Below are 51,406 nucleotides of genomic sequence, written 5' to 3'. Positions count from 1 at the left end.
ACTTCAGTTTCGAAAAATTTTTGGGAAGAGAACTGATCCTTCCTAAGCTATGGTCACAAAAAATAGCTTCAAATTGATTTCAATTTTGAAAGAATTTTAGGAAAATACTCTGAAATTACTTTTCCCTGAAGTCTTGAAAAAGTTCATAAAACTGCAATAACATCAATTTCAAGAATTTCTCCATGCACCTTGAATATGTCCGACTCTTTTGTCCTTGCAATCAAACACAACCAAAGATTAACTAAAACTTTTTTTACTCCAATTTCGATAATTTTCTGGGCGCAATCCCTCCTTCCCTGACCCCCTGCCTCCCCCCCTCCTGCATTCTTCTTCTGATGTCACCGAAGACAGGCTATAAAATACGTGACTAGTAAATTTTGGTATTTATTACTTTCTTCGAAGATGTAAATTGTACCTAAGGAGTTTCTTACTATTTAACTTTTCTTTCTTTTTAAAAGTTCATCATTCTTCTGTTTTTTTTTTTTTTTTTTTTTAAATTAGAACTTGATGTAGAAATTTGAAGAAAGATTTATGTGGACATTGAATATTAGTCAAAATATGAAAATTACTTTTGAGGGGCGGCACATTTGGTCTTCTCACGTGGGCGGCTGACACCCTAGGATCGGTCCTGTAGAAGAATCACAGTAACACCACCAAACAGAGATATCTAACCTCGCCTAGCTTTTAAATAGTGTACAATAGTTCACTTTGGAACCCCAAATTATCTAACTACTACATTGAAATATGGTTGGCCGGATTGGACCCAATGGATTTTTTTGAAAAAACCCATTATTTAGCCCACTTTTGGGTTTTTTTTAAAATTTTCTGAGAACTTTTTTTTTAAAAATAATTAATTTAAATACTTTTACAATTTAAACTTCTTTTTTATTTCTTTTTCTCAATAGGCAATGGACATAAAAAATGAATTTTGAACTTTAATAGTATTTCTTAACTCTTAAGGGCATTAAAAAATGCTTCAAAGATTTTAAATAAATATATTTAACTTTTTTCCTTCAACTGGTCAATAAAGAACTCAAATTACCTTGACTAAGTCCTGTCACGTCAGATTTTCTCAATATTTGCAGATAGTACAGAGGAAACTACTCTGGCTAAAAGGCTCTCATGTGAATTATTTTCTGCAAACCAACACGTCACAAAACTCTAATAAGGAAGGTATATTTTTTAGAAATTAACAGGTTTTACAAATGGTCGGACAGAAAACGGAATAGGATGTACAGTATTTTCATTATCTTACGAAAAGGTTTAATATTTCTTACTCTGTACACAGAAGTAGAAAAACAGGCAACATAAAATTCAAAGAAATGTCTTGATTAAGCTGGAATTCAGTAAAAAGGGATTTAAACTACTTGAGGTTCTACAGTAGTTTTGCATAACAAAATGAAATACAATAAAGTAAAATACAAAAAAAAATGTCTAAATTAAAAACGAACAAATAAACAATAGATTTTATCACTCAAGAAGTAACTTTGCCTTAACTGTTGGTAATCATGGAAACTAAAAAATCTGAAACTTCACCATTCTTGAATTTTGTCGTCTTTTATACCTTTCTTCAGAAAACGCTGAATTTTCCAGCTTTTTTTATCAAGACAATTTTTGTGCTTTGTTCATATACTTATGCTACAATATGCTACGAGTACCCCACCTTTCCCCTAAAAAAAGACAAAAAAAAACCCAATTTCTTTTAAAAAACCTAGCTTTAGTTGGGTTTTTTTTGGGTTTTATTTAAAAAAACCCTGGGTCCATGGGCTTTTTTTAAAAAACCCGGGTTTTTGCCAACCCTGCATTGAAATTATCTAATCTAATTCACACCTCATTTTTCAGTTTTTACAAGACTATCATTGCTTGGATGTTATATTTCAAATACAATTTTTCTTGATCCATTCTTTCAAGCCGATTTCTCCCCATTTTCCAAATTTAATACACAATTGGAATTCAGAAGTTATTGAAGAGAAAATATAAGAATGAACTGAAAATAGAAATTATAAACAAAATTAAAGGCAAATTGCATGGGGTCACATTTGCCCCACAATATAGGGTGCACTTCAAGGGCGCCCATATGGGGAGGGGGGGTCTTTTTTCTTTGCAAATGCATTTCTTCTCCAGCAATTAAGGAATAAGTTATAAAAAATGTCAAATTTTAATAACTTTATCTGTAGTGAAATCTGTTTCAATGGGGAAAATATCCTGCTAAACCATGGAGAGGATATCTGAGGCGCCCCCCTCCCCCTTAAAATTTTGCATATGGATGCCCTTGTGCACTTACCCCATCTTACTTTAAATAAAGAGAAAGTGCAACCCTTCTTATAAACAAAGTCTGGTTAAAGTAATTAACTAAAACATGTCATGTATGTTAGTATGTAGTAACTTGTTGCTAAAAAAATACAACGTACGCTTGCTGACTTCAGCTTCTAAGTTAACTTTAAATTACGGACAATTTTGATTGTTATTTTCCTTCCTTTCTGCAGGTAAGTGTTCTCAAAACATATCTCTCCAATACCCTAAAAGACGATGAAATGTAAATTGCAGTACATAATTTATTTATGAAGCATATAATACTTTTTTTTGATCCCACCATCTTATTAACAGTAAACTGACAAACCTTAAGATATTTTATACTATATCTAATAATTATTCTTACATTTTTTGTTTTTTCTATTTTATATTTATGTTTACTAATAATAGAAAATTTATGTGTACAAACTTAAAATATTGAGCTATTATATGAAATAATATGTATAGAATGATATAAAGCAAAAGAGTAATCATAACCAATGATGTGGATCATGTAAACACCTAGTAGGTAGGTAAATATTTTTGGGATATTTACCCGAGGCCTGGATAAATACTCAAACTGGATAATTTCGAAAAAAATGTAATAGGAGAATAATTGATAAATTTTTATCCAAAAACGAAATAAAATGTAAAATTTAAATTAATATATACTTTTAGGCAGTTTATACTACAGTGAAATCCCGTTACAACGAACATCAAGAGACCACAAATTGTTTGTTGTAATGGAGTTCAAATAATGTAATGGCGGTTATATAGGGACTGAAAATGTAGTTCGTTGAAACGGAAATTTCGTTGTTATGGAATTTCACTGTATTTTTTAATAGAAAACTTAGATGAAATTATTTTTTAAAAAATTGAATTGACGCACTTGCAGTCTAAAAGTCACCCATTGGCGCAACCAAAAAATAGTGTTAGGAGGGCACTGCTAAAGTAATCTTGCTTTCGGTGGATAGGGGTGGAGGGCGGTATATTCTCCCCCGGATTTTTTTTTATTTTTAATTATAGTCTTAAGAACGCAGTTTTAGACGGTTTTTGGTAATGCTGTGGGGAGGAAAAATTAGGGAGGCCTTCTGCGGAAATTTTTAGAAATTGAAATCTTTAAAACGCTATATTTGTTGAGGTTAGTGTAATGAAAGGAATGGGGCTTTTTGAAGTTCCCTCCGCCTATCTTTTCAAAATTAAAGTTCTAAAAACGCAGTTTCGGAACGTGTTACAGGCAGGGCGGTTCTAGGGCTCTCCCCAAAAACTATTTTGAAGTTCAAGTCCTAAAAAACGAAGTTTTAAAGAGACATTCAGGGATACTAGTTGGGGGGATTTAAACGCTCTCCTCTTATTTTTCGAAACTAGTTTCTTTCGCTTCTAGGTGTTGTCCATGCTAGGTACGCCACTGTCTACAGATTGTTTTTGCATATTTTTTAAGGGGGAAAAGGCCTAAATATCTGACCCCTTGGCAACTCATATTTGCCTTGTTGACTGCAGTACATGCAGAGATTTGTGCACATTTAACTTGTTTTGAACATATACCTCTGAAATGCAAACTTATTTATTTGTTTTTTACTTTTCAGTTGTTAATTGGAAACTGACTTGAAGAAAGGGAAAAGAAATGTGATAAAGATGACAGCTATTAAAAATTACTGTTTTGTACTTTTGATTGTTGCTCACTTTTAACTCTTAATTGTTATAAAAAAATTGAACAAAAATTATTGTTGCAAATAAATTTTACTTATTTTTTTCTATATTCTTGTCTATATTTCTTTTTTTTTTTTTTTTTTTTTTTTTTTTTTCTTTTTTTTTGTCTCCAAAACAACGTTTTTCTTCATGTGAAGTACATATATAATATAATTTCAATGCTCCATACATGTTTTTCTTTGTACGCTTTTTTTTTTTTTTTTTTCAACAGACAATATCTTTTGACATTTTATACTATACCTAATACCAATTCTTGTATTTGTAATTGTTGCAAATTATTTTCTATTTGGATTGGTATGATCATTAATAAACACATTAGTGAGTAAGAATTTAAAATATTGAGCTATCATATGAAGAAACATTCAAGGAATAATGTAATGCAAAAAAGTAATCATAACTCTGTCCACAAATAAACTTTTCTGTGTTCCAATCTTAAAGATATCATTAAATATTTGGTTCTCAGAAGAATTGAGAAATGATAAAATGCATTTGATGATTTAAGTTTTAAAAAATAGTTATCACTTGAGTTCAACTGTCGAAAAATGTATTATGAAACATACAAAGCTATTTTAAAGTTCAAAATGTATTTTACTGCAAGTAAGAATCCTATATGCAAAATAACAAGAATTTTGCTTTTTCTTTTCTTCAACAAAATTACTGAATTAAAAGCACAAAAAGATAATTCATTATTTTTCATAATGTCGATGAAATGAAATAAGAAAGGAAAAATGTTTAGAATTTCTTATTGTCACAAAGGTCTAAAGCAACGGTGATTAACATATGGCTTTTTGGGCCTCTTCCAGCATGCGAACTAATCCACAAAAGCCACCATATCCATTTAACCACCACCATTAAGTAAATTCCATAATAATGTTTAAAAAAAGGGATAGGGGTTTCTTTGTTAGGAGATTAAATTGTAGAAGGGGTGGGGGGCAATGTGTGATAGGCTCTTGTGCGACTGGAGGTGCCATTGAAGGCATTGCTCTCTATAGCATGTTTCGTTATGAGCTTTTCCAGGGGAAGGGAGGGGGCAAATAGTGTCACTGCAGTGAAATTATACCACACCAATTCCAAATTGGATAGTGGTGTGGTGGGGACCAAAACCACACCAATTTACATTTTATAAATACAAAGGGTTGGCACAAAAGTCATGGCAACTATTTTTTTTCTTGAAGATACCAGCCCGGTTGGAAAATGATATATACAGACAAAAGGACAAGGTGTTAGCTACATGTGTGGACATTAGGGTGTTTATAAAAAAAACTTCTTTTCAGCTAGAGTCCAGAACACCCCCTATTTTTCTTTAGACTTACTAATAGTATTACACTAAAAGTTTTAGCTTCTTACTCAAATTTTAAGAGGGTGCTCAGTGGAGCTATTAATTTAACATTAGCCATAGCATAGAAAAAGAAAAATTTAGAAACATTTATTCTCCCCAGCTGTTTTTCTTTTTTGTAAATGTTTTATTGCAATGTATGCATGTTACTAGTGTATATTATAATGTGTAGCATTGTTTTTCCAGTTAAATATATTTTTTTTAGCCTCTTTCCTCATACTTATGAAGTTTGGGGGCGGGGGTTGAGAACCCTCTTTCAGTTGAAATAGGAAGCTAAAATTCTGCCAGTATATTACTATTTACAAGTCTAAAAATATTGTGGAGTATCCTGGTATCTAGGAGAAACTTTTTTTTTTATACATGTATTTTTGAACCAGCCTAGTGAACAATGAATAGTAACGCTAATCAGTGGTGTTCCCATTGAGTATATTCCATATACGCCATATACATTTATTAGACATATAGGGTATACACTCAAGTTTTAAAAATTTGCATATTATCTTATATTATGTATATGATCGCATACACATATTGTGCATAAAATTACTGGGAGTATACCCTCAGAAAAACTAACGGGAACATCACTGACACTAATTTATTATGGTAGAATACAGGGAAATATGGCCTTCACGGAGCACAAAAATAACTCAGAACGCATAAAGATAAAATGACAAACCTGGACCAAAAAACCCTCATTGTACTCCCCTACTATTGTAACCACACTCTACCAACGATGTGGGGTGCGCTGAATACCATCAGCCTCAGTATTTAGTGCCATGAGGGAATCTGGTCACCTGTTGGCGCACAGCATTAACAATGTCCTCTCTTATTGCAAACCGCCTACTACATATTGGTTTTTTAATCTTGCGAATGATATCTAAGTCACAGGGAGAAAAGTCGAGAGTACGGTGGGTGCTCTAATTCTTCTCATCCCCGACTTCGGAGTAGCTGCAGTCCACACTCTGTTTTATGTGGTCTTGCACACGATTCACCAACTGACTGATTTCTCAGCCCTCGCTGCGCTACCAGGAGCGGATCTAGTTGGGGGCCATGGCCCCTCCCAAAGCCTTGTGATTGCAGGAGTTCTTTAAGGAAAAAAATATTATGAGAAGATAACAAAATTTAACACATGTATTTTACTGAAAAAGAAATATAGGCCTTAATTGGGAGATAAACTATATCCCTATCCTCAAAACAAAACTTTTGTTTCCAAAATGTTTAATTAACTACAGACACTTGGACTATCTCTAAATGCTGCGGTTCTCAGAGTATACTTATTGTTCACAAGACCAAAAAGAGCCTAAATTTTCGTTTTTATGGCTTTAATTTCGAAACTAGGAGGAGAACCCCTTTTCCCGTGCCCTCTCACAAATGGCTTGATATGTAGCAAAAAATTGCATTTTAAGTCTTTTATTTGGAAAAAAATGTCAACGGAAACTAGCTTATCCAGCCCTTATCACTTAACTTACTTAAACAACTTAAATGAATTTTTTTGGGACTTCAACTACAAACGAGTTTTGATAGGACCCCCTCCCTCCTTAGTTTATATCGTGATGATAGCTTTAAAAGGAGGTTTTTTTGGAGGAGCTCACGAATCTTCCATCCCTTTCTAAAATATGAATAAATGTAGTTAAAAATCGAATTTTTAAAGCCTCAAAGGCAAAATATTTCCAGGAACGAAGGATTCTAAGCACCTTCACACTTCTTTTAATGTAAGCAAACATTACCTAAAGGTGCATTTTCAGGCTGGACAGCTGAAGAGCTAGAAGAGCACCCCTCCTCTTCTAACTTCTCAATGTATAATGACAGAATATTTTGGTTTCTAAGCTTTATTTTCAAAAAGTATTTTCGGGCCAGCTCCCGAAACCTGACCTTTCTCCGTACATCATCAAAAACATACAAAATGTGTTTTTAGTTTCCTAATTTTCAGAAATTACTGGTAAATTTAAATTTTGAAACATTTTCGAGGGAGATTCCTAAATCCATTTCCTCAGTTAATGCCTCGATACCCCGAAAGTTGAGTTTTTAAAACTTTATTTTAATAAAATTTCTGGGGAGTTATCAGGGCCCAATTTCTCAATCGGCAGAGTAGGCAGCTGCCTAAGGGCGGCAAACTTTTCAGGGGCGGCAAATTTGCTATTATAATACACATTTTTTGAATTAAATTGTTAGTCTTGAAAGTAAAATATTAGCATTCTTTCATTTTCCACAGAGACAATTTTTCTTGTAATTTAATAATAATTACTTAACATATCTTATGAAAGTCAAATGTTTTTCAATCATGGTATTTGCCGAATCGTCAGCAAAATTTGCCGAATAAAAAAATTTTTGGGAGATCACTGTGATCATTTCATCGGGGCGCCTCAGAATGTGAAACGCCATCATTTCTTCATAAGTTTGACAGTTTGAATCTGGGGAACACTTTTTTACGTTTTTTTGAGTCAAGGATATTTTGCTTCTTAAAGGGAGTTAGGGGGCGAATATTTCAAATTTGCCTAGGGCCGGCATGGAGCTAAATTCGGCCCTAGGGAGTTCGAAAATTTCGGATGGTCCCTCCCAAAACTGTGCGCTACTATATACCAGCTACAACTCAGTGATTAGTTCTGTTCTGCATATACTCTATCTTTCATGCGATACACATACGATTATAATCCGTTTATTTATCTACAAGAAAACAAAATAGTTGTCATGGCCCGTACCAACACTGGTGCATCTATTTCTCAAATCCAGGAGGGCAGTTGGCTCCCCTGTCTAAATGATGGACTTGGTGGCAATGTCGGTGAAACATCGGCCGATGTTGCAATATCTTCCAGACGTTTTTCAGTAGTCCTGATATAATCAGCCCTTGAGCAGCCGTCTTTGGACAAGATACGAACAATTAACTTTACAATCTAGATGCATCTTTTTGTTTTGAAAACAGAGTTCTGGTTTATTGGTCCTCGTCCTGCCCCTCTTCTTATAGTGAACATAGAGTCCTATAAGAAAAGGTAGTTTTCATACAGTGGCGCTAAATGAACCAAAAGGCACAGTTGTGTCGTTGCTCCCTTTGACTTTAAAGTCAAAACAAGTAAAGACTGCATAAGGTTCTGAGGAAGAGCTCCTGAAACCTACCGTCCGCCCCTCATCATCTATACAAATAGCCTTAATGCAGTTTTAGGTCTTCCACTTCGAAAATTTTCGTTTGAGGAGAGCTAGGAACTCTAGGGACAGCCTCCGAACACTGACTTTCTTCTGATATCATTAAAGATCAACTATAACACACTTTTTTACATCAATTTTAAAAGGATTTCGGTTGAGGCTTGAGGACCGGGTCCTCAGTCTAGAAAGATTGGGCCCCCGCACATTGGGCGCCGTCGATTGGCCTCCGGGAACATTGGGGGCCGAGAACTTTGGGCGCCGAGCATTTTGGGCGCCGTTAACTTTGGGCACAAGAACATTGGGCGCCGAGCATGTTGTGCCCAATGTTCCCGGCATGCGCCCAATGTCTGCGGCGCCCCATCTTCCCATTTCGGCATTCAAAGGAGTGGTACGGTGTCCATCCCCACAAAAACGATACCCTCCCCCCTCCATAAGAAAAGAAAAGAGACCCCACAAATCATCAGGGGTCATCACGATGGTTTAGCATGATCAAAACTCCTGCTAAGTTGTCGTTTCACGAAAATTTCAATGGTACGATCTGCGCTACAACCCCAGCAACTCTCTCGTGGGCACACCTGACATGGTTAACTATCTGAAAAGGCATAAACAATTGCTTGTATAGTATGGTTCTGATAAAAAGATGTATGACCTTGAGAGAATTCATTTCAGTGTGGGCAAAAGAAGATAGGGATACTCGAGGGGGAGGAGGAGTCCTGACGCAGACTGCGGCATTGATATATTTCAGGAGAGGGAATAGTTTTAGAAGTTTTTGATTTTTTTTTTTTTTTTGTCTTTATTTATGGGGATGCTGTGTCATTTGAAGGGAGGATTTGATTAGGCGGAATAGTTTTTCAGGGTTCCTGATATCATTTTGAGGGGGTTGTGATTGGGGGATGAACGAAGCGTTCGAAGGGTTACTATTCTGCCTATTCTCCCAAGAACGAGATCCCCGAATGTGAGATCAAAAATCCTCTAAAATACCCGCCACCCTATTAAAATTGCAATGGTACAGTCTACGTCATGAACCCTATACCCCTTGTAAGTTTCCCCAACATATATTTGTCTGAAAAAGCTTAATCGAGCAATCGTAAGTATGGCTCTGATAAAAAGATATTTGACCTTGAGAGAGTTAATTTCCATTTCGAAAGAAAAAAATAGTATTGTTAATTTCTTTCACTACTAAAGCTAACCGCAACAGTAGGTTAGCTTTAGAAATGATTTTTTTTAGGAATTGAGGATTATATGGATTATATTGGGAACCTCCCTGTAAATAATAGCATTCTTAAACTCATCTTTAATTTCGAAAAAAGAAAATATCAGAGGGAACTTCAAACCTACTGCACCCTCATTCCTCTATTGATAACAAAGCCTATGAAAAGTTGCTTCTTTATAACTTCTGTATGAAAAAAATCTCGAGGAAAACCTACCCTTAAAGTATTCCACAATTCCAGGGGTTGTGCGTCATTGCGTTAAGGTTTCGATTTTGAAATTTTCCCGATGGAGACCACCGAACCCATTCCTTATCTGGCAGTTTGCCACTAAAAATAGCCTACAATTTCGTTTCTCAGAATTCAGTGAAAATTTTCTGAAGAGGACTTCCGAATATTCCTCTCATCATCACCGAATAGTGCTTTTAAAGCATCAATTTCAGAAAACTTGTAGGAGGAGCCTCCAGTCCTCTAAGTCAAATTAAAACGTCTTCAGATTTAAAAAAAAAAAAAAAAAAAAAATCAAAAATTGAAATTTATATAAATCAATTTAGAAGAGTTCTCTGAGGGAAGCTCTGCACTCCTTAACCCTCACATCACAAAAATTGCGTCTTTATACCTCTAAAATCGTGTCCCCTCCCAAATATATCTATGTATAATGTATATATACTTGTGTCTGTGCATCAAATAAAACGTTACCATTGCGTTAATAGAAAGGTAAGCGATTACGACCGTCTAGGCCCAGATCTGCGTGCCCGCTGACCCCACAGTGAGGGGGGGGGGGCACGTCCTTAAGGGGCCCTACGCAGAAGAAATGGGAGGGGAAAAAAAGCATTAAAGGCTTGTTAACGTTTCAAATATACACTGCCTTGTGGGGAGGGTCCTACAGAATTTGCTGCAGAGGGGGGGGGGGGGGGGGCAAAATTTAGGGTTTATAAGAGTCAAGGAAATTAAAATTATTCCTTAAAATTTAAGGAAAGGTCGTCATGAAAGAAGTATCAGCAAAGTTTACTAAAAAACGCTATTTATTAGCTTTACACAGAAACACAAAGAGTCAGACCTTGGCTAAATTAGGGAGCTAACCACCTCCCCCCTCAAAAAATAAAAAAGAGGTAAACTCTCAACTGAACAGTTTGCGCCTAGCCCCCCCCCCCCCTTTCGATACGAGGTCACCCCGCATATACAATCACTTTTTTAATGTTTCATATATTGAACAGAAATTCCATTCTACATTTTCGGATATATAGTCAGGTCTTAAATACCGTAAACGCTTACAGTCATTTTTGTCTCACTTTGTTTGGGTGATTTCAGCTTAACTTTTCCTAGTTCAAAATAAACCGTCGATAGAAAATGATAGTGTTGATCGATTCACGTATTTGAAGAAAGAAGAATTTGCTTAATAAGTATGCGTTTTATACTCTTCTCATGTCATTTGATAAAAAATAAATTCGAGTTTTGAATTGGACAGGCGAGTGTCCAGGATTTCATTAAGGGAGGGCTTTTGATTTCAATGTTTTTTCATTCTTGCTTGCATTGTCAGGAAAACACAACAGTGCCAAATAATTCATTTCTTTACACTGTTCCCAATGAGGGGCGTAGCGGTGGGAGGGGATATAAGTCAAGACCGTTATACTATATACATGTCAGAACCCTTATGGAATTGACCTTCTAGAAGATAAATTCTGGTTGCGCTAGTAACCTCAGTATTTACTCATTCTACTGCTTGTTTAGATTTCAAACCTGTTTACTGTGCACTAAATTTCAATAAGTACTAATATATTTCTAAAAAATCTTTTATGACACATGTTTTCAGGTATTCTAAAATAGTGCTTAATAAACTAAATAGTAAATGGTTCGTTGCAGATGCAAATTATTTACATTACCCAAGCACAATTACTATGCATATTCATTCATAGCAGCAACTCTTCCCTTTTTGTGAACCGCCTAAGTCATCATAGCCATTTTATAAAAAGCAATATTAAAAATGACTTGTGTTGACAGCCCATTCAGTGGTTCCTCCATCACTGCTTTTAAGAGAATAGGATTTTAGTCAATAAAAAGAGGACACTCCTAAATTGCCAGGAAACTTCCCAGAGAATTATTTTTCCTAACTGCTGAACCCTAACTTCAACATTAAAAGTTAACTAAAAGTCAAATATGAACTTTTCTTCATTTGACTTTCTATTATTTTTTTTCACACTGGGAGGGATTTAATCCCTAAATCTCCCCCTTGGACACAGCCCTGGAATTGAAAGGAGGAAAACCACTGTGGCCATCCGTCTCGGATTTTAAGGCTTTGTCCTGTATTTTGTAGAGGTCATTCAATAAATTATGACGTTAAAATTTAGTTGTCTAGTTCTTTAAATGAAGAGTTAGTTTCAAGCCAACCCCCCTCCCTGCCCAAGGTTTTTTTTATACCAATTGCCTCTGGACATTGACACAAAACAGTGAATCGGGGATACACAAGCATCATCAAGTTTCGACTGTATACAAATACTATAGAATTATAACTGTCCGAGTCCGTCGGGCCCGAACTCGGATAATTGGACAGGCAATTAAAGGATGTCCATGACTGAAATGAAATTAAAAATGTTTTTTAAAATGACTCAAGTTTTTTGAAGAGAGCAAATGTCTGTTTTTGTAAAATTTAGTAAAAAGTTATTATCGTATTGGCATGTGTGTTCAAGCTTAGGATTGTAGCTGTTAATGCTGGTACAACATATTCTGAATTGCAGAATAAAATGGAAAAAAAAAGCTGAAAAACTAAAACTTTCTAGTTTTTTGCTACAAAAAAGGATGATTATGAAATCTTTTAAAATTCAGTGAACTCCAATTATCCGAATCAATTGGAACCGGACCCCATTCAAATAATTAATTTTCTTCAAAAAACAGGGTCTATTTCAATTAATTACTGAAGGTATGCATTAAACAAGGGGGAAAACTTATTTTCAAAGAAGAGCTTTTCATTGATGAATGTACTTTTAGGGCTATACATTAGCAGAGTGGCCAGAGGTTGCAAAAATAGTTTGCTTCATATATATGTATATTTACCAAGATGTGACTTTATGTTTTTTACCTCAGAATATTCAATGCATCATTGAAACAGGAATCCAAATGTTAAGCTAGTTCTCTAAGTAAAAAGCTTTGAAAGCAGAATAAAGGGGAGAGTAAAAATGAATAAAATAACTCACTGGATTTGGTTTAAAGATTAAGGACCCCCCCCCCCCCCCGTTTAGAAGGTGGATGTAGGCCTGCGTTACTGGATGTAACTAAGAACAAACTTTATCTTTCAGTTAATTTTCATTAGTGAAACAATGTCAAATTGGCTGCTATATCAGGACAATAAAAATTTGAAGAGAAACAAACTGTAACTAGTATGTGTCATTATAAACTAGTATGTTGTGGCCATCACGAAACTTTCTTCTATATCTTTCTTATAATTCTGATCCCTCACCACTCTTGACGAGGAAGCAATATTCCCAACAAAAACAAAATTACATATGCAAAAACTTGACAACCATCCCAATGTCTGAATTATCGCAAAATCAAAGCAAAGAGTGAAAATTGAAGGTTATTTTAAAAGACTTGCTTGAATTAATTACAAATATTTTATTTGTTAACAAACATGAGATGGCAATTGTTAAAAGTTTCAAATCATTTGGAGATAATATTTCCAATCATTTCCATACAATTAAAACCACAAGAAATAAGCAGACAGTTTAGTACGATTTATCTTTCTCATTGTTGCATTCATAAAGCTATTTTTATTCGCAAAAAAAAAAAAAAAAAAAAAAAAAAATCAGCACCTCTTGGAGTGATTGGCGTGAAAATTGAACCAATGCCTGTTTCATATGAATTCACATTTATTCCGAATTTCATGCAGAACGTAACATTACTTCTTGAGATATGGCACTCACAATGCAAAGAAAGAATGTTCGATTACCCCACCCCCTTTTCAGTTGTTGACACCAAAATAAAATCAGCTCTTATACCTTCTAAGGGCTACCTGTCAATAAATTTTTGTTTGATTCCGTTCATTATCTCTTGAGATACAGCAGTCACAATTGAAGACAAAAAACGTTCTATAGCTCAACCCCCGTTTGAGATATCGACACCAAAATTGAATCAGCACCTGCTCCTGTTAGGGGCAACATACGGTCCAATATTTGTTTGATTACGCCCGTTACTTCTTGGGTAATAGCAGGCACGCATAACTCAAGAAATGTCCCATTGCTCCACCCCCCTTCGAGGAATTCACGCCAAAAACCAATGGGCAGTTCACATTGAGGCACATATGTGTACCAAATTTTGTTTGATTTCATGTGGTAGTTTTTGCTGTAGAGCAGCCACAAAAAACTGTTCACACACGTACGTGACACACACACACTACTCAGCACACCTCAAAACGTTCAAATCCATCAAAATTTGAACAAATTCAATACTTTTTTCTATATATTAGATATAGAAGAAAGTAAAAATAGTTTAACCCATATTTAAGTACAGGTAACTTAAATAATTAAAATATCCTAAAATTTTCTACTTTTAATTTTCCAAAATTGCAGAGGAAAAAAAAATATTCTTCATGTACAAGTATATTTGGAGTTCTTGATTGAGAATTATTAAAATTGTTTAATAATATTCTGATTTAGGTCTTAATTGTATTGTGAACAAAATTATACATATATTTTTATTTTTTAAGAGAGTACTAAAATGTAAATTTTTCCATAACCATCTCTCTTCACTACAACCTTAAAATTTCATGATAGACGTTGTTCACTGTCGCACTTTATTCTGACTGAATAATAAATAGCCAATTTATCTGCTTCAAAATGATCGATTTGTTTTTAACAAATAAAGTACAAATTTGATAATTCATTAACAGCAGTTTTCATAACTTCAGACTTTCAGCTGTATATTTTCATTATTTATTTACATATTTAACTCTTTGCACTAGACATCTTTTTTTCTTGCTGAATTTTCATTTCCAAAATTTGAATGGAATAAGTTAATTCCCTGGTATCAAATAAAATTGAATATCCTCTCAGATACGGCAATATATCACATAATGCATAGGGATCAAAATTATTTCTGATGTAGAAGTAGAAACTTTCTAAAATTACATGGAGATGTTTACTTTAAAGTTAAAAATATAGACATAATCCAAACAAAGTTTTGTGAATAAGAGTTTTATATGCATTTTACAGGTACATTCATAGTCCATGATTTCAATACATCTTTTTTATAACAATAAAAATTCAAAAGTAGTTGATATAAGAATACATAAAATAAATCTCACAAGGTCCTCAAGTTAAAGTACATTTTAGAATCTTAATACACTGAGTAATTGAATTATCATTCCACTCGAAAAGCCTAGCGCACCACATTGCTAATATTAGACAAAACAGAGCAACACATCATTCAGGATTAGTAGTAAAGTGAAATAGTCTGTTCAAATCTTCAATTTTTGAGGAAATATCCAGATAGAGCACAAGCCCATATTCAAAACATACAACTGGTAACATCAACTGTTGGAGGGGTAGGGGTCCAGGAGCAGAACTTTTCAAAGAACTAAAACCTACAAAATATAGAATAAGTACAGTTAATACAAATAAACAAACTCGGGGGAAAAAAAGGAAAAATAGTTCTTTAGAATTTATAAGCACATGCATTTTCAAAATATGTAACTGTATGACCAATAAATGCATTATATCATTTAATGTTTTTCCAGACTAAAAATCGGAAAAGAAAAGATTAAAATAGAATTACTATAGGAGCATATGAAAACAATACAATTGTTTGTATAGATATTTCAAAACAAATAAACAGATTGCATGGGCCCAGCAGTGTCACCATAATCAATTTTTTTTCAACTTATAGCATATAACAAAGTTTCCACAGATTGTAGAGCTGCAGAGTAATAAATTATATATTTATGATTTAATACATCTTTTTCACCAGTACAAATATAACTGTTTTCAACAATATGTTTACATGCCAGAAACCGGAAGCAAGGCCCACATAGTATCCCTTCGACACCAGTCTTCATTCCTTCATCAAGATTTTTTTCCCTGGCTTGTTTATCACTCAATTTGATATTACAGTTACCCCTTGTTATATCGTGCTTTTGGGGGGACAAAGAAAAAGCACGCATTATCCGAAAGCGCGAAGTAACCAAGGTTATTAAAAATAGTCATCCATCCAACACATACATGTAAATTAGCATTCACTCTTTTTGACATGATTTTCAAAAGGTGTCGATATGTTTCAAGAATTTACTATCGCACGTATTGAAACTTATACAAGATTCAAATTTAAGTAAATTTTCAGCGTCAATATGAAATGGTGACTAAAGATGATCTTCATCAAGAGTGAGCATTCCAATACCCTCTTATTCCCAAGGGACTTTCTAATCCCTTTGATTTGCAGTAGAAAGGATGTGAAAAGTAAAAGTAACCAGATTGTTAGAGAACTCTTTTGCCCGTCCAGAGCATTCTTCCTTTCTTTGATGCAAATCTTGATTTGTGGAACCAAGCACAAATCTTTTCTGTGCTAACAGGCAGTCAGAGAGGGTGTATGTTCTCTTCTACTTAGACCAGTATGACACCTGCCTGCTCTCTCAATCATTGTAAAGGTCTTGGTATCAATACAAAAGAAAACATGAAGTAGTTTCCAAGCTGTATCTTAAAATGAAATATACTGCATGTATGTACATTTGGATAACAAGAGTTGCCACTGCTTTTCCAGCGAATTCAGAAGTTATTAAATACAAACAAAAAACCTGACTGCGTAAAAACCAAAAAAACTAAAAAGAAAAATGTATAAGCCCAGTAGTTTAGAATGTTATTAAGTACTACTGAATAACTACACCATTGAAATAGTTTTATAACCGTACACAGGTAAGACAAATCATAAATTCAAAAGCAGAAGAGAAGGATCAACAGTGGGGGCCCATTCCTTTCTGATTCAAGGAACCCCGCAAAATTTGAATAAGCTCCGACTGTTGATCCTTCTCTTCTGCTTTTGAATTTGTGATTAGTCTTATCTGTGTACAATTATAAAACTATTTCAATGGTGTAATTATCAGAAGTACTTAATAACATTCTTAACTACTGGGCTTATACATTTTTCTTTCTAGGTTTTTACGCAGTCGGGGTTTTTTTGTTTTTTTTTTAAATATTTTTTTTATTTTACACTTTTTAGTTAATTTTCATTGACTTAGATGATTATAAGAGGATACACTTCTCAATCTTGTCATTTTATTGAGAGAGTTTGTATCTTGAGGTTTATTAAGTTAAGGTTTACTTGCGGTGGTCTAAACTACTGATAATTAGTCCCTTTAGGCAGGGCCCAATTAAAATATTGAGGGGTCCTAGGCCAAATACTTTTTTGGGGGCCCCTGTATTCAAACTTTATAGCATTAGCCGTCGGCTGAATAAATTTTAGCAAGACTAAAGCAATTTCAGACATTTAGGGGCCCCTAAATATCGGGAGCCCTAAGCCCGGGCCTAGTTGGCCTATTCAGCAATCAAGTCCTGCTTCTAGGGGCCTAACTCGGCTTAAAGCTACATGTGCATGACCTTTGGCAAAAACAGCCTGTATAACTCATGCTGACGCGAGCTAGAAAACGTCGTCAGTCAAATCTATCTCGCAAAACTAAAAAAGGTAGACAAGAAAGTACATAACGGAAAACTCAGTCTCCTGAATCAAGACAAAAACAAATGCAACATGTTAGAAATGAAAATTGAATTAGTAGACTCTCTTTCTTTTGGTGCTTATTGCACAGGTTTATTTTGATGAGGACTACAATCTGAGTGTCTTGCCTCCCTTACGCATGATATATTTTTTATTTCAGTAGATTACATATAAACAACACATGAAAGAATTTACATCAGAAAGAGGGGGAAGTACATGCGGAGCGAGGGTTGGAGTTGAACCCACCGCCTCAAGTGTGAGAAAAGCCCGATCGGTAGAGTGTTGGATTCGGGGACGGAGGGTCCCGAGTTCGAACTTCGATGGTCGAAGACCCACTGTCGTCATTAAAGGGGACTGGGCGACGTTAAATATGCTCGTGGTCTCAATGTCCTCCAAGTGAAACGATACCTCTGGGGGTGCTAGTACCAGGTAGCTATTAGCTCCTGGACTAGTTCTAAATTCTCATTAACTGTTTGATCTGGTGATGGTGCTGCCATCTATCGGTATAAAAAATAATGGAAGCAAGGCACTTAGTATGCAGTCCTCGACATAAATACAGTTGTGACTCGGAATCGGAAGTGTGAGAAAGAATCGCTTAGACCACTCGGCCACTGAGGCGGGATTGCCGCGAATCTTAAGAGAGAAGGGAGGAAAACATGGACATGGGAACCGGTTCGCTTAACTAGATGGATGTCCATGTGGTAGAAAAGTGATTCCTTTTCAACCAACGATCGTCGACCATTTTGTGGGCAAGTACTTCCCACTGCACATCCAATAAGCTTACTTTGGGTTCGTTTTCCGCAATTTTTGCGGGGATTTTGCATTTTAAAGTACCACTTTCAATGGAACATCCTATTTTTTGAAAAAGAAAAAAGTCTCAAAATAATTTTCTATTGGAAATTCACTATTGGAGGTAATTTCAGAACAGAAAATAGATTTCGCATCTCCCTAATTTGTAACTCATGTTTAATTCGGCTATTTGAAACATTAAAGTACATACCTTTCTCGTCGACGAAAAACTAATTTAGGGTTTTATGGATTCCGGGTAAGTCAGTTTGAATCTCTAGAGGCCATTCATTGATTACATAAGGATGATTTTGGCAACTTGCTTACCCTTACATGGGGGAGGGGGGTCGAAAGATTCCCCCCTCCTTATCTTACGTAAAATTCCATTTCGATTTTCAAAATAATAAAATAACAAATCTTACTTCGCTGGAATCGTTATTTTTTTTTTTAAACCTTTAAGTGTAAAAAAAATACTTACTAAAAGGATTCTAGACTGAATGTTTTTCGATAAATATTTTTTGTATATAATGAAATACTAATTAAAAATAAGACATGCAATACACAGTGCGATACTTTTATTATATGTTACACTATTCATTCTATGAAAAACAAGTAAAAACAGCTCATCCTTATACGTTTTTACCTTCCCAAAGAAAATAAAATATGATCCTTGCCAAACCACTTGACCGCACAATTTCTAATATAGAATATCGACTTGAAAATTGCCCCTTCTTTTTCTTATTATATTAGAGCAAAAAAAAAAAAAAAAAAAAAGCAAAAATGCCTTGTTCCATTTTTGCAATTTAAATAGTATTTTCACATTTTTCAAAAAATGTGACCATAGCGGAAACCTTGATTGAGACCAGAACATTATAGGTGCTTTTCAGGCCTTGACGCAAGCAGTTTTTTTGGGGAGACAATATTTTTTTCAGAAAATGAGTGAGAAAAAAAAAGAGCACACTGAATAGATCATATAAATGCATTTTAAACAACTTATAATAACAATTTTAAAATGACATGTAGAGAACTTACCCTTGCCAACTTGTTCAACAAGACTCTTTCAATGGAAAGATAAAGGAAATTTGTCAACCTATTCCATCTTCAGATTGCTCAAATTGAGGGCAGTCCAGTAGATTCACAGGGAGACTGCAAAGAAGGAAATATGTAAAGCAGGAAGATACTGGGTTCAAAGCCCAGTTTTATAGGAAAAATACCCGCTTTGTAGAGGAACCATCGTTGAAGACGGGATGCTTAGGTTTTCTGCAAAAAAAAAAAAAAAAAAGGTGATTTAAAGAAAGAATATGATTAACATGAATTGCACGCATTGGGGACAATTAGTTACCTATTTCACAAACTACTTTGACAAATTGTCAAATTTTCATCTTAGTAGTAACTAACTACCCAGGGTTGGCTTTCTGCCGGCAGAAACTAGTTTTTGCCGTGTCAGTGGCAGAAATTGGTTGTAACCGGTAAAAACCGGCAGAAACTGGCAAAAACTTAAAAGCATCTTTAATTACTTAAGTGATTGCTAAATAATATTCGTTTAAGTAAACTAAAAAATTAAACTTCATTTCATCATTTAAAAAAAATAAAAGCCTATGCTAATGCCCTTGATTTAGTTCGAGAAGGGAACTTTTCATTTGCAGATGCTCGTAATGTTTGGATTAATTTAATAAAGGACGAAAAATCATATAGGTGCTCAGGAAAGAGGAGTGACATACAAAATTAAAAGGCATTTCTGATTTTAATTTGCTCACTTATATGCTTCATCTAAATTGTTTGTGATCGAAATTATCACGTACTTCAAGAAGAAAGTGCCAGAATTTTACTTGCAATTATTAACATAGATTTTGTACCTAATGTCACAGCTTTGCAAAACAAATTGGCCCTATTTCTCGAAACTTATTTTCCAGTCGAATTTCTCCCACTACCCCAGTTACTTACTACATGGTGGAACAAAAAAAAAAAAAAAAACAATAGATGAAAGTTTCAAACATTGCTTATTCCTTCATGCATTGCCTGCTAGCTCTTCTGTTGCAGGAATATTCTAAAGTTTCTTATTTGTACATATTAGATTGAGAAACTGTTTAGATTTTAGAAATAACCTTTTTGAAGAAGCAACCGCAGGGTCCAAGCAATGTAATATTTGATTTTAAATTGTGGTAATATTATTAAAATGTGCTTTGGTTAATAATTATTTTTTCCATGCACTTCCTATTGCATGTCAATAATTTTTTTTTTATTTTTATTTTGTGAGTTTTTGCCAGTTTTTGCCGCAACTGTGGCAGAAAGTGGTTTTCGCCATGCCGGTTTAACCGGTTTCTACCAGTGGTTTTAACCGCCTCCGCAGAAACTTGCCAACCCTGTAGCTAACAGAATAGAGGCTCTATCCATTGAGGAATGCACTAGCCCAAAATACACCTTATCATCATATAATTCCATCAATAAAATATTGTTTTTAAAATTATACAGATTATCAGGGGCTCTCAAACCCCTGTCCCTTCTTAGATGGCAGGGCGTTTTCACACTAGGAAGATTTGAAATTATTACATGAAAACAAATCACTTGTTGACGATTTGCAAAGCAGAGAAAACACAGCATTTAACTTACTTTTACCACATTGAAACATACTTAGCATAAAAACGCATCGAGTTATATGCTTGTAGAATCGTAATGTCATGAATACAAGAAGTCATAAAATCCACCTCGGGAAGATGCTCTATATTGTTTGATAATAATTTTCAATTTTACTAATTAGCCTGCTCAAAAATTAAATTCACTCTGCTGCAATGCTTGTAGCTAACATTACAAACAGACCGGCCCAATATAATAGTTAAAACAAAAATAACATACTTCGTATATAATTATACAAAACGCAGTGAAACAACCATTTAGCTCGAACACCGTTGATGCGACATTAAATATTACGTTACAAATATAATGTTTAATATTATGCACAAGCAAAAATAACCAGCGTACTTTGCATTGATCCGTACTAAAAATACAAAATTAATAATCTCAAATGCGAATGATAAGGTATTAAACGACTTAAAAATTAGAATGAATACATTAAAGATATAATATATATTTTCTAAGCCAACAAGAAATATAAATAATACACAATAAATATCTACAAACTGAAACTATTATGGTTAATGATTGATCAATTTTAAAAAATAATGATACAAACGTCGGAAAATTCAAAACCACATACCTCCACCAAAAACCGCTCGAACGTAAAAAAAATGGCTTCCTTCCGGAAAAACATGAATACTCTGCCAATAATCTAATCGCCAGATATACAAGCCAACGCCAAGTGCCGGTTAGATCAAAAGATGGACAATTTCTTTGGAGTGCCGCGGTTGACCTATTGTTCTCCGGTCAGGTTTTCCTCGAATGAGCAAACTCGCTGCTGCAGAGTAAATGTAAATAGTTTCGTCTTTTGGGGAATATTGTTTACTGATCGTATATTTCTCTATCTCTTAGTATGAACAAGTATCAAAAATGCTTTTGAAAGGTATTGATTAATTTTTATTTTCATAAATATTTCATGAAACACTTGACCTCTGATGTGTTTCGTTATTGGAGAGTTTTTTCTAATTGAAGCTGATTTTTGACAGATATACGAAGTTACATTTTAAAGTAACAAAAATAATTTAATGTAATCAGAGCTATGGCGGAATACTTGTAAAAACTTTTTAAATACTCTGTAAAATTTCGTGCGGAATTTGTAGAGTATTTTTAAAGGGTTTTTTCAAAGGCTCTTAAGAACTTTTTTGACTTAAGAGAATATTGAATAAAAAGAGTGGATGAATTGATATGACTTTTTATGTGTTTTGTCTTTTTTTGTAATAAGTAAATGGAACTTTATAGTTTTTTCGTTTCTTTATGTAGCATAACTTCAATAATTTAGGCTAGTTTTATTTGCATCTTTAAAATTCTGAAGCTGAAAATAATTAAAGCAATCCGACAGTGGCGGCGCTAGGCGTCGGCGACGTCGGCAGCTGCCGACGGCCTCGCGCAGATAGGGCCTCGCAAAATTCTCAGAAGTAAATTCTAAGAAGTTTTAAGATATTTCTATGTTTTTGATTGAAGTTCTTATTAAATACAACAGACGCAAAAGTAAACAAAATAGTGTGTGCAGGGGAGAGTGCACAGAGCCCTGACTTATCAAATATTTGACCCAATTCTGTCGGGGCCTGAGTTAAAAATATTCAATGGCAGCAGCTTATTGATCAGTTAACTCTATTCCTCCCCACCCCCTTCTTTTTGCTCTTCTTTTCAGTTCCCTTCTTTTTTCTTTTGTTTCCTAAATTCATCTAAAAGTAAGAAAATATTCAAAATACTGCTCCTCTGAACTCCCCCCCCCCCTCCACACACATACAAACGCACACATCGAAAGCATTATGGAGCAACTACTGAAATTTTGTTTCCAGATCTTAATTTCGCGATATTTCCAGCCTAAAGCCACCAAATACTCAACAACATCGAAAATCGCTTAAAATTGCGTTTTTTTAGTTTGAATTTCAAAAATTACCGAGCCTAATATTACAAAAAATGGCCTTACAATCGCATTTTTGAGGCTTGAATTTCAGAAAATATTCGGGCAAGGGTCCCCATACCGTCTTTCTTTTATATCACAAGCAATTAGGCTTTTTAAACTACATTAACAAAAAGTTTAAGTGGAATGGCTCCTGAATGTAAAATATTGCTAAAGTTTTTAGTACCATAATTTTCAAAAATTTTCGAGGGAAGAGTTCCTTTCCTTCCCGTAAAATCTTCTAAGTTTGTCTAAAATTCCGTTTTTTAAACTTCAATTTAGAGAATTTGCAAATGATTGGTTTTGATTTTTTTTTTTTAAAGAATCGATCTGGGACAGTCTCTGACCCTAAGGTCAATAAATATGGCCTATAATTGTGTTTTTTAATGCTTCATTTTCTAGAAATTTCCACCGAGACACCCTGTACCTTTTTTCCCTTAACGTCAGCAAAGAAAGCCTAAAATGGCGTTTTTAAACTATAAATTTCAAAATTTTTCCGGGGGAGAACCCCCGGAACCCCCTTTTTATCAGGTAATTTTTCCCCCCGTCAATGTGCCGCCTCCTCCCCCCGCCACCAAAAAAACTTCTTTCAGACTGCACTACTAATCACAAAATGTTTTCGTCCTAGCAATTAAGTGAATTAGGAACCCTAAGTGCCAATAGTTAGTACAAAAATTAATTCCATGAATTCAATTATTTGTCTGAGAATATTTTATGATTAAAAGGGCCTCGCAAAACTGCGTCGCCGACGTCTACTTTTGCTCTCGCGCCGCCACTGCAATCCGAAATGAATCGCTTAACTTTTTGAAGGCAACTGATTATGAGTTAAAGGGAAGGGTTTTGAGAAAGGAAGTGGAAAATAAAATTTTTACATTTTATTTTTATTCTTTACGTTACTGGAAAGCGCTGGTCCATTTAATCAATTTAGTAGATGATTATTTAAGCATTATTAAGAAGTGAAAACGTTACTCTCTTTTTGTGAGCCGTATTTTCAAATGTCGCTTGCGGTTAATGCAAGCAAAATCTCATTACATTTAAAGATTGCTTATGTGAATGTTTCAATAATTTTTTTTTTAATTTATTTTTAGGATCTTCCATCATGTTTCTGTTGCGAAAAATTAAAATAATAAAATATGCATCAGAGAAGTATTTTTACAGGTAAGTTGAAAAAAAGATTAATTCCCCCCCCCCTCCTATAATTGAAGTTATCGATGCAGGACCTTCTAAAAGATTCATCAACTATTTTTAAATACTGTGTAGTGCGCTATGCCTGATTACTCTTATAAGCTTGTATCAGAGACTAATATTTCTCATTCGAAAATTTCAGATTTAAACATTATTGCCTTTCCCCTTTAGAAGTTGAATTATGGCTGTAAAATTATACCTTTTTTTTTTTTTTTCAAGCAGGTTACGGTATTTTATCTCAAAAAACAATGATAATATGCTGAATTTTATTCTGTGATTACTTTTTAAACACTTATTTAACCTAATAATTCCGATGAATAAATTTTTGTCTGTTGGAAAATTGATTTGTAGTTGTTTTTGTCGTGTTTTTATTTATTTATTCACTAGCTGCGTCGCCCGGCTTTGCACGGTCTACCTCGAAAATAAAAGTTATGTCAAGTGACGCGTGTTCAATAATCAGGCTTCAATTAGAGAAAAAAAATACTGCAAAATTTCTCGTTTGAATAATCATTCTTAATGAAAGAAAACAGCAAATCAAAAATTCCCGAATAAATTACACGCAACACCTAAAATCCTTGAAAAAAAAAAAGAAAGAAAGAAAGAAGATAATCGCCAAATAATAATCAAAAGGGTAAATTTTACCTCTAAACAAAAAGTTTTATTTAGTAGAAGCCGAGGGGGGGAAAAGGTGGTAACCTTCTGAACGCTAGTTTAAAATGAGATCGCGCAAACGATAGTTTTCCGATATGAAAACAGAGCTCCATTTGGCTTTACAGTATTTTTTTTTAATTCGAAGGAAATGAATGAATTTAATGGATATTTTTCGCGGGCATTCGAATGGCGCCAAAGTCGATCTGGTCGGATAATTATTTGGGGTAAAAAGAGCCATTTAATGCTATTTTCGGACCCTAAAATTAAAATTCAAACGTTTCGTTTTTTTTTTTTTTTTTTTTTTTTTTGCGTTTGAACCCTTCTCCCCCCCCCCCCTACGTCCCTTCTCGGGTGCCCGGGTACCTCTCTGCCAAATTTCAGCGAGATCCGGCGAAAATTGTGGATTTGTATGGGGAACATATATACACATATATATATATATATATATATATACACATACACACACGTTTAGTCTTTAATTTTTTCCTATAGATTGACTAGAAAATTGCCCGTTAAGATATGACGGATGAAAATTGCTTCTACATTTGAACGAACCAATTGCCGGTTTGGTGATATTTTGATAGTTGAAGTTTTAACCATAACTCCAGTGGATTAACCCTGAACTCCGGTAGATAGCATTCATAGTGGACCATTTTTACGTTTCTTTATTCTCCTAAAATAACAGTCTTAACAGTAAAACAGTTAAGTTACCGAATCCAGTTTAGCTCTGTCAAAATAAAGCATTTCCCTGCATATCAATTAATACCAAAAAAAAAAAAAAAAACTATCAATTAATGATGCCGTACCGTCGTCATTAATGGTGACTGGGCGACGTTAAATATGCTCGTGGTCACAATGTCCTCCAAGTGAAACGATACCTCTGGGGGTGCCAGACTAGGAAGTTATTCGGCTCCTGGCCTGGTTCTAAATTGTCTCTCGAACTGTTCATAGATGGCACCACCATCTATTGTGTTGTCTTTGTACTGTCCTGTAAAAACAAAATTCTGGAAACATTGTGGATTAATAGAGGTATAAGCTTCCCCAGTGGAATAGCAGAAACCTCAATCTGTGTGTGTGAAAGAAAGAAAAGAATGATGCCGTGGCACGAGTTTCATTGTTGATGACGTCAACGTTACTCGATCATTCGCGATTATATGTATGAGGACTAGAAAGTCACTCGTCAAGGCATGACGGGTGAAAATTGTTTCTCTTCTTCTATATTTTAACAAAGCAATTGCCTGTTAGGTGATATTTTGATAGTTGACATTTTAACCCTAACTCCAGTGGATTATCCCTAAACAAATAGCGTTCATAGTTAACCACTTTTTTGTTTCTTCGTTCCCCCGAAATGACACAGTCTTACTAGCAAAACAGTTAAGTTTCCGGATCGAGTTTAGCCTTGTCACAATAAAGCCTTTCCCTGCATGTTAAACATTGCCGAAACTCATTATCAAATGATCATACCATGGCGCGAGTTTCACTGTTGAAACACGAGCGTTACTCGATCATCGGCTATTATATATATGAGGATTTTTTTATATTCTTCTTTTTGGTTTTGAGCATTTTTCTTTTTTATATGAAAAAAGTCTTTCACTCAAAATGATAGTTTCAAATCAACGTTTTTCAACATTTTTGACCTGCAGATCGATAAAAATGTGAGAAAATTTCGTGTGCCGGCGAGGAACTTTTTTCTTTTCTTTTTTTTTGCAAAAGAGAGGTGGAGAAAAGAAATTATATTAGGCACCTAAGAACTGCTACATGGATCATATTTTTCTTATGACTAACTTACTGTAAATAAAAGTAATTTTTGTGTACTTTTGAAAAACACAAGTTAATAAAACTTTAAGAAAAATCATAGATGAAAAGTAATTACTATAGTCTAGATTAAGGCCAGAAAACATCATTAAAATATTCCAATTTGAAAAGTTAAAATCGAGTGAAAAATGCATTTTTTTTTTAAGCTTGCCGTTTTTATGTGCCGTGTCGTATCCATGCAATTACAATTACATAGGCACATACAGTGGAACCTGTGTGTAACGATACTGTCTATAACCAGGGGTCGATCCAGCGCGAAATTGGGGCCGCTTTGCGGCCCCTTCACAAAATTCCGCATGGCAAAAGCGGCCCCTTTCACAAAATTCTGCGTCGCAAAAGCGGCCCCATTCACAAAATTCCCCATCGCAAAAGCGGCCCCATTCACAAAATTACGCGTCGTAAAAGCAGCCCCTTCACAAAAATTTATAAAAAGGCAGCCTTTTCACAATATTTTTTAACCGCAAATGTGTACGCATCTACGCGAAAGCCTACCCCTCTTCCACCTTCCCCCATCTTATCTTTTTGCCTGCTGCGTGAGGTGTTTTTGCTTGAGAGCGTCAGAGGGGGGGGGGGACGAGAGAGGGACGCTTGTGATTGGTGGCTAGCGAAAATCCAAGAAAAATAATGAGCACGTGATAAAGAATTGATTCGATGATTTTCTGCTGTTCCACGAGTGCGAATTGAAGACTGACTCATTTCACGCCACGGCAAATTAATCGCCTATATTCTGTTGGTTTGATTTGCTTCAATGACCAAATACTTCTGAATTAAATATTCCTTTGAATCATTGTAACTTTCAGTTGTGTCTTAGTTGCACGCATCCTTCCTTTATCCATATTATTTTGCCAAATTATGCACTTTTAATTCTCAAAAGTAGTTGCAAATTGAAACCTTGCCAGTTGCAGATCTTCTAGCTTTTTTTTATCTTTCTTTCTTTTTTTTTTTAAATTTTTTTAAAATATTCACCTGTTTTTTCAATTTGTTCCTATTTTCTTCAGTTTATTTTGAAAAAGTTTAAGGTTCATAGTTGGGGGGTTATCTTACGGAACGGACGAGCAAAATTTCTGAAAATTATTCCCGAACGAAGGTTAAAAAGAACATTCGAAAATCTTATATTTTCCTTTTTTAATCAATTGCATAGAAATTCGCATTGAATACTGGCGCATGCTGATGCAAATCGTATTGTATGGCAATTAATTAAATCCTGTTAGAGTATGAGTGACTACGCGGGAAACGCCGAACAACCGATTGGCGAAATTCCCTGTAGTTTGTAGTTGATACTGTGCGTTCTCGAAAGCTCACTTGACACGATTGCATTTAATGAAAAAAAAAGGTGTGATTAGGACAGGGGTACCCACTTTTTCTCATATTCTTTAGTTTAAAGCAGCGTTTCTTGATCTTTTTTTGAATCTCGGACCGGTAGAACTTCGTCAAAAAATTTCACGGACCGGTAGAAATTTTTATTTATTTTTTTTTTCACTAAAATAAACTAATCTGTTTTGTCCTTTTTTTTTTTTTTTTTAACAAATGCCAGAAAGAAAACCCTTCTACTTAAAATAAACTTACAAAAGTTAATTGTAAAATTTTTTTTAAATAACTTACACACTTTGAATGTAAAAATAAGCGCAGCTAATTTGTGTAAATTTTCATAAGCAAATAAATCTTATAGCGAAACCACAAAACGTATGCAAAGTAATGGATATATTAATGCATAAAATATCGTATAAAATTAGGAATAAAATTAAAATAAGGAAATTTTATTTTATTGGGAACGGGTATAATTCTTCGAAGACCGGTCAAATTTTCTCGCGGACCGGTGCCTACGGAGAATTGCTGGTTTAAAATGCATTATTCATTTTTTCTTTCCTGCTATTTTTCTTGTAGACTGTACGCGTAAGAGCAAAAGATAACTTCCAAAGTCACGCTAGTTTGAGCGTACAGCATACAGTAAACCAAAAGAATAACGGTATTATTTTTTTTGTAGTTTAATTCCTAGATTCCTTCTTTTATTGATAAAATACAATGCCAGCTGAAAAATATCGTCGGTCATTCTATTTAATCTTGCTGTCTTCTTAAAATAAATATGAAACTTCCAGATGAGCAATTTCACAATTTTTTAACGCATGTCCGCTAATGGTGAGCAACGGGAACAGCGAGCAAAGGAAGTTTTATTGAGTGGGATTTTATTAAAAAGTGGCGGGAATCGCGTAATCTGCAGACGATAAATTAAAAAAATGTGGTAATTGTATATTATTCCAGTTCGTTTTCTTTCTCGGTATTAATTTTTCTTTTGTAACAGATCGTCTGCGATCTAGGAGCGCAGACGATATTTTTCGTAGTTAGCTTGTTCGCGCCTTCGCGTGTTTAAGTGGACATTTTTTAGGCGCATCAAAGAATAAATGGATATTCTATTCGATTATAATTTGTGTGGGAGCGGATAATGGATAATTTTAGCGGATAATGGAGCGCTGGAGATAGCCGCAATAATCTCAGTTTGGAGAGATTGCTTGTTCGTTGAAAATTATTCTTCAAGAAATTAAAATATGAAACGAGGACGTCCTGCAACGGGAGGTACCTCCCGAAATTGTGCGTATTATGTTAAAAAATTTCGCTCTTCGAACGTTCGGTCCCAAAATATTGTGAATTTCTTCAAGTCAGCAATTAACGACCCCGATAAAATCGCTACCACCACTTCACCATGCAGTAACGTTAACGCAAATGTTCCCGTTTTGGAGGGCTCGGGAAATGCGGTAAAAGATAGTACATCAAATGACAGTGAGGCAGTTCGCGAAAGTATAACGATTTTTGAGCAGAAAATACTGGAAGTGAATCTGGAGCAACTTCAATTGATGATGATATTGAGATTGAGCCATCAAATAATGATTCAAGCATTGTATTAGGGAGTACAAATGGAAATAAGAAGCATGCAATAAATAAAAAGTACATTGCAAATTATGAAAAGGTGTATAGCTGGCTTTACTATAGTTATTCAGCTAAGGGTTTTTTGTGCAAAATATGTTCATCTTTCATGAATGTTAGTGATTTGAACAAACCTTGAGTAAATATTGGAGTTGATATCAAGAAAAGCTGTCACCCTATAGAGTTTTAAAAAAAACATGAGTGCAGCAAAAATCACAGAGAGGCTGTCAATATGCAAAAATCTAGTGCAAAAGAAGGAATTCTCAAAAAAATCTGAAAATGAAAAGATTGGAAATGAAGCAAAAAAAAAAAAAAAAAAAAAAAAAAAAGCAGAAAAAAAAAAAAAAAAAACAGAAAATTGATTGGTAAGTTTATTCAAATTTTGTACTTATAATCATGAAGCAATGGGCCATTTTTTAGAATTTTGAATCTCTAGTTAGATTTTTGGGGGTAAATTTAGATGACAATGAAATGAAAAAACATTTGCTAACTTGTGGTAAGAATGCCACGTATTTATCCCACATTTCAGTTCAAAACATTTATCTTTGAAAATACCAAAATTCCGTTCTTTTCAGGAAAATCCTAAATTTTACTTTGATTACGCAATATATATTTAGTATTAATTAGTATTGAGTTTCGAAATCCAATTCTAAAATAACTTTACTAAAAATAAAATTCTTTTATATGCTGTTTTTATATTTTTATTTCTTTCGAAGATCTTGGTTTCCTTACATGCGCCATGGTAAATGAATTTTTCGCATTTTTAATGTTGACTGTACCTTGTTAAGTGGCAAACAAATAAAATTTCTTTATATATTTATTAACATCATTAAATTGCAAAGTTTTAAATGAAATACCTACTCTGTAAGAACGTCAAATGTCAAAAAATTAAACGCTGAATGCTGGTGCAGTATTATTTTGGGTTTTAATTACTTTTAAGTTTTTCAAACACATACATTCTTCTGTGTTAAGAAATATGTGATATCTTTAAGTCTGTTCATATTGTATTTATTGGGAGTTATCATTACGTTCAGCAGCATGTGCAATTTTCATTGATCTAAAAGTATTTGAGAGGGGCAAACAGTAAATCTGTTGTGAGACTTTCACCTTAAGAAAGTGTGCCTTGCATATGTATATTTCTAAAAAACAATAAATGTAATGTGTATCAAATTACAATTAAAATGTTAAGGATCTTACTTCCCCCCTCCCCCAGCGCATTTTCTCTAGACAGCTTTCAGGTATTCTTCAAGAACTTGCAATCACCCCCTGAAACCTGTCTAATGCTTTTCTATAACGATACGACAGCTAAAAATGCTTTTATATAATCTTTTCCAAGAAAAAAATCACAAGAAGTTCTTTTTTACAAAAATAAAGAAAATTCACAAAAATATTTTGCTTTTTCACAAAAATAAAGAAAATTCACAAAAATATTTTGCTTTTTCACAAAATGGGGACCCAAAAAATAAAACCTGGATCGACCCCTGATAACAATAAACCTGTCTATAACGATATTTGTCTTGGTCCCAGAAAAATGTCATCATGAATAATCGAGCTATCTACAACGATAACCTGTCCATAACAATATTTTTTTAGGTCCCAACAGTATCGTTGTAGACAGGTTTTACTGTATGCCTCTGCATATAATCTGGTAATCATAAAACTGACGTTAAAAAACCGTACACAATGTTATTGCCATTATCAAGGCCCGCCTAACTAAAAGTGAGGCCCAAGGCCCACAATGCTTCGGAGGCCCCCCTCTCCAGTCTATCATTGTAAGTAAGAAGAAAATAAGGTAAAATAATGTTTAACAATTTTTTAAACAGCTATGTTTTCAATTAATAAATCATTACTTTTTATTATTTACACAATAATGCATAATTTTTTAATGCTATGCATAAGATTTTAAAAAATTTGGGGTCCCATAAGAAGATGGGGCCCAGGCCCAGACCTAGTTGGCCTGTGCGGTAATCAGGCCTTGACTATTATATCCTGTGTAATGAATTGTTTTTGACGCGGGCAAGTAAAATTAATCGAGGATCAGCCAAACATTTTTTGCGAACCGATTCCGGTCCCCCTGCCTAGAGGTTGAGAATCCTGAGTTTTCTGAAAGTTTGCTTTTTTGCGCTACTCTCGGTTTCACAAGGTAAGGGAATTTACAGATTTTTAAACTAAGACCGATGAAATTTTAAAACTACAGTACCCGCCACTAATAAAATCACTGGATTATAAAATCAGCCGCTTTTTAAAATCAAATTTGGAAGAACAGAGTCATCGCAATATCAAAACATGTTAAAACCATCCTTTAATAAAATCACTATCGCCGTTTTATAAAATCAAACTTTTGGATATAATACGCCAAAAATTGATAAAGATGCACCAAGAAGGGAAGGAATCGATCTCTGTAGATGAGGAAATATCAGAGCCGAATTCGCTCTCTTCATTAGATGTCAGAAAAGTGCTTGATATTATGCGATGCACTTTTGAGCCAAGAGGAAAATATAATGTTAAAACTTATAAACATTTTGTAAACTTTCAAACGATATTGTTCTTTACTCTGCAACTCTAAAAATATTGGCGCATTGTTATTTGATTAAGAACCTTGTGCAAATTTTAAAAAATGTACCTCATGCTCAAAATAACTGTATTTTTAAACACTCGAAACAAAAATAAATGTCGTTTTTAGAGCATTTGAACTTCAAAATCTATAATTTTTAAAGTGAGTTTTGGTATGCCGTTTTATAAAATCAGCCGCTTTATAAAATCAAATATCTTCTGAACCAATGTGATTTTAATAAGCGGCGAGCACTGTAATACAATCTAGATTACATTAGGGTTTCAGGTTAAAGGTGGCTAACAATTTTGCTTAGTTTCTGACTTCGTGATTTTATAAAGATTCGTATGATGATTCGAAAATGATTTTGATGATTTTGTTTAGCCCTACCGAAATACTACAGAAGAATGGGAATAAATATAGGTTTTTAAAATGTCAAAAAGAGTAAAATACAAATTTAAGCCGTAGCTGTTAAACAATGGTTAAAAAAATCTCTTAATATCTGTACTAGTTTCTAAATTGAAATAAAAAATTACAAAAGTATGTGGAAAATGGGCTAGAAAAATTGGATGGCACTTTGCTGTTCTAAGTTTATTAGCTCAGAAATAGTTATGTTTATTAATTAAGTTATATAGAATTACATTTTAACTAACGTCATTCCTAAAGCTTTCTTTTTATTGACTAGGTATTTTGAATAATGGGATGCCTGTCATCAAGAATTACCGTTGAAGATAACTCGAGACCTGTCTTTCATGTAAGTCAAAGCATTTGATTTATATTTTAAAGATTTTAAAAATACCTTTTGTGTCAATGGCAAGAAATAAATACCAGTGCAATGTTGATTTTTTTCCCTAAATAACTGAAAAGCAAACAATGTTCCTCAATACCGGGAAAAAAAATCGGAACAACCAGTTCTTAATGCTTCATATTTACTTACTCTCAATGTTTCAGAATTTTTTTTTTTTTTTAGTTTTGAAATATTTGCGTGTCCTAAACTAAAAAAAAAATGTAAATGACCCATTAGATCTCCTTATACTATATTAATTGATCCTTAAGTTAAGGACCAAGTATAGTTATCATTTTCTTTAGTAAATAAAATAATGAAAAATAAATTATTAATTTTCATTACTTTTATATTTTTCCTATGTTCATTAAGATAATATGCTAAAATTTTAAAAAGAGAGTAATATTTTTTTAAAGATATACGTTTAGATTTAGTTTTTAATTAAAACGTTTGTGTATTTTAATTGTCTTTAAAATGTTATATTGGGATGCACGAAATATTCGATTGGTGCTCGGTATACCGCCCATTCAACAAATCGTTCGGTTCGTCCGAATGCTTCAATGTTCGGCAACCGATGAGTATGAGTAAACACATTAGATAATTGGTAAACAAACACATTTTCTGTACTATTAATGAAAGTTATAGCACCATTGTACAAAATTAGTTTAAATTGTTATTCAGTAATATGGTCATATTCAAAGTTATTTTAATGTGAGAGAAAACACTCAGATATTGAAGTAAAGGTTTGTTGCTTTTCTTTTTTTACTTCCTTTTACAAAAAAGGAAGAATTGTATTCGCGAAAAAATTTTCACCCAAAAATCGGCCTTAATTTCCATTTTGCTCACCCCTGAATGAATGTTGAGTTTTCTTTTCCACTTGACCACACGTGGATATCTGCCTAGGAACGTACAAACAACCGAAATATCCATTTTGACGATCCCCGAGTTAATTACAACGAGTTTTCCCGTGACGTTTGTATGTACGTATGTGTGTATGTATGTCGCATAACTCAAGAACGGAATGTCCTAGAAAGTAGAAATTTGGTGCGTAGACTCCTAGTGGGGTCTAGTTGTGCACCTTTGGGGGGGGAAATCATTGTTAATTTCGATGTAAACTCAAGTGGTGTTATAATTTGGCGGACACTTAGCAATATATCGCCAGTATTTTGGTCGCCAAGTTGTGTCGCCAACTTGGCGACAAATTTGGCTTTTTTTTTTCTTTTTTTTAATAATTTGGTTTTAATTTGGCCACTGTTGGTGACATTTAGAGAGTAAACTATTGAATCATATTAAAATGGCCAGTAATGAGAAAATAACATTAAATTGGAGTAAAAGGAAGTCATGTGAAGCACACATCTGCTCGTTTTTTTTTTTTTTTTCAAAATTTTATTGTTGCTTTAAAATAACCTTACTTGATTTATTTTTGCAGTAATTCTTACTTTTTACGATGTGAAACATTGATGAGGGGTGCTTATCCCCCGAAGAGGGATGGCGCACCCTTCAATTACTACGAGGCTGCCCACCCTCCGTGAACACTACTGCATTAACTATTGTTTTAAAACGACTTAATTGAACTAAGCATTCTAATCAGTTTAATAACAGTAAATTATGAAGCAGGGGCATTGGGCATTTTACCTTTGAATTTGACTTCTCAATTTCAAGTTTGATAAAATTATTTATCCATTACTGAAGAGACTAAGGTAGTAGAAAATCACTTGAATAAATTGTAAGTCTTTAATGGTATTTTACGATTTGGTTGTGTACTTGCATGCAAGGCAATGCAAGATTTTTTATTTACAACATAACATGTTACCATGATTATATTAGTTGTCAAATAATGGAGCAGGAAGGAAAATAATTATCAATTTAAATTACAGACAAACGTAAACCGAATGCACCATTTATTATATTAATTTGTTTTTAGAATAACTAATTTTATTTTTGATATATTTTAAATTAATAATTATACTTAATGCAGATAATCTTAGGATGTTTAATGGAAGTGCATTAACAATTCCCAAAAGGCACAAATAGATAAACATTTTCGATTTTGAATTGGCATGAAATAAAAATAAGTACTGTGGCTGATAAACAGAGGCTAATAAACTGACACAGGCTAATAAACTGTGGTTGAATACTCGGTATTCGGCCAAATATTCAGTTAGAATTTCAATCGAATATTCGGTATTCGGCAAAATATGGTATTCGGTGAATCTCTAATAGTTAAGTCAAGAATCTCTGAACTCTTTATGACATCATAAAAAAATAAAGAATTTATCCGTACAGCTGGGGTAGCAGACATTATTTCATGTGATCTGACATCATGTAAGAGATGATTGATTTATAAAATAGACAACTCACTATTGGTATTCAATTTGGCAAATTGTAACAAAATACTGAAATTTACACAAGTTTTAATAAAATTAAGAACACTTTACCAACGTTTAAAATGCACGAATAGTAAATAAGAACAGAACCCCCCTCCCCCTTTGCCATTTAGGTTTTGGTTTTAGATTCAGGTTGTCAGGATAATTCATCACGGAAAAGTGAAGCAGCGCACCCCAAACTTGACAGCCTAGCTGGCACAAGAGAACAACAACAAGGGTGATGTATACAACTTCTTCTGCTTCTGTTGGCTGTAGGTGCAAGATATTAAGCTGTAGACGAAGACGATGGCTGAAGCGCAGAATATGTAGGGTCTGGTGGGGGAAAGTGGTCAATGGGGTAAAGTGGTCATTCGTCAAATAAATGGCTATAGCTTGGAAATGAATGTTGGAATAAATGTGAAAATTTTATTATAGAGTAGGGCAGTTAGAAACTACATTTTGAGTACAAAGTTTTACAACTGGTGAAATTTTATTTGATAAAAAAAAATATTTTGTGTGAATATAAAAAGTTTTTAAATCCAAAGACCTCTTTTAACTTCCTTGGGAAATTTTGTTTGTTAGAATTATGAACAGATTGACTGATTAGGAAGCTTCCTACATGTCTCAAGAACTCTTACTCATCAGCAATTAGCTGAATTTATTTTAGATAATTTTTTAGAACAATTTAAGTAAGATGGGGTAAAGTGGTCATAGTATTAGGCTTAATGAATACCGTTCTTCTAATGTCACTTAATCGTTAAGTATAAGGCAGATATAAATTAAATATTAATTTCACTTAATATGTATTGTTTTTACAGTAAATGGGGTTAAATATACGAGTATATGCGTATGCATACGCAAATACTCGTGTAGGCACGTATATAAACATATTCACATAAATGCACCAATAAATACGTATATGGGTATCTGCAAATATTTTAAATCTATACAGATAAACATTCGACTACACACGTATATACTCGCTTATACTCGTATATATTTATATAAACACTTATATGCTCAGGTGGACACGTATATACGCGTACGTACTCGAGTAGACACTTACATACAAGTATGCAGTGATGATATGATATGCAAGAATACAGGGTGAGTTTAAACTTTTGGGCATATTATTATAAGGTGTAAGAGAGGAGGATAAGAAGTAAGAATCACAAAAGGAACATATGGTCACAAACACAATACTGACGCGCTACATGCACGCAAAGCCAGAAACTGATGGATGAAAAACAGGTCAAAAATTTATTACGCAAAGACAATTTTACACAACATTTTAGGTCTCAAGAAAATTTTAAAGCGATTGATGAAATTTGCGGCCTGCAGCTGTGATACATGTGCGTCGCAATCACAAAGCACACTCTGTTGCAATAACGAGACTTTTGGAAAACTTTCATCAGCCGCTGCGCCTTTGTTGCGATGCTTGTATTATAGCTACTACAGGCCGTAACTTTTAACAACTGCTCCAAATATTTCTTGAAAACTAAAATGTTGGGTAAAATCATATTTGTGTAACAAATTTGTGATTTGTTTTGCATCCATCAGTTTCTGACTTTGTGTGCATGTAGCGCGTCAGCAAACGTAAGTTCCTTATAATTCTTTGCTTCTTATCCTCCCCTCTCACATCCCTTAGATTTTTGCCCAAGTGCTTGGATCCACTTTGTAGGCACACATGTATACAAGCTTATATACTCGTGTATACATACATGTACTGGTGTATACACGTAAATGTACGTATATACGTCTATACAGGTATATAATCGTGTTTGCACGTATACATACGTATACTCGTGCTTCACAATGTGAGTAGACACGTACAAACATGCACTGGATGTATCCACGAATTTACTCGTGTATATCCGTATATGTGTGTATGTACACTTATATATGCGTGTATACGTCTAATGTACACGTATATACTCATGTATGCACGTATATACTCGAGATACAAGTGCATACACTCATATGATGCTCGTTTACACGCGTATATACCCGTACATACACGTGACACGTATATACTCGTATAGACACGTATACACTCCTGTAGGCAGGCCCGGACTGGCCCGCCGGGCAACCGGCCACATGGCCGATGCGCCCCTACGACAGAAAAATATTTTTTTTTTGTTTTGTTCAAAAATATTCTTTACAAAAATAAATTATCCGCCCCCTTTCTTTTTGTTACTAAAAAAAATAATTTTTTCCCCTTTAACTGATGATTTTTCTTCTCTCTTTTCCTGACACCTCGAAATTGTTAAGTACAAAAGTTTTACGGTAATATAAGTCTTTTATCACTGAGGAACCTGGAATTATTTTGCCTTTCTTTTCAAAATTTGTTCCTTTCTTCTCAATCATTGTCACTGCTCACTGGTGCGATTTTGAAGGTAATTTGGGGGTCAAAATCCTTGGAACAGGGGTCTTGACGAGTAAATCATAAATTCTAGGAACCGCTGATAGCTTACTCGATACCCAGAATCACCAGCGAAATTCTGGTGGAAATTTAATAGCGGCGATTAGGAGGGAGGAGAGCGGATAGACATGGAAGATTATTCAGCTTTTTTCTTGAGTGCTTCCTGAAAAGTAATTATCAGTTGTATATTACGCTACCATTTTTAATGGTAATTTAGATTTTGCCTCCCTTTTTCTCCGAAATAAAAATTGTATAGCTAGTCTTTGTAACAGTGTATCAGGACCGCAATATTTTCTACTGCAATTTCAATCATCAATTTTCTTGCTATCTTACCTCCGATTGCATTAACACAATTAACAAGCATCTAGAGGTGACTCATCTTTATTTGGCAGAAAGCAACATCCTGTAGCGCCCTTTTGCCTTCTAAAGAGCCCTGCAGATTTTTTTTTCTTACACAGACAAACACCCCATACCTTTAATAGTTGTTGTTTTAACGCACAGGTGCGCCCTTCTGTCGTCATATTAAAGCGCCCAGCAGCCATACTGTGACCCCCCCCCTCTTTTTTTTGGTCTTTAGAAGAATAGTTTTTGAAAGGCCCGTTTTTGCGATCGTGAATTTTAAAATCTTTTAAAAAGACAATTTAAGAAATTAAAAAAAAAAAAATAAAACATTTTCAGAAAAGAGAGCTCTTTAAATCTAGAATCAAGACAAACATCCAATTCCTGCAATTGTTAGTTAGTCTGTAAGGGCCCTGTTGCGTTTTTAGATGCGCCCTCAGTCTTTTCAATTTACGTAATCTCGACAACTCGACAAAAATGTCTTTTTTCCATGGTTGCGGAGTCAGAGTCGAAGAGCCGGAGTCGGTCTGATTTTGGGGTGAAGGAGTCGGATTCGGGAGTCGAAGGTTTAAGATTTCAAGAGTCGGAGTCGAACTCTCTTTGGGGTAAAGGAGTAGAAGTCGAAGGTTCTAAAATTTCCGGAGTCGGATCAGAGCCGTAGTCATTTTTTTTTTATTCGACTCCGCAGCCCCGCTTTTTTCCTTGAAAAACTCCCCCCCCTCCCGATCTCCGTTTTTCAGGTCTTTAATGCCATTTTTCATACACTGTCGTACGCAACAAGTTTCTTGAAGGGTCCGTTTTTGCTATCTTGAATTTTGAAAAGACTTAAAATGACATTTTAAGACATTAAAAAAATTGTTTTCGGAGAAGAGAGTTTTTTTTTCTAAATCTTCTCTTAACGACCAACATTCCGTCCCACCGTACCTCTAATCGTTAATTTTTAAGCAAAGGCACCCTATTGCGTTTTTAGTTGCGCCCTTCAGTCTTTTAAAACTGCCCTACAGCCTTATTGTAACTCTTGTAACAATAAATATTTTCGCGCTTTACACGACATTTATGTTATTGCGGCAAAAAAGTATTTTTTTCTTCAAAAAACACTCCTCGCCTCCAAAAATTCTGCCCCCCCCCCTGAAAAAATCTTCAGGGCCCCCAACAGGCCACTGGATAGCCCCCCCCCCCCCCGCACCTCGAATGACTATTTTGTTAAACGAGTGGTTGTTGTTTGTTTTTAACTGCTTCAATATTTCTACTTTAATTATGAGTTCATTTGTTTAAATTGTTTAAATTTGTTTGTAATTATTATTAGTTTAAAGTTTTGAGCAGTTATGAGGAACTTTTAATCCTAATTTTTATAACAATGTTGAAAATATTTTCAACTTTTTAAATTTGAGTACACATTTATTATTTATTTTTTAAAAATATTCTTTGGTCACTCGGACCGTAGGTTTTTCTGTGGTGTGCCCCCCCCCCCCTACTGCGGCGTCTGCGGGTACGTAGATTTGGGTCTGCCCCAGAAGAAGAGGACCTTTCTAGAAAGATGTTTTTGCCATCTTGAATTTGAGACAACAGAAACTTCTTGCAATTTACAATAAAAAATTTATTGACGAACTATGTTAAGTCAAGAAATGAGACAACTTTTTTCACTGTGTGATAATTTATTAAATTATTCCTGCAAACTTTATATTTATAACCTTTTACATTTTTGAGGGAAATGTCCGTTTTTCCATTTTAATCATTATGTACATATATTATTAATTCATATCTTCTCTTACCTGATTCCACAATCTTCATTATTGATTTCAGTCCATTTACTTATTTTGTAAAATTTATTCACAATTATTTATAGATTTTCCGTTTCTTGCAGATAGCATAATATTACGTTCTTATGTTTAGCCATGTTACTTTAGCTTTGGATGTGGTCATAATTTTGACCTAAAGAAAAATTTCTTGTAGACTATGGTACGGTAATCACGTTTTTTAAACATAATTATACAGCCGAAAAAATCATATTTTCCTTTTATTATAATAAGATATTTAATATTGTCAGTGGTGTATCGGGAATCAATACTATTTTAATTCGCTCAAAAAAAGCAGGAAAGTCCATGAAATGTAATCAGTTGAAGTAAAAATGTCATAAAAGCTTTACAGGTTCCGTTTGCAAAATTTATATTTAATTACTAGCTGCGTTGCCCGGCTTTGCCCGGTCTATTTTGAAAACAAAAATTGTGTCGAGTGACGTATATTCAACAATCAGGCATAAATAAAAGAAAAAAAATCATCATGCAAAATTTCCCCTCCAAACAATGACGAGAGATATTAAAATACTTTTAAGAAATTTAAATGAGAAAGATGAATTTAAAAAGCGTAACCATGGAAACACAAAGTAAAATAAGTTTCAGAATTGAAAATGAGAAAGATGGAAATGATGGATTCAAAAAGCGTTACCGTGGAAACGCAAAATAAAATGGTTAAAAACTTGAATAGAGAACAGATTTTTGAACTTCATTTAATTCGCTTGTAACTTTTTTTCTAATGGAGATAGAGGGTTAAACTTCCGACCATAGGTCGAGTTAGATCTGGAGTAAAAAAAGGTAGCTCTTTTCAATGGTGTCAAAAAGAAAACTGTAGGACAATTCCTTCAATTTTTATTGATAAATTTAATGAAGACAATAGTGCCTAAATTTCAGCTAAGCCTAAACAAATTCAAGCTAAAAACGTAAATAACTCCCGCCGCAATTAAGTTAGAGCGTTGGAACAAATTGCGTAGAACGCGGAAAATTCTTCTCTTTCCAACGATATATAATGTTACTAATTGCGAGTAATTTTTCACCCCCATATTCGGGAATTTATGTGAAAATTTTCCCTAAATTGGAATAAAAAAAGAACTATTCATCGAATTGTTTTCGAACTTGTCTGCAAACCTTCTCAGGACTTAAAGGAACAAATTGTGAAAATTTCAGCAAAATCGGCCGGGTAGTTCTCGAGTTTTGAGAGTTCAAACAAACAGACGTTTTTGGACACTTCATTTTATACTATGTAGAGATTAAAAGATTTTTGGTTGGAGGGCAGTGGCTCAACCAGAAGAGGGACCCACAGCTCCCTCCCCCCCCCCCCGGAATGCTGAGCTAAATGTTTTTAAAAACTATTTTTTATTATTGAAGAGGAAAAAAGAACACGTATAGTGGGAAAACAAAGTGATTTCAATTTTCAAAATAATACTGTCCGGGGGAAAATCCTAATTTATTTTAAAGAAATCTTTGAATTAAAAATATTTAATAGTTGCAGCTTATTGGTCAAGTTCAAAAATCGCTAAAAGTTGAGTTTTGTGAGCTTTAATTTCGAAAAATTTCTGGCTCTAGTATAAGAAGATATGGTCCTTCAATCGTGTTTTTAAGATTTGAATTTAAGAAAATATATAGAGAGACTTCTGGATTTCACTAAATGATTTGCTTCATTTTAAGGTACAACTTAACGCTGAAAAATTAAAATTCTGAAGTAAAATTATTATTTCGGTTAGGATGGAAAATAGCAAATTTCATGTAATTTCCCCTATTAAATGTTTAAATACAAAACCCATTGTTACAAATTTTGTTGCCTTACAACAGCAATATTAATAGTAATCATAATAAAAATTTTGAATCAAGGTTTCTCTGGAGCAAGCATGATATTTATCCACTATCAATGCTTTCTTTGGATTTTTTATCCTCATCTATGTATGTCAATAATCGAAAACGGGGCTAAATAAAGAAATAAGGATCTTTATCACGAGTGTTTTGTCTGTTGTGAAATATGAATTAGTTTTGCAAACCTTTAATATTTAAATGGCTCTAATTGTTATAGCTTTTTTTCCCTTTTGGTATGAAGCATTTATATGGAAAACAGAGGTGAAATTTCCTGATAGTAACATTATTCTATCTCTGAAATACATTTACAGAATAAAAGAATAAAATACAGAACTCTTTAAAAAAAAAAAAGAAAGAAAGAAAGAAATACTAAGCACTTTTCACACTCAAAGGGACAAAATATCTTATCTGGGTCAGAAAGAACACTATTTAAGTATTCCTGTAGTTTTCAATTATTCCAAGAAAATGACTCCACAAACGAGGAAAAGTGCAGCTCAAGTCATTTCAAACCAAACTTTCCCCTCAAAAAAATATGCCAGAAAAGTTATTTTGTCCTTTTGAGTGCATTCTGAAGTGCTTAGTATTTCTTGAAAAATTCCGTTATTCAAAAATCGATCCTGACAGTCCCTGAAGCTCCATCCCTTACCCAAAAGTCAACAAATATGGCTTATAATCGCGTTTTTAAGACTTCAATTTCTAGAATTTCCGCCGAGACCCCTGTACTTTTTCCCCCCTAGCATCAGCAAAGAAAGTCTTAAATTGCGGTTTTAAAACTACAAGTTTCAAAAACTTTCCGGGGGAGAACCCCCATACCCCCCTTTCTTTTCTTCCCTATTAGATCTAAATCTTTTTTTTTTTTTTAATATGCTCCCCCCTAAAAAAAAGTTCTGGTTGCACCACTGTTGAAGAGGTGATTAAAGACTACTCACACCGAAAGTTGATGTAAGCAAGAAACATAAGCAATTTTTTTTTCTCCTCCCTCGCTCTGCCGACTACAATCATTGATTTGTAGACCCCAAAGCAATTTTTACTGTGTATTATCTTAATTTTCTAACGATTAAGTAACTTTTATAAGCTTTGTTTGTCTATTTTTTTCTGATATTTTTGTAGTTCCAATTTCCCCTTAAAAGGCTTCAAAATGCAGAATTTTACATCATTTTTTCGAAATTTCTTCTGGGGGAGTAACCCTCGGACCGTAATTTTAGAGTATCACATAAATCACTTAAATGGAAACCCTGCACTACTCTCCTAATAAAGACCATTCCCCCTCTTAAGGTCAATAAAACATAAAAAAAAAAATTTAAAAAAAGATCGCAGGCAAAACATTAGAATTCCAAGAACGAGAACTCCCCCCCCCCAAAAAAAAAATCCCCAAAACACCCAAATAACAATTTTAATGCCCCACTCGTGGGATCACCTATGCAAGAAGTTTTGTAATGAGCAATGACACATGAAAATATTTTCACCCTCGCACCCTGTCGTATACATCTACAATGGGTAAATAAGTACAGAAATATCTTGCGCCCCTCTGAAGTTCCAAGGTTTACGCCCTTCTGAGGGGTCCAGTCCGGCCCTGCCTGTAGGTAATCACGTATACATGCTTATATACTCGTGTATACACGTATATACTTGAGTAGGCACGTGCATGCATGTATCTGATGCATACATGCATCTACTCATATATGAACGTGTTTACTAATTTTTACACGACACGTATATACTCGTGTATACACACATATGCTTGTGCATATACTTGTAACTATAAAAATAACCAAAATATACAAATATTAGGGTTGTTCATAATGATTTTGCATCTATTTTTAACTATGACCACTTTACTCCATGCTATGACCACTTTCCCCCACCCCATGGTGTAAAGTGGTCATAAATACAAAGGGAAAAGAAAGTGTTATAACACTACTTAAATCTATATTTATTTTCCTAAAACTCAATGTACCGTGTTCTTCAATAATGCAATGTAAAATAAAAACAAAAAAAGTTTAAGTTTTTTAAGGATTTATTGTATTTATTATAACCTACGATTTTATGACCACTTTACCCCACCAGACCCTATAGAGAAAGTACAGTCAATGCTTAGCGTCAAATTTAAAGCTCGTGAAACGAATTTTATTTGAAAGGAAAATATTTACCCAAAATAGCAGTATTCTAACGGCGTTCCAACATCAATGAACCCTGATATACACATGAAGGGTGAACCGATGGCGGAACGTCGTTCCGATACTGCTTTTTTCTAGAGAAAAAACATACCCCAAATTTGTGAGAACCCTTCACATAAAATTGGAGCAACTCTGGTCAGGATTCAATTTTATCTCAATTTAGAGTCCCTGTACGGGATATACATTTATATACATATATTTATATGTGTCTGTGTGTCTGTGTGAGTGGAGAGAGAGACAGGTCGCACAGATATTAGCGGCACGTACGAAAAAGTTCATTAAATTAATAATGTATCTTATTTCATTAGTAATGTACATCGCATCTAAACTTGATCCTCTTCCTCCTTCTGTATCAGGTCTGGAACATAGATGAAGATGGACATTACATAAAATCTTGCCACATACAAGTGACCGACACAGAGCTGGTGCTCCACCAGCGGGGCGAACGCCCCATCATTTGGCCCCTTCAGAGCCTGAGAAGATATGGCTTCGACACAGAGCTCTTCTCCTTCGAATGCGGCCGCCGATGCACCACGGGACCGGGCATCTACGCCTTCAAGTGCAAGGAAGCCGAGGCCCTCTTCAACGCCCTGCAGGAGTGTCTCCTCATCCCCCGATCGGACAGCGAAGCCGTCACCAACGGAAACGGGGACGAAACGGAGCCCCATTCGTCGCTCGTCGGCGACGGTTCCGAGATGGACAGTGCCCTGCTGATGAGGGAAGTCGACGACAAGTACGAGAACGGATTCGACGCCCAGCCCGGCACGTCCGCCATCATCAACGGACACCCGTCGATCGCTCTGAGGAGGGATCCCATGCCTTCTGCCCCCATGCCCACCCCGAGTTTGAGGTCGACGGTGAAGAAGAAGCGCAGGCATTCCCCTTTGACGGAATTCATGATGAAAAAATCCAACTTGGGCCTGCCTCCTCTGGGAACCTTCTACGCCGGGACGAAGTTCCTGCCCCGGTGCTGCACCATAGGAACGTGCATCAATGCGTCGAAGCAGCACTACATGAACGACAAGGTGCTGTCCAAGACCACGTGCGGTTCTTGCCGAACGTGCTCCCTCAACATGTGCGTAGTCAAGACGAATTCCAGTTCGGTTACCTATTCGGACAGAGCCAAACAGACGGACTACGGGAATGTCTTGGACCACGGAGGCCATCCGCGGAACTGCGTCCACTGTTGCTGCGACTTCAAGCCCACCCAGAAGATGGGTTGCTCGGCCGACAACTGCCCTCTCCACTTCAACAACTGTGTCGATCAGATCACGAATTACGCTCGCCTTGATAGCCACAACAGGCAAGAACATGGAGAGACGTCGACTTTGCGGAAAGAAAAGCCTTACCAGATGCAACAGGTAAGGCGCCCTGGTGTTATCTATAACTAACTTAAGTTTAAGGGAGAGAAAAATTCTCAACTTGCCGAATGAAACTTCAAATTTTACCGAATAGTAAAATGCTATTGTGTACCTATAGCACAAACCTACATTTAATGAGAAAATATGTTATAAGCCTGAAAAAGAAATTTTCCTTTCAATTATTCTCGCAATTATGCATCAGTATTAGGTTGCGTTGCAGTCAGCAATTTGCAGAATGTGCCGAATGAGGAATGTTTTGGGAGGTCGCAGTAACCTATCATCGGAGAGCCCAGGCTGTAGCCTCCATGAAAGATTAAAATTGCATGTTTCAGCTGGAGTCTCAATTAACTGACGTGGTCACTTTCGTTAGTCGAAAATTTCGGATAAAGTAGAGTACTTGATATTAGCAGTCAAGAGACAGCATCTGGATTTAAATATAACCTTTAGAAAATAGCAGAAAAATATAATGTTTTGAATTGGGCTACTGTAGTTAAAAACTACTGTAGTAGCTACTGTAGAAAAAAATACATTTTTTCAATAAATGTCTCACAAAGTAGAAGATGCATTGTAAATTTAATAAGACACAATTACAGTAAACGTTATCCAAAATTTCATTATCTATAATTCCATCTGCCTCCAGCTCATTGCCTATTCCAGTCAGACCTTAACAAGGACAAAATTGCAGTCCCTGGAGGGCATAACCATTGCCAGGGGTCGATCCAGGTTTTATTTTTTGGGTCCCCATTTTGTGAAAAAGCAAAATATTTTTGTGAATTTTCTTTATTTTTGTGAAAAAGCAAAATATTTTTGTGAATTTTCTTTATTTTTGTAAAAAAGAACTTCTTGTGATTTTTTTCTTGGAAAAGATTATATAAAAGCATTTTTAGCTGTCGTATCGTTATAGAAAAGCATTAGACAGGTTTCAGGGGGTGATTGCAAGTTCTTGAAGAATACCTGAAAGCTGTCTAGAGAAAATGCGCTGGGGGAGGGGGGAAGTAAGATCCTTAACATTTTAATTGTAATTTGATACACATTACATTTATTGTTTTTTAGAAATATACATATGCAAGGCACACTTTCTTAAGGTGAAAGTCTCACAACAGATTTACTGTTTGCCCCTCTCAAATACTTTTAGATCAATGAAAATTGCACATGCTGCTGAACGTAATGATAACTCCCAATAAATACAATATGAACAGACTTAAAGATATCACATATTTCTTAACACAGAAGAATGTATGTGTTTGAAAAACTTAAAAGTAATTAAAACCCAAAATAATACTGCACCAGCATTCAGCGTTTAATTTTTTGACATTTGACGTTCTTACAGAGTAGGTATTTCATTTAAAACTTTGCAATTTAATGATGTTAATAAATATATAAAGAAATTTTATTTGTTTGCCACTTAACAAGGTACAGTCAACATTAAAAATGCGAAAAATTCATTTACCATGGCGCATGTAAGGAAACCAAGATCTTCGAAAGAAATAAAAATATAAAAACAGCATATAAAAGAATTTTATTTTTAGTAAAGTTATTTTAGAATTGGATTTCGAAACTCAATACTAATTAATACTAAATATATATTGCGTAATCAAAGTAAAATTTAGGATTTTCCTGAAAAGAACGGAATTTTGGTATTTTCAAAGATAAATGTTTTGAACTGAAATGTGGGATAAATACGTGGCATTCTTACCACAAGTTAGCAAATGTTTTTTCATTTCATTGTCATCTAAATTTACCCCCAAAAATCTAACTAGAGATTCAAAATTCTAAAAAATGGCCCATTGCTTCATGATTATAAGTACAAAATTTGAATAAACTTACCAATCAATTTTCTGTTTTTTTTTTTTTCTGCTTTTTTTTTTTTTTTTTTTTTTTTTTTTTTTTTTTTTTGCTTCATTTCCAATCTTTTCATTTTCAGATTTTTTTGAGAATTCCTTCTTTTGCACTAGATTTTTGCATATTGACAGCCTCTCTGTGATTTTTGCTGCACTCATGTTTTTTTTAAAACTCTATAGGGTGACAGCTTTTCTTGATATCAACTCCAATATTTACTCAAGGTTTGTTCAAATCACTAACATTCATGAAAGATGAACATATTTTGCACAAAAAACCCTTAGCTGAATAACTATAGTAAAGCCAGCTATACACCTTTTCATAATTTGCAATGTACTTTTTATTTATTGCATGCTTCTTATTTCCATTTGTACTCCCTAATACAATGCTTGAATCATTATTTGATGGCTCAATCTCAATATCATCATCAATTGAAGTTGCTCCAGATTCACTTCCAGTATTTTCTGCTCAAAAATCGTTATACTTTCGCGAACTGCCTCACTGTCATTTGATGTACTATCTTTTACCGCATTTCCCGAGCCCTCCAAAACGGGAACATTTGCGTTAACGTTACTGCATGGTGAAGTGGTGGTAGCGATTTTATCGGGGTCGTTAATTGCTGACTTGAAGAAATTCACAATATTTTGGGACCGAACGTTCGAAGAGCGAAATTTTTTAACATAATACGCACAATTTCGGGAGGTACCTCCCGTTGCAGGACGTCCTCGTTTCATATTTTAATTTCTTGAAGAATAATTTTCAACGAACAAGCAATCTCTCCAAACTGAGATTATTGCGGCTATCTCCAGCGCTCCATTATCCGCTAAAATTATCCATTATCCGCTCCCACACAAATTATAATCGAATAGAATATCAATTTATTCTTTGATGCGCCTAAAAAATGTCCACTTAAACACGCGAAGGCGCGAACAAGCTAACTACGAAAAATATCGTCTGCGCTCCTAGATCGCAGACGATCTGTTACAAAAGAAAAATTAATACCGAGAAAGAAAACGAACTGGAATAATATACAATTACCACATTTTTTTAATTTATCGTCTGCAGATTACGCGATTCCCGCCACTTTTTAATAAAATCCCACTCAATAAAACTTCCTTTGCTCGCTGTTCCCGTTGCTCACCATTAGCGGACATGCGTTAAAAAATTGTGAAATTGCTCATCTGGAAGTTTCATATTTATTTTAAGAAGACAGCAAGATTAAATAGAATGACCGACGATATTTTTCAGCTGGCATTGTATTTTATCAATAAAAGAAGGAATCTATGAATTAAACTACAAAAAAAATAATACCGTTATTCTTTTGGTTTACTGTATGCTGTACGCTCAAACTAGCGTGACTTTGGAAGTTATCTTTTGCTCTTACGCGTACAGTCTACAAGAAAAATAGCAGGAAAGAAAAAATGAATAATGCATTTTAAACCAGCAATTCTCCGTAGGCACCGGTCCGCGAGAAAATTTGACCGGTCTTCGAAGAATTATACCCGTTCCCAATAAAATAAAATTTCCTTATTTTAATTTTATTCCTAATTTTATACGATATTTTATGCATTAATATATCCATTACTTTGCATACGTTTTGTGGTTTCGCTATAAGATTTATTTGCTTATGAAAATTTACACAAATTAGCTGCGCTTATTTTTACATTCAAAGTGTGTAAGTTATTTAAAAAAAATTTTACAATTAACTTTTGTAAGTTTATTTTAAGTAGAAGGGTTTTCTTTCTGGCATTTGTTAAAAAAAAAAAAAAAAAGGACAAAACAGATTAGTTTATTTTAGTGAAAAAAAAAATAAATAAAAATTTCTACCGGTCCGTGAAATTTTTTGACGAAGTTCTACCGGTCCGAGATTCAAAAAAAGATCAAGAAACGCTGCTTTAAACTAAAGAATATGAGAAAAAGTGGGTACCCCTGTCCTAATCACACCTTTTTTTTTCATTAAATGCAATCGTGTCAAGTGAGCTTTCGAGAACGCACAGTATCAACTACAAACTACAGGGAATTTCGCCAATCGGTTGTTCGGCGTTTCCCGCGTAGTCACTCATACTCTAACAGGATTTAATTAATTGCCATACAATACGATTTGCATCAGCATGCGCCAGTATTCAATGCGAATTTCTATGCAATTGATTAAAAAAGGAAAATATAAGATTTTCGAATGTTCTTTTTAACCTTCGTTCGGGAATAATTTTCAGAAATTTTGCTCGTCCGTTCCGTAAGATAACCCCCCAACTATGAACCTTAAACTTTTTCAAAATAAACTGAAGAAAATAGGAACAAATTGAAAAAACAGGTGAATATTTTAAAAAAATTTAAAAAAAAAAAAGAAAGAAAGATAAAAAAAAGCTAGAAGATCTGCAACTGGCAAGGTTTCAATTTGCAACTACTTTTGAGAATTAAAAGTGCATAATTTGGCAAAATAATATGGATAAAGGAAGGATGCGTGCAACTAAGACACAACTGAAAGTTACAATGATTCAAAGGAATATTTAATTCAGAAGTATTTGGTCATTGAAGCAAATCAAACCAACAGAATATAGGCGATTAATTTGCCGTGGCGTGAAATGAGTCAGTCTTCAATTCGCACTCGTGGAACAGCAGAAAATCATCGAATCAATTCTTTATCACGTGCTCATTATTTTTCTTGGATTTTCGCTAGCCACCAATCACAAGCGTCCCTCTCTCGTCCCCCCCCCCCCCCCCCTCTGACGCTCTCAAGCAAAAACACCTCACGCAGCAGGCAAAAAGATAAGATGGGGGAAGGTGGAAGAGGGGTAGGCTTTCGCGTAGATGCGTACACATTTGCGGTTAAAAAATATTGTGAAAAGGCTGCCTTTTTATAAATTTTTGTGAAGGGGCTGCTTTTACGACGCGTAATTTTGTGAATGGGGCCGCTTTTGCGATGGGGAATTTTGTGAATGGGGCCGCTTTTGCGACGCAGAATTTTGTGAAAGGGGCCGCTTTTGCCATGCGGAATTTTGTGAAGGGGCCGCAAAGCGGCCCCAATTTCGCGCTGGATCGACCCCTGATTGCTGTCGGTGTATTTTCATGTATATACTGTCTGACCGCCTATGGGATGCAAAGGCTAACATCCGGTTTACAGGCGAAAATCGCCGCATCTATTAGTTTTCGGAGATGCAGTTTTTTGCAGATATACGTTAGCTTCTAAATTAAGCAGTAGTCACATTGAAATGAGCAAAACATGTCCATCAGTTTTTTTCTTTTCCTCCTCATTCAGACAGATTCGTCTTAACTCATAGAGTAAGGAAATATACACAGAGAAGACCCGCCTATGGTAAAAAGGAGATGAAATTGAAGCCTGAATTATGGGATAGAGTGGTGCAATGATGGGCGGGGTTATGATGACATGATCGCTTCGCGAGAATAGTTTTTATCAATCTCGCAAAAGGACCGCATAAAGTTGCTTGCGGATTGGTTTGCATTTTAATTCATGTTTTAATGCAATTTCAAAAACCGTACTTCATAAACTTGCAACGATATCTAAGTTTAAATTAACAACGAATTGAGATTCAGTAATGGAGTGTTTTGAATTAAGATGTATCTCAAGAAGCTAAGGATCTTGGGATACAGCGGTGCAACTTCCGGCTTTAATTTCTTAGTGTAGTGGGGCCTCTCTATGTAATCTCTTTACTTTATGTCTTAAGTGGACGTTTTCCCAATTCCACAAAAACGGTGAGCAGACAGTAGCACGTTATAAGTGAAAAATTCTTCACAACGCCGTCGTTTCTATTGTTTTTCTTTCCTTCTTTGTAGCCTTACTCTCACCTGTACACCCACATACCCACGCCGGTGCCAAAGTGGCCCAAGACAAAGAGCATGTCCTGGAGATCCCTCCCCCAGTTCGGCGCGACGTCGTCGCTCAACCGCCCTGCTCCAAAGAGATCGACCTCCCACTGCTATGCCAACGTGTGCGACTCCTCGAAGGACAAGGACGGCACCGTTCCGAAGGACAACAAGGACATGGACTCAGAGCCTAAGACCAGCTACATCAAGCTGGACCTCGGACAGAAGCGCGATTCCGACGGGAGCCTCGCCGTCCTCTCCTCCCTGTCCAACTCTCCGAAAGGGAGCGATCCCGACATGTACGCCAAGATCGATTTCGACAAAACCGACGCCTTATCGAGTGTGGCCAACCAGACGAGGTTCGCCGAAGACGCCGCTGGGAGACCCAGACATGCCCACGTGTCGTCTGCGGGAACTCAGACATAACGGGAAAAAAAATGTCGTGAGGTGGAGCGTTTTAGTATCAAAACCAGCTCAAACCACGAATTTTCAAAAGCTTTTTTTTCTTTTTTTGAGCAATCACCATTGCTTATTGTTCTCATTTGACTGTTTTGATGTGCTATCATTTTATTTTCCCACCGCCACCCTCCGCACCATCACCGTCGACCGGCTCCTCACGATGCTGCTCCTATAGCGAAAGCCGTCTCCAGGTTGCATCCATGTCCTACACACACGCGCATACATACACAACTACACACACACACGCACGCACACACATATACATGCACACACACACACAAATACATACAGACACCTACACATGCACACACACACACAAACACATACACACACATACAAACAACTACCCACACATTCATGCCTGCACACAGACACAAACACACATGCCTAC

At 35.0% G+C, this 51,406-nt stretch overlaps 1 protein-coding gene across 1 annotated transcript; it reads left to right on the top strand.

The window, feature by feature from the left end:
- The first annotated feature begins 21,622 nt into the window (after positions 1–21,622).
- On the top strand, positions 21,623–50,982 carry LOC129234272 (uncharacterized). The gene is made up of 5 exons (XM_054868267.1): positions 21,623–21,679; positions 23,791–23,860; positions 32,509–32,577; positions 43,891–44,895; positions 50,527–50,982. The coding sequence occupies exons 3-5, from the start codon at positions 32,521–32,523 to the stop codon at positions 50,980–50,982; spliced, it is 1,518 nt and encodes a 505-aa protein (XP_054724242.1). The 5' UTR covers positions 21,623–21,679; positions 23,791–23,860; positions 32,509–32,520.
- Positions 50,983–51,406: the final 424 nt, after the last annotated feature.

The sequence above is a fragment of the Uloborus diversus genome, chromosome 1, assembly GCF_026930045.1.
Source record: "Uloborus diversus isolate 005 chromosome 1, Udiv.v.3.1, whole genome shotgun sequence".
NCBI classification, from domain to species: domain Eukaryota; kingdom Metazoa; phylum Arthropoda; class Arachnida; order Araneae; family Uloboridae; genus Uloborus; species Uloborus diversus.
This window is presented reverse-complemented; position numbering and strand designations above follow the sequence as displayed.

What these genes read in the sequence shown, in the direction of transcription:
- LOC129234272 (XM_054868267.1), top strand. Translation starts at nt 32,521, where the DNA reads ATGGGATGCCTGTCATCAAGAATTACCGTTGAAGATAACTCGAGACCT. An exon ending in ACTCGAGACCTGTCTTTCAT is followed by an intron (nt 32,578 to 43,890) that starts GTAAGTCAAAGC and finishes CTTCTGTATCAG; the next exon opens with GTCTGGAACATAGATGAAGA. An exon ending in AGCCTTACCAGATGCAACAG is followed by an intron (nt 44,896 to 50,526) that starts GTAAGGCGCCCT and finishes CCTTCTTTGTAG; the next exon opens with CCTTACTCTCACCTGTACAC.